Raw genomic sequence first — 60,803 nt, forward strand, 5'->3', positions numbered from 1 at the left:
TATGCTTCTATATCTGTGTTTAATAACAATAAAACAACTTTGCGAGGCTTACGTAAACGCAGACATGTGTGCGTTTATATTTAAACGTGTTTTATGCATGAAATGCGTTTAAAGTTGTATGAACAAAGAAGTTTGAAAAATTGTAAAAAAATTGTAAAAAAATTTAACCGAGATATTCGCAGGAGTGGTAAATTTCAGTTTGGCAAAAATGGTACTTTACGAATTAGGCAAAAACACTAATCTGAAAAAATCATATTTTGAGAACTCAAGTTTGAGCTCAGCGACTAATTTGATTATGGTGTGAGAGAAATAAAGTAAAAAACTAAGTTTAAAAATTGGTAGAATATAAAATATTTTTAAACTCACCTAATTTGATCTGGATCTGCAAAGAATAAAACCTTTACCACCACAACCACTCATACAAACCTTTACCACCACAACACAATACATATTATTAATTTATAACCCCTGTGGTTATTTGAACTAATTGTGAATAAAAGAAAAAAGTTGTTGGTATTTGAACTAATTGTGAAAATATAAAAGCAGCGGGTGTTTGAATTAATTGCTAGCAATTTAAAAAAAAACTATAATTTAATTAAAATGAAAATATTTTATAATTTATCAAACCGTTTTGTGTACCGAACGAAGTGATAGAGAAAATACTTATTTTATTACTATAATATGCTGCCGAAAATATTTTAATATAATATAAGAATGTTATATATTGCAATTTTTTTTCTTACACTTAGAAAACCAAACGTTTGTTTTATAATCTGACGCAAATATGGGCAGTTTTAGTGCAATATTACATTTTTCAACACATTAAACTTTCTAAGAAAGTTTTTTAGAAACTTAAGTTCTTTAACTGATAAATTAAATACTTTTTAAAGAATTTGTAAAAAATATAGCTCAATTTTTACATTTTAGCAATCGTAATTTTGGCACTTCTCAACTATTCGTTATTTTTTTTTTATATTTTATTATTTTATATCTATCAGTCTTCTTCAAGCTTTAGCACTTAAATCTTGATATATGTATTTTTTCCGATTTTGTTGGCTGCCGTGATTAAAGCATGTTTGCAATCGTAACAAAGTTTATTCAAGTAAAATTTTTAAAATTTTTTATTTGTTACCAGTTAACATTATTTTGTCATATTATAAAATAAAAACTCTATCACAAATAATCACTTGGTTATTATGATCTTTAATAATAGGGTGTGTCACATTATTTTTTTCCGGATTGAAAACCCTGTATTCTAAAAAATTGTATATTTATTTAAAAACACTAAAAAAAGCTTAGATTAAAAAATCTGAAATGATTAAGCTACCAGGAATTCAGGTTTCATTTAAAAATTCACAAAAAATTTCTTAAAAGAACAGCAACTTTTTGCTTGTAGTTGTATATTTTTACGGCTTAAACTTTTTTTTTAATCTTTCTTTTTATCTATTAAAACTTTTAAAATAGCTTCTATTTTTAACCAAAAAATCCAAAAAAAGCCAAATTCGAAAAATGAATTTTGTTTAATGGGCCTACAGGAAGGCATCAAAATGGTCCACGAAAATTTATTTTGTAAATTTGACACTTTAAGACTTGAAGGTGTTGGTGTAATTGCAAACATACTTTTATCTTGGCAGTCAACAAAATCAGAAAAAATTTTTTTTTTTTTAAATTTCGCTTACATTAAAATGTTACAGTACAATTATATATGTCATATATATCGCACACTAGTCCGAAATGGCTCAAAACTTGAACTTGAGTTTCCGAAGAAACCCTTTGGAGGGATTAAAGTACACATGCTTCCATTTCAAAATTGAAAAAATTGAAATCAAACTTATTCGTCCGAGAAAGAAAATTGGTTTTGAATTTTTAACATTCTATGAAGAAATGCCGGTTGACATAATAATTGAAAAAAATGATTTTGACTCATTCTAAACTGGAAATACCATCCAAATGTTTCTAAATGTAGCATATTTGAATGTTTGGAAATTAATTTTTATGTTATTGTGTTTAAAAGTTTATAAAAATCTTTCTTTTTATTAAGATTTTCACTTATTACTAAGAAATATAGTATAAGAATGCTTTTTTTTTTTTTTTTTTTATACTGTTATTTAGGTGCCCGAAGAAGACCTAACGGTCTTGTCACAGAGCACCGCGGATGTGCATTTAACCAGAAAGTTCATGCCTCCTTCCTTACAGTGACGCGAAAATATGTCCAAAGCTCGTTTCGAACCTGGATCTCTTGCTTATAAAGCAAGCGCTCTAACCACTGCGCCACGGCCGCACTAATGTTAATATTCAAAAATCCTAAATTTTCAATTTTTTATTATAAACACCGCATTTGTAAGTTCAAAGTATAAGTAATTATAACAGGACAGAAATAATGCTTTTTGAATTAAGCTAAAAATATTAAATTTATAGTTTGCACAATGTCATAACAAGGGTCGCAATCTGGCAAAATGCTTTTTCTCTTTTTTCAGGAAAAGGTATTGACCCTTAGTTGCTTTGGCATATGAATTGTGTCAAATCAAGTTATTTCATTAAAAATGCCTAACTCAGCTAAATTCCCATGATGATTGCAAAAAAACTGTTGAATTTTCTTTTTATGAGAAAGTCTGAAAGAGTTTTAACCTCCTTCTTGATTGAGCGAGTCAAAGAAATATCTTATTATGAAATTGATTTTGCCGATCAAAGGGTTCCCTTGGGAGTTTGTGATCGCTGCAGAGTTAACCTTCAAATAAGGCACAATGGCGAAAATGTGATCATCATCATCATCATCATCATCATCATCATCATCATCATCATCATCATCATCATCATCATCATCATCATCATCATCATCATCATCATCATCATCATCATTGTCATCATCATCATCATCATCATTATCATCATCATCAAAATCTGAGAAAAGATGTTCAGGCTGCTTAACAATCATTAGAAGAGGTTTTCCACACACTTGCAGTAAATCTACCACCACGGAGAATATGAAGCTGCTTGCATCTAAAGATTTGAAGGATGGAGAGCAGATCGCATCATTTGAAATTATTTCAAAAGATGCATCTCCCCATGGAACCATCAAAATAGGAAGATCTGGGGGTGGGAGACCATTGCCTATAACATAAGGTATTGTTTCGGAAGATTTATTTTACTTTTCATAATACAGATATATTTGTAATTTCAGCAATGAATTTAAACAAAAAACTAATATTATGATTTTTTATCAAGCAGCTTTTTGATCACTTCACCCAAACAACAATTGATGTTTCTCATGATCAGAATAAAATCCATCATCAAACAGTGGTCCACTGCAAAGAACTCTCTGCTTTTACAGATGAAATTTTAAAGAGAAGAAAAGTTTTTATCATATAGTAAAACTTGCCCGACTAACCGACTATATTCCTCAAAAAACCGACTAAAACTTTAATTATGTTTAACTGAGGAGCCAGTTTGTTATGTACATCATTCTGTATTTACATCATTATGCTAAGTTTTACATTATTTGTAAGAACTAAAAGGAATTTGTTTTGCACAAAACAACTCAATTTACTTATGCCAACAAAATATAAATTTCTTTCCAGATTTTAAATTCTTTCTAGATAAATTTTTGATACTGTTTCCATATTTGTAATTAATTTTCTATATTCTTTACATATTTTGAGATAAAAAGCCCTAAAATTTCGATAACATTAGAATTATTTCCTTTTATAAATTTGCACCCTTTAACTATTTAAGTAATATATATTTTTGCATCTGTCAACAATTTAAGTCACTAATCACACACATGATTTATCCATCGCGAGTCACATCAAATTTACTGCAAATATAAACCTCAGTGTTATTAATTTTAAAGCGCTCAAAGAAACATTAACATCCTGAACTATTAATAAGACACAAAAATGGTTAAAAAAACGTGGCTTATTATTAAGGAGGTAATCGGAAATAAAAGTTTGTACAGAAATTTACTTCCTGAAAATCTTAAAATTAATTACAATCTTATTATAAATAAATCCTTAGTAGCCGAAACAATCAATCAGTTTTTTTGAAAATATAAGTCCTACTTTATCATCAAATATAGAAACTTGTCAAGTACACTTTAATTTGTACTTAACGTAGGTTAAGTGACCAGCAACGTTTTTGATTATTGGAAAACCAAATTTTAATTAAAGTTTTAGATCACTGGAAATATAATAACGTTTTCCGTTAAACTTCCATTGAAGTTGTAAAATTTGCGGAAAACTCATTGAAGTCGATAAATTTACAGTGAAGTTTCACTGGAAATTTATCGACTTCGCAGGGTTTTTTTGTAAGGGCCAAACCAACAATAGCGTTATGTCTAATTATAAACTTACTAAAAAAGAACTACTAGATGCTGTCTCTTTGTTAAAGACTAATAAAAGTTTAGTCTTTGATAAAATATAAGTAGTATTGTCATTGTCAAATCAATAAAACAAATTAAAATTCTATTATTATAGATTTTTAATTTATCTTTAAAACGAGGTGTTTTTTCAGAAAAGCTAGAAATTGCGAAAGTTGTAAAAATTTTAAAATTAGGAGCTCCTTTGGATGTTTCTATTTATAGACCAATCTTAATTCTTTATTTTTCTAAAGTATTAAAGCGAGTTATGTATAATAGACTTAATTCTTTTTTAAATGTTAACAATATTCTTTCCCATAAACAGTTTGGATTTAAATCTGGGCATTTCACCAATCATGCAATCACTCACCTTGTTCATGATATATTTAAAGCGTTTAATGAAGGCAAGTACACCTTAGTGTATTCATTGATTTAAGTAAAGCTTTTGTATATATGATTTTATTTTACTAATTCTTAAATATAACTCCTTGTATTATTAAATAATTTGAAAGTTGTGTACCATAATTTTTGTATATTATTACATCATTGTATGTCTAAGGATACATTTTTTGGGACTTGGTAATAAGACTAAGTTTGTCTTCTTCTAGCGCCTGTCAAGTAAATACTTATTTTTATAAATTACAATTGTAAATTTTTTTCATACTGACAAATAAATACAAAAACAATAATAAATGAAAAAAAAAAAAAAAAAAAAGATTTGGAAGTCTTCGCAGTAACACAAAGAAAAATCAATATCGAATATATAGCAGATTTTAAATTTTTTTTATTTAAAAAGTTTTTCTTCTTTGAGTTATTACTAAAAAAATTTTGTTTATTCTTTTACTTAGATTTAGTTTTTTAACATCAAGTGAATACTTCAAATCAATCACATCTTGATGTTTGTTAATACCATTTCCATTTCATCTTTAACACAATATAATGTGTTAGTAATGTTGTAACTGGGAATATAGAAGCTAGCATGATTATTCGACTCTATATAAGTTTCTGTATACTCTTTGATGTAAATGTAACACAATCTATTGTGTACAGCATGTACAAACAATATTCAAAACATGTTTTATCCAATATACATTTAAATATCGACTTGCTAATTTTTGAAAGATCGTAATGTGATTTAATGACACAACATATAGACTGCATAAAGAGCAATAAATAAATACAAAGGTGTCAACCGATTCTTGCACTTTTACCACACATAAATGATTTATGATTAAATCTAAAATAAGATTTATTATTAACTAATCGTTATCAAAATCATTGAACTATAAAAAAAAAACAGATTTGAAACCAGCACAAAAAACTGTATTTGGGTTAAATAAATTCATTTTTTTTCATTCATACAAAACTTTTTAACATCAAAAAATTTCAACATTAAAAACATTCTTAAATACAATTAAAAAAAAAAGTAAAATAAAAAAAATGTTACAGATTTAAAAAATTTCAACTTCAATAAACAAATTATTTGCGTAATTTTAAAAAACTATAATGGAAATGAAGTATTTGTGGCTTTCTCACTGTATTCCCAGAGTTTTTTTGATAGTTTTGCATCAGAGATAGAAGTGTTGCGTGACTTGGTAATTTGACATTCAGCAAAATAACTCCCAGAAAAGGTCTCCAAACCTTCTTGAGTAGCACAATATAATATTGTTTGAGCACCTTGTTTTGGAGTTTTAAAAAAACATCTTGGAATAAAGTGACTTGTAAAGAAATCATGACGAAGTATATTGGTCAATACTAAACCAGGATGGACAGCATATACTGTAATATTAGAATGAGAGAGCTTTTTATTCAATTCTATTGTAAATAATATATTTGCTAGCTTACTTTGAGAATATGCCTTGTATATCGAATAATTATTTTCAAAATTAATATCATTGAAATTAATTTTTCCAAATTCATGCAACTTTGATGTGACATTTATAATGCGGCAAGGTTCATTAGTTGCATTCATATGTTTTAATAATAAATTTGTTAATAAGAAATGTCCAAGGTGGTTCACACCTAGATGCATTTCAAATCCATCTTTAGTTTTCTGTTGTGGGCAAAATACACCAGCATTATTTATTAGAACGTGAAGAGAGCTAAACTCCTTCATGAAAGAAGATGCGAACAAACGAATGGAATGCAATGATGACAAATCAAGCTCTTTTAAAAAAACGTTTTCGTTTTTAGTTTGATTTTTTATATCCACAACAGCAGTATTACCCTTTTTTAAATCACGACATGCCAATACTATAGTTGCTCCTCTCTTGGCTAGTTCAAGAGCAGTTTCTTTCCCAATTCCAGTATTTGCACCTGTTATTATTACAGTTTTCCTATCCATTTTTGTGGTTGTGGTACATATAGCATGTTTACCAACTTTTGATACAAAAATATAAACACCAAAAATTAAAAGTAAACCTAATGCAGTTTCAACCAACATTTTTTAAAGAATTTGTAAATAAATGTACAGATGACGTCATCTATACATTTATTAACAAATTCCTTAAAAAATTATCCGTGTAACGCGATAAGTTTTCAAAAATGGCGCTGTTTTTCAACTTAATTTATTTGAAGTCGGAAAGTCAATCCACCGTTCCTAGCTGACGTCACGAAATAATTAAGAGTTGTTTTGATTTCAATTCTGCCATTATGGAGGACAACTGAGTTTAGCGGAACTAATATACTAATTACTATATTCATAGTTTTTTCAAAAAATATATTATATTATAAAGTTTAATGTTTTTATTAACAAAATTAGAAATCCTAATCTGGTTTATTTATTATTATTGTTTTATTTTAAATTTAAGTTAAATATGCAAACATTATTATAGAAAAAAAATATATAATATGGTCAACTTTTGTGCTGTATTTGGGTGTTCAAATCGTTCAAATCGTAAAAAGGGTAAATCCTTCTTTCGTTTACCAAAAGTAGTTTGCAATCAAGGCAAGGAACATAGAGAAAAATAGATAAATGTCTTAAACAGAGTTGGTAACTATCATGATGTCCTCCACACTCGAATTTGCACTGACCATTTTATTACAGGTAATAACTGCCTGTCTACCTTTGAAACATTTCTATAACTTTGAAAGTTTAATATCATTAACTGTTTAATATTTTCATATTTTTGTTTAGGAAAACCTGCTTCACTTTTCTCACAGAATGATCCTGATTGGGTTCCATCCTTAAATCTGGGGCACAAAGTGTTTAAATTTGAGGCTGAAAAATCTAGAGAACGTTATTTACGACACAAAAATCGTTCATTGTTAACAAGTGGAAATAATTATATGTCTTGTAGAAACAGCATCACTGATTTAAACTCTTCTGAAGAATCAATTGTAGACTTTCAAATAGATAATTTTAAAAGTAGTGAATCGAATGTCTCAGAAAGTGTTATAATCGATTATGAAAACTTAGTAGATGCAATTGTTCAAACAGATATGACTGTCACAAATATCAATCAAATAGAAAGTGAGTGTATATATAAAAAAACTTAATTATGATTTGCGTGCAAATTTAGTTAAACTCCATGTGGGAACTATCGAATGGTTTGATGCAGATTCAAAAGTAACATTTTATACTGGACTGTCAAATTTAAAAATTTTATGTTGTTTGTTTAACTTTTTAAAGCCTATTATAACTGAAAATGGGAACTCAGTTTTATTGTACTCTGAAGAATTTTCTTTGACACTTATGAGATTGCGTTTAAATCTATCTATTAGAGACCTTGCTTATAGATTTGAAATTTCAAAATCGACCTCATCAAAAGTATTTTTTAGATGGATTGTTATTATGTACTTCAGAATGAAACATTTGATTAAATGGCCTGCACGTAATGAGCTTATGGAAACCATGCTTTATGCTTCAGAAAATATTTTAAAACAAGTGGCTGTGATAATTGATTGCTTTGAAATATTCATTAATAAACAATCTAACCTATGTGCAAGAGCAACAACTTGGTCACAGTACAAACATCACAATACCGTTAAATTCTTAATAGGTGTAAGCCTACAAGGTGTGGTAACATTTGTTTCTAAAGCTTGGGGAGGACGCGTTAGTGATAAATACCTAATAGAGCATTGTTCAATTTTTGGCTTTTATTGTGGGGAGCTAAAGATTCCAGGATTTATGAAAGGAAAGTTACAACTAACTTGTTTAGATGTAAAAACAATACGGAAAATTGCCTCTGTTAGAGTACACGTTGAGAGGGTTATTGGATTGTTATGCAACAAATATAAAGTTTTACAAAGTATTATGCCATTAGATTACTTATATACTAAAGATTCTGGATTATGCTCAATAGACAAAATTGTTATTGTTTGTTCTTCTTTGATAAATATATGTGATTCAATTATTCCTGTGGAATAGTTTTTTAAAAATTTAACAGGATTGGATAATTAGTGAAACTAGGATTTGAAACAAAAATAAACAGTATAAAATATTTTTATTAAAAGGCTACGTTTTTATTTCAATTATATACAATAATCGTGATCAATAAAAACTTTCTTTTCTTTTTTAAAGTAGTTGTGTTCTTTTAGTATTAATTTATTTTTATCCGATATTTCTTTCAAAAAAAGATTTTTATCGCTGTAAAATTTGTCAATTAGTTCAGGTAAAATACATTCTTCAAAAAATTCAAAAATTTTATTATATTCCTGTCCATAAATTCCAAATCTGGAAAAATTATTTCGCAATACCAATATTTTGATGTCCAAATAAAAAAATCACAGTAGTTACTTGATGAAGCATATAACTGACACTGAACCTGATAGTAATATTTATGTGATTTTTTGAGAGCTATATAAACTCCATTATTTTCCAGACAAGAATTTTTAGAATTTAATAATTCACTAATGTATTTATCTCTCGCACTATATGGACACTTTATCTCCAGACAACCATTTCCATAACAATCACAATTAATAACTGCATCTGGCGATGCACCAAGGAAGGGTTGATGAACTGAAATAAAAAACCCACAATTTTTTGTTAAAAATTTAGTGTTTCTTTTCCATAGTAGTGGAATACAAAATCAATTCTTTTTTTTCATGGTCATTTCCCCATTTTGTTGCTGCTGTGCAAAAACGTGCTTGAATGGGGTAACATATTTGCATAATCAAACTGATTGGTGGTTGGGTGATGCTTGTGCAGCATACACTCCTAAATTTTGAAGCCTTTATACGACCTGCCCTAAAGTAAAACCAGTTCTTACTTTTTGCTTGAAGTCGCGTTGTACTTTCAAAATTTTTACTTTGCTCAATTGTTATTGAGCAAAGTAAAAATGTTGAAGACCCATCGCTCGCTGGTTTGGCAGTACCTCCTGAAGTAATACAGGGGCGATAAGGTCTATGGTGTGTGCAATATCTGCTAGAAGGACCTAAAAATAAATTCTGGATCAACATCGGCTCTGAGTGGTCACCTGCGATCCAACCATAGTGGTGCCTGCATGACTCGCTTCAAGTTACATCTCCTTTATAGGAAACTGAAGATGGCCATAATGAGCATGTTTTACACGGAGCTTCCTCATTGCAACCGAGTTGCAATCAGTACTGACATCTGGACCTTACGCAAAATCAATCCATTCATGGCAGTGACTCTTCATTACATCACCAAGGAGTTTGTTCTACGAAAAGCAGCTGTTGGAGTTGTTCTATTACCAGGAAGGCACACTGGTCAGAACATTGCTTCTCAGTTGGACAACTTGGTTAAAAGTTTTGAGTCACTCAAAATGGTCAAGAAGCGGGTTGTTGTGTATGATCAAGCTTCAAATATAAAAGCTGCACTGAGGAAGTCAGAGACTATTACTGATCTTGAAAGTGGTTCAATAACGTGCATTGACCACAAGCTTAACGTAGCCCTAGAAAGGATTGTTAACAAACAGCCTGATATCAAGGCTGCTATTGATGCATGCAGGACAATCTCCGCCCAGGTCCATCACTCTCCTCTTGCTAAGGGGGTGTTAAAAAAGAAGTGCCTTGAGATGAATGGTAATATTTTTAACTTTTGAAGTAGATCCGAATGCAAAGTTTTGTCAAACTTAATGTCAAATTTTTACAAGTATATTTTAGTTTTAAACAAAGTTTTCTAAGAGTTTACGATTTCATGCAAATTTTTTTGCGAATTTTTATTTTAGTTTTTGTTTTAGTACCCAACAGAAAGATCACTGCTCATTGTGCTACCAGATGGAACTCTGTCTAGATGATGCTCCTAGACATCAACCATCTCCGAAGTGTGCTGTGTGCTCTCCGGCTGGAAAAAAAGGAATGGACCACACCCATTCCTACGGATGAATAATTTGAGCTGGTTGCAACCATTCTGCCGCTCCTGACTACATGCCGAATCATCTCTGAGTCAATGTCGAGTGAGAAGAAAATTACAATCGATAGAGCACTGACAGCCATTGTTCATCTTGTGGATAGGTGTGCTTCTCTGAGGGTCAAAGAAATTAGGAAGAACAGTGTCACTGGAGTAGGTTCTTTCATGGTTGAGCTCATTGTAGAACTCAAGAAACGATTACCAAGAGGAAGATGTGACATCATGCCTTATGCTGTAGGTTGCCTGCTACACCCCTTCTTGATAGGCCAACAACTACACACTTATGGTGTAAGGGAATTGAGATTTTTGACGAGTTCAAAGCCAGTCATCCTACAACAACAGACTGGATGTCAAACCAACAAGGTACAATCAATGTCTCAGATGAAATCACCCATGAGCTTCTTGAAGATGATGGTGAGACTGAATTCTGGAAGGCAGCAACAAAAGTAATAACAATTAAGTATAATAGAAAATCAATTTCTTTAAAACTAGTTAAATATACTTCTACTAACCCTAATGCAATCTAAAAAACAAAGTCATAAAAAATTTAATTTGAAGATACGATGTCATACGGGGAGAGGGAGGGCGGTTCAAAGTTACACGAACTTTTTAAAAATTATTTGAATTTAAACAATTTTAGATTAAAGTAAGCGAAGTTATAATATTTAACTTCCTTCCTTTCAAACTGTGTCCAGTCAATTCAGGCAGACAAATGCTACAGCTGAGAGCCCTCTGATTTCATGTTGAGTGGGCAAAATTCAGAAAAACAACTGTGATAGATTTGAAGGTTGATGTCCTTGACTGGTGGAGAGTACATTGCAGAGAGATGCCTATCTTGGCAGGACTAGCACGGGAATATTATTGCCTCCCAGCCTCAAGTGCCTCAAGTGAGCGGGCCTTTAGTGAAGCTGGACAGGTAGTCCACGAAAAGAGACACAGATTGTCTCCAAAAATCATTGAGAAGTTGGTCTTCATCAACGAGAACTTCGATCTGTAAAACTCCTTTGTATCAGTTTGGGAATACCGCTCCATGGAAGAGCAAATGACAGCTAGACCTGCTCCAGACATAGATCAAAATGATGATGATGATGACTCAGACTAGGATGATGATGATACCGCCACATAAAAAATGTAATCTCCAGTATTGTTGAACTGAAAAGGCGAGACAGACATCATTTAGGGTCCTAAGGCCAGGAACTAGCACAAAAAATGAGAACGAATGACTGGAAGCGGACAACTAAATATTCTTTACTAGGGTAACATGCTAGGATTATTTTAGATTAGATAACCGATAATATGCAAATAATTTTTCACATGTTTAAGGAAATGGATTTTTGAAATCTAGAATGATTATAAAGTAAATGCAGGGGTTTTAGCATATCTTTTGTATATTTGTATTTCTGTAATGTTACTGTAGTGTATATATCAAATTTTTATTATTAAGAAATTAGAACTTAGAAGGGCAGAGATTGCTAGCATATACAAACCAGCTATCACTTCACTTTATATCGGTGTCTTTGAACCTGAACATGGATAGCTTCTCATCGATTGTGATTTTGTCAAAATCGAAGAATTAGAGTAGGAGTCTAGGAGAATAGAAGGGAAGAGCATAATAGTACTAGTACAGCCACATACAAGTTTGAAAGCCTTTAGAAATTTTAAACAGTTTTAAAACACGCCCTTTTCGAATTTACACAACTTCTTACGACTTTGAAAACCGCGAAAATATACTTTATTTGAGCTAATACGATTTTGAAAACCATCAAATTAAATTTGATACAACTTTTTACGATTTTGAAAACCGCGAAAATATATTTTATTCGAATAAATACGATTTTGAAAACCGTTTAACTAAATTTTATACAACTTTTAACGATTTCAAAACACGTTCACATTCGACTTTTAGCGACGTCGAAGCGTCGACTTCGACACTCGTCGACCTTGATTGTTTTATCTCTGGTTTAGAGGTGTTAAGGTATTTTCTCTATTTAGTTTCTAAAATTTAATTTTTATTTAATGTATTTATGTTTTTATAATAGGTATATAAAGAATAATTAAACTAAGGAAATACTTTTATTCCAAAAGCTATCAAAACCTAAGGTTTGTACCATGAAAACTTTAATAAAGAACATTTTTTTGTTAGCTTATTTTTGCATTTATACATTATGTATATATATATATATATATATATATATATATATATATATATATATATATATATATATATATATATATATATATATATATATATATATATATATATATATATATATATATATATATATATATATATATATATTAGTGATATGTCTCCCGCAAATGCCGATTGTGGCTAATGATAGGTATAATGTATTTATTTAACGATATTATATTAATATTAAGGATTTAAATTATATATTTAACATGTACCTATTCCTTGGAAGTGATTCGACCTACTAGCCTATGCTATTGGTAGCCAGCAACCAATTAATCGGCTTAATGCATACCTAATATTAAGATATTACCTTTATATACATACATTAAACCTTATAATTAGCCTTAATCAGTCTCTGCCAATGGCACATCACAAATATATATATAATATATAGATATACATATAATATATAATTTATATATATATATATATATATATATATATATATATATATATGTGCATAATTTATATATATATGTATATATATATATATACATATATATATATATATATATATATATATAAATATATATATATATATATATATATATATATATATATATATATATATATATATATATATATATCTACTATAGCATATTTATGTGAACATTTGCTCACTTTTTTTTCTAAAAAAGCCGCACCTAAATCCATAAGGCATTTTTAGAAAAAGAAGAAAAGTTCAAAGAATAATGAGTGAAATGATTGCTTTCCCATCCCAAACCCTCAGTTGATGTAGCAGCACTCCACTGCTAGTCAGGCTAATTGTCAGTCGATGTATGTACTGAAGCCCCCGGCAGCAGGTTATTTCAGTATGACGTGACACTGCTCACCTAAATCAGCAGTATAAAAAAAATATATATATATATATATATTTATTTATATATGGTTATTTCAGTATGACGTGACACTGCTCACCTAAATCAGCAGTTCCTTTTCTTGAGAGGAAGTTTATGTAAAGTATTAATATTGCTGCCTTAGGTTAGCCCTTCATTTCTGGATTCTTTCCTTTTCTAAATAGGCAGTTATGTAACTTTGAAAAATAGTTTTTATTCAGCTTCTAAAATTTAATTTTTAGATGTTGTATTTTCTTTGTTATGATGCTATGTGAGTCAAGAAAGTACAAGCTAAACTGCACTTAAAGAAATGATTTCAAAAGTTTAACATCTGTCGGATGTTTATCTTTTAAATCATAAACTAAGTGATGCAGTGATGAATAAAGATTTTATGAATCAAGCAACAAAATGTAAAGGTATTATTTTATTATTACTTAGCATTGCATTTTGTTACATACACCATTGAAATGCTTTTAAATAAATTTGTGGCTATGAAAAGAGCCATTTTTGAGTTTTTTTGTTTTCAAGAACTACTATACAAAACTTGCCAATAGAATGTTGTTAACCCAGTAAATTATCCATACGTCATATTAACATAGCTATAAGTCCATTCGAAGATTCGTTTTGTTTAGATAACTCAGACTATAAGTCGGGCAGGATTGAAAAGTCGTGTTTTTCAAAAGGAATGATTTTTGGAAACTCAATTAGAAATTAAAAAAAAAATAAAAACGTTAAGAAGTGGGCAAAAAAAAAATACCAAGCAAACTACCAATAAATATCTATTTAATTTTGAGAAACAACATTGTTAATAGAATTCTAAATTTTTAGTTATAGGCATTAAAAACTTGTGTCACGTAAGGAACAATAGGTTCCTTCCGTGATACAAGTTTTAATGGCTATAACAAAAAAGTTATTATTCCACATGCAATATCTTTACCTGAAGCTAAATAGGTCTTTATATGTCAACTTGTTTCTCCGCGCAGCGGCCTTGTTTTTCAAGGTTCGTGTTTTGGAGTTATAGAGTTGAGAGAGGGTTATAACCACAATTAGGTAGCCTTCTCATCTGTAGTGGCCTTCTCGGAGGTGAATAACAAAAAAAAAAAAAAAATGTTAAGTATTAGTGCCCCCTTCTAAACGTTTTTAGTTTTTTTTGAATTTCCAATTTAGTTTATAAAGGTCATTCCATTTGAAAAAAAATATTCAGTCTTACTAAAATATTACCTCAGGATATGACAAACCCAGTCCTGGTTTGTCATATCCTGAGGTAAAAGATCTTTACAGTTAGAATTATGCGTTAGTGATATACACTTGTGATTTTGTAGAAGAACATCATCGGGAAACACTTGCGTACATAATGGGCACCTAATAGGCTTTACCATATCAAGGATTAATCCAAATATTTCTTTTTTTAAAACATATTCCATTAAAGGAAAACCGTCAATTCAATTTTGACAGAGCTCATCAGAATTGAGAGTACGAGAACAGGAACATTGCATACTATTACTTTGAACTGGCTTTTAAGATACCTAATGAGAGTGGTATGTAGAAATAAACGGAAAATGGTAAGGAATATAAAAATTTCGTACGTTAGTTTGCATTAACTGGAACCATTTACATTTATTATCATGCGAATCAGATCTATTACTTTCAAATCGTAACTGCATTTTGATTTCAGAGTGCTTTAACTCTTTACCTTGCATTGAGATCATTCCGTAACCAACGCCAAAATTTTTTATAAAATTCTGCAACAAAAAATGGAATAGCGTAACCTACTGTCCAAACGGTAACGTTGCAGTTTTGTAGAAAAAATAAAGAAAAACAAATCAAAATATTGTTGACACACTGTAAAAACATCAACAGGATAACTGGTACTCTTTACATCAACTGTCTTTATTATCCCACCTATATCTCGCAACGTTTCTAAAAGTTTTGAGAGTGCTAAATGTCTTACTTTTAATGGAACAGTTTCATTTTCCATAGCTAAAATATATATACAATTCGATTGCTGTACCGTTCAAGTGATATAGCCTGAACACCAATTAAACGAGTTTTTATCTTTTTGAACCGACTGTTTACTACACTATAATGTTCTTCTATGCCTTTAGCAATAAATTTAAAGCCACACCCAACTTCTCCGCCCTTGTTGTTAACTGTATTTTTTAAAACAGAAATAAATTCTTAAAAACTTATAAAAACTTATTCCGACGCACTGCTTCTTTGTATAAAAGATCTAGATTTTAAACTTTAAATTTTCCGAGGCGATATAAAATATGACTAAAAATAACTTAAAACATAGTCACAAGAAAAATATAGTCTGGAAGCAAACAATAGCGCTTTGTTTATGTTTTTGTTCAAGAAACTACTCGTTTTCAATTTTCCGAAGGTGCATTGTAAATCAAAAAACAAAAATATTTTTTCTGGTTACTTTTATATTAAATTAAACTACTCGAATACAATTTGTATTAATTATATATAAAAAAAGAAAAGTTTCTTATATATATATATATATACATATATATATATATATATATATATATATATATATATATATATATATATATATATATATATATATATATATATATATATATATATATATATATATATATATATATATATATATATATATATATATATATATATATATATATATATATATATATATATATATATATATATATATATATATATATATATATATATATATATATATATATATATATATATATATATATATATATATATATATACATCATTGGCCAAAAATTAGAGCTCACTATTTTTTTTTTAAATCCTGTTTGATTGAAATTATTTTAAAAACTATTATACTTTTTCAATATTTTATTAGTATTAAATAATAAGTATCATGTTTACTGTTTAATTGACATGTGGTTTCCTTAAAATTTATTTTGCATTCCTGATTATAAATAATTTGATAACAACTTTTTTTTTTTTATGTTGGTCAAAAGTTAAGGCTCACTGCTTTATTTTTAAAATTTAACGGGTGATGCGGAAGTTATCGGACAAATCCTAATTTCATTATTTGAGCATAATAATTAGTTTTTGTGGTTTTATGCGTAGGCATAAACGTTCTATAAAATATAAACTTTATTATTTGAAACACAATTATTTAAAATGAGGTTAAATACAGCTGAACAAGAATCTTTTCGAAAGCGACTAAAAATGTTTTTTGTAAATAAACCTAATATAAAAAAAAAAATCGTAAATTATTTTGAAAAGGAAGGATTTGCTCGAAGTACAATATATGATAACCTAAAAAGACTTGAAACTGTTCAATCGTTTTCTGATAGAAAGCACCCTGGCCGTCCGACATCCTGGACTAGAGAAAAGAAACCGAAATAACGAGACTTGTCAACAATTGAAAAGGGGTCAGTCAGAGAAAAATAGGTATTAAATTCGGTGTAAATCAATCGACAATTGGTCGTCAGTTAAAAAAAATGAATATTAAATATAGAAAACGTGAAAAGACTCCAAAATACACTATAGAACAACAAATAAAGGCAAAGAAAAGAAGCAGGAAACTAGTTAACCAACTCTATAACACAAAATCGCTTCTAGTTATCGATGACGAAAAATAATTTTGTTTTGCAGGGGACAACATGCCTGGAAATTCTGGATACTACACAAACAACAAAAAGACATGCCCAGAAAGTGTTTGTTTTATAGGAAAAGAGAAATTTCCAAAAAAATTATTAATGTGGATAGCCATATCTGACCGTGGTATGTCCGAGCCATTGTTTTGCACTTCCAAGGCTGTAGCGATCAATTCATCAATCTATATTAATGAATGTTTAGAAAAACGACTTCTTCCATTTATTCACAAGTATCATGGAGACTTTAACTATTTATTTTGGCCAGATTTAGCAAGTTCTCATTATTCTACAGATTCTCTTAATTGGATGGACCAATGTGTCTATTACGTTGATAAAGAATCCAATCCCCCAAATGTGCCTCAAGCACGACCAATTGAAAATTTTTGGGGACATTTGGCACAGAAGGTTTACGAGGGAGATTGGCAAGCTTCAACAGAGCAAGTTTTGATTGATCGCATTAAACTAAAACTACAAGAAATTGATTTAAACTTTTTACAGTCGCGTATGAAAGGCGTCAGAGCAAAATTGAGATCAGTTGCAGATGGTGGTGTTTTTTCATATAAAAATTTATATATTTTTATTAAAAGATAAATGCTTTATTTAAAAAAAATATAATATTAGTTTGTTTTTTTATTTATAAATAAGTTATTGACGTTTTTATTTTGTCCGATAACTTCCGCATCACCCGTTAAGTAATATATTCATGATTTTTTTCAATAATTTTGATTTTATTATCATCTGCATTTATTATTTCTGATATTTTGTATTTTGTTTTTAATAGTACTTATAAAAACACGAATAAATTAAGTAATAAAAAAGTTACAAAATGAGCGAAGAAATACAGCATGAAACTCCAAAATCACGGTCGAGAATCTCTGAAAAAACTCGTTACGAATCAATTTTTCTTCAAAACCAAGGACTATCTCATCGTCAAATAGCAAATAAGTTAAACGTTATTTATTCTGGTCGGCCAGCTGTTAAAACACAAAGCTGTTAAAAACGTTTATTAATTTGTTTATGAAACATGACAGAAAACTATCGTCAAGCGCTCTCTGCCATAAATTAAAAAATAAATCTGCAATAAAAGTGAGTTCAAGAACTGTTAGAAGAATTCTTCATAGAAAAAACTATATGTAACAATTGCATGCAAGAAGCCAAGACTTTCAAAGTAACAGCAAAAAGCAAGGATTGCATGGTGCAATCAACATAAAAATTGGACTGATTGCAAGTGGCAAAATGTTATATTCTCTGACGAAATCAATGTTGAGGTAGAAAATGGTGTGTTATGCTAAGGCAATCACCTAAAGAGAGATTTGATTCAAATTGTACATTAAAACGAACTAAGCAAGGTTGTGGGAGTATAGGCATTTGGGCCTGCATGAATTACGCAGGACTTGGATGTTATCAATTATTTGAAGGTAGACTTAATGCTGATAGATATATTGAAATTTTAGATAATTGCCTTCTTCCCTCAATTGATATATTTAAAGAAGAAAACAGTAATATCATATATCAACAAGATGGTGCGCCATGCCATAAAGCAAAAATATGCAAACAATGGTTTGTCGACAACCAAATATCGATAATGTCTTGGCCTGCTAACAGCCCTGGCTTAAATTGTATAGAGAATTTATGGTGATGGTTAGACCATAATCTTGGAAAAATTGAAATTTTAAATGTTGAACGATTAAAAATTGAAATAAGGAAACTTGCTTGACAATGTGCCAAAAGAAATAACTCAAAATCTTGTAAATTCGATGCCGAAGAGAGTAAACCAATGCTTACATGAGAAAGGAGGTTCTACAAAATAATAAAATGCTTTTTTTTATGGTTTTCCCATTTGTAAAATGTTGTTCTTATTTATTATTTGAAATAAACCTTAACTTTTGTCCAATCTTCTTTTCAAAATAATATAAAAAGTTTCATTATTTTTCATTTATTGGTATCAAGACCATTATGTTTAAATTTATTTTTTTGATTTCCATAATGTATATAGATTTCACTTATAATATTAAAAAATAAAATATAAAAAATAAGTTGTGTTTTCAATTCATTTTATTTTGAGTTAATGTTTTATAAAAAAGAAAAAGTGAGCTCTAATTTATGGCCAATGATGTATATACATATACATATATACATATATATATATAAATATATATATATATATATATATATATATATATATATATATATATACATATATATATATATACATATATATATATATATACATATATATATATACATATATATATATATACATATATATATACATATATATATACATACATATATATATATATATATATATATATATATATATATATATATATATATATATATATATATATATATATATATGTTAAATATATTTTAATATATTATTATAAAATTCTTTATAACTGCTTCAGCTATGTAAAATAAATTTTTAAATTTAATCTTTTCTAACAGATTTTTAAAGTAATCTTTTCTAACAGATAAGAAAAATTACTCATATTAAATTTTTTTTAAAACTATTCACATTAAATCTCAAAACCAATCTTCAGTTCAAACTCTTAAGGAGAGTAATGTTAAATAAAGTTTTGTTTACCTTTTTGTGCACCTTTTGCGGGTCATTGTTACGAGTTTCAACATAAAACGGTATAACAATAGAAATCGTCTTTTTTTTCAGACTATTTATTCTTATGACTATGCTAAAAATTAAAATTAAAATATTGCCTAGCAAATGTTGCCAACTGTTGATTTCTAAATGTAGAGGATTCTGGCTGAAATTGATCAGCAAACTTACCAATCACAGGATCGCCTAGCTGCCTTATTCCATTGCTAGCCATAAATTCTAATATCAGTTTGTGCAGCAACTTTTCTTTTGAAATAGAAAAAATGTTTTTTTTTATATGCTTTAACTTTTTTATTTCAATTTTCCATGATTTTTTAGTGGGCATTGTATATGTTGTATCACTACCACAATTAATAGTTGCACCACGTTTATTAAGTTGATTTTTATGCACATTTGCAAATGATGATGGGTAAGTTGCACTGATGATAAACAATTACTAGCAAATACTACCCATGCAGTATCAGCTGGTGCTATAAATTCAAATGTTGATTTTTCATTGTTGATATTATATGTGGTTTCTTCAATAAGCAACATTTCATCAGTGTGTTGTCTCCGAAGCAACTTGCATACGTCATCTTTTTCCCCAGCTGTTACTGCATGCAGAAGATAGTGAAATTGGCGGCTTCAAATTCTTTCACCAAAGTTTAAAAATGACAGTGTTCCAATAGACAATTTTTCTTTTGATTCAGGAGCTCCATCATCAGAAAATTCAACAATATAGTGATTTCTATTGTCATTAAACCATCTCAGCTTAGATTTTAATGAATCAACTTTGGAATGTAGATCTGAAATCATTGTAGCTAAACCTGTTACAGTTCGAGAGGTGCCACAACATCCGGCAATAACACTTACATCACCAATGTTTAAAGAATTTACAAACTGAGTAACAGCTTTGTTTGATATAACCTTTGTTTTAATATCAATATTGTATTCGCCGTAGTCAGTGTTAAAATCATTTTTAGTAGTATGATTTTGAAAGCTGTGTGCTTGGATACGACACATTAGTGAGTACTTACGGCTAGAAAGATGCGCCGTGTGCTTTGTGGCAACAGCTTCTTTCATTGTATGCTCTGTCTGTGCTCCTTTAGCATTCATTCTGCAAAAAAGTTTTTGAAGAAACTGACCACAATTTGTAGAATAAAATAAATTCTTCCATATCTTATGAGGAGGCAGAAGTAACTAATAAATCCCAACATTCAGAGATCAGGCCTCGGTGGCCACCATGGAGGTATTTCATAACATTATAAGAATCATGGCGTCATCTGTATTTTACAGATCTCGTATTACTGTATATCATCAAGGCATCAGTTAGCACATTTTCTTTTCTTGTTTGTCCATAACCTTTCTTCGCGAATAGAATAGAAACTTACTTATAACTTGTAAGTAGTTCATCATATTTTTGACTCTGTACAAAAGTGTTTTTGCAAAATTTTTGTAGTTCTACTTTTTTCTGTTTAACTTTGTCTACCAACATCAAGTATTCTGACTCTATAAATAAATAATCAGTATAAGGAAAACATTAACTTACACTAAGCAAGTAGAACACACGCTAAGCAAGTGGAGATCAAGTTTACTTTTGAAAATTCTCTTGATTTTGTAAATTGCTAAATTAAGTTAAAAAATAAATAAATTTCCATAAAATTACTCACTAAATTTTTTTTCACTTTTATCTATCAATAAATAATGAGGGATAGTAAAAGCATAGGTTAGATTGATATGATTGATATTAGAAAAAAAAATGATATTAGAAAAAAAATTAAAATTGACCGGAAAAGTTGTTTGGAAGAAATGAAATAATATTTTGATACATAGTGTTATTTAACCCATTAAAACTATAGGACACTGGTGTCCCACATTTTCAATATGGTGTATTTACAAAGATCATCCAGGTCATATTTTAAAAATGTGCTTAGTTTAATATGAGTTTCAAAGGGTTAAAAGAAACAATAACTTTTAAAATATAATACAAATTGCTGCTTATTTCATTCAAAGTAGCAATTTGTATACAAGAAATTATTAACTAGGAACTATTTAAAACTTTCAAAATTAAAACTCACCCATTTTATTTAATAACAGTTTCAATTTCTCATAAGCATTATGTAACTCATTGTTTTTTTGACTCAGTAGAATTGATTTTTTGCAACTGCTTTGATAATCTATTTCTTTTTGTTGAACTTTTTTTTAACAATATCAAATGCTCTGTCTCTAAAAAAAAACATTTCCCTCTTTTATTATTACTCATATAATAATACATATTTATACAAACATAATAATAAATATGTATAATAATTATTATTATACATATTTATACAAACATAATAATAACTTTTACTATTGCTGTAACTTTTTTTTATTTTATAAAAACTACTCATTAGGGGAAAGGCGCCTATGATGGCATACTTAACTTTGAAGCTTCATTATTCAGTATCCTGAAGACCAATAATAAAAGTTTTGATATGGAAACATTCCTTGTTACATCTAGAACAATAATTACCTTGGGAGTTTTGATCAGTTTTATTTTTTTTATAAGTTATTCTTATTGTAAAAAAAAGTACAAGTATGCCATCATAGGCAACCACTGCTCCTATGATGGCATAGGGGAGGATGGGGCTAGTTAGGATCGAGGGTAACTTAATGATTTCATTTAACCTTAGATTCTTCCCTCAGAAAAGACAGAAATTACTCGAAACCATCCTAATTTACCATTTTATGCTACACACCAGCATTGTAAAATTTTGCGCATGCGCATAGGATATATTGCGTTTTACGTATTTTTTTGACCAAAAAAAAATGTTGTAGCATCGCTTTCTTTTAACTTTACTTAAAAATAAGTTTTTCTTATAAAAAAAAAATGTTTTCCCAACTCGTCAATATTTCAACACCCCCAACTCGTCAGTATGCCATCATGGGTAAAAGTCATCATTTTCATTAAAACAAGCTGTGTCTGCTTTGTTCAAAAGATAAAATTAAAGTAACTATTCCACTAAATGCACAAAACTTGAATACAAAATGCATAAAAATTTCATTTCTGCACAGTTAATAGTAAAATCACAATCTTAAATATATGAAGGAAATAAAACTACAACAGCACATCCCAAAATCGATTTTTGTTGATTATAAAAACAATATTTGTGCACAAGGGACATTTTTTCACTAAAACTAATGTAAAGTCAGTATAGTCATGTAGGTCTAATCATTTTTTTACCAAAACCAATTTTAATGGAAATATGACCGGTATGCCATCATAGGCGCTATGCCATCATAGGCGCCTTTCCCCTACTATTTATTACTACTACTAGTACTGTAGTTACAACTTTAAATTATTATTATTTAATACTATTTTGTTGATAGTTTATTATTCTTTTTATTCTTTTTAATTCTACTACTATTGTCATGAATTTTTTTTCATTCTAATACTTTTTTTTTTCTTATATTGATCATATCAAGCTAACAAGCTATGCTTCTACTAATCCTCGTTATTTGTAGGATAATATTTAGTTAGAGATTTTAAAAACGATTAATTTTTTTAGGTTTTTAGGCTTTTTGAAAGTTGACAATTTCAATTTTAGCAAGAAAAAATCAAATATCTCAAGAAATACAAATTAACTTTTCAAATCTCTCGCTAAAAAGAAAGATCGTAATCAAGTATCCTTTTTAGATATTTAACAATGTGTATGGAAGAGGTAACATAACGGTTTATCGAGCACCTTTTTTCAGGCATATTTGTAAAGCCTCAAATAATACGATTAATGCGTAAATAAAAATATGTTCTTCCACAAACAAAGAATGTAATTTATTTTTAACATATTGACACATTAAAATATTCACTTCTTCAACAACAAATTCATAAATCTTAGTTATTTAATTAACTATAGACTGGATTAAATGTAGAAAAATTCCCGTCTAAATGATACTTAAAACTAAACGAATTTTAAAACGGTCGTGCAAACATTTATAAGTTCGCGTTGAAAGATTTTTTTGCTAAAGTTAACGCCGTGCTTATTGAAAAGAAACAGCGGCAACCATCTCGTTAATTTTACTTGATATTAATAAATAAGTGTTTTTTCAATGCTTTTTTTCTCCCCAACAAATTTACAGTTAAATTTGGAAGAGGTCCGTCAAAGTGGAAACGGTCCATGACTTCTAAAAGGTTAAAAACCATTACTCTACGGGTTAGAGGGTTCTTCCCGGAAATTCCCGAATTTTTTATACTTCATATTTCCCGTTACCAGGAAAAATTAGCATAATTTCCCGGGAAAAAATTAAAATCAAAGAATTACTTGTTTATATATAATTTATTATATTAGGATAATTTTTTTTTCAAGATAAAAATAAATTAATGTACACAAAGCTATTTAATATGTATAATCTGACTTTAGAAGTCACCTATAATATAGAAAAATGTAAAAATCAAATCATAATTTTTTTAATTAAACGTGATTTAAAGCAAACATAAAAGTCATTTTTTCTGAATATTTTTTAAAAGAAAAAGCAGGGGAACAAGCCAAAAGTGGATTAATAAGACATTTGCAACATGTTCATAACATTAATATCAAGAAATGAAACTTAAACGACGATCAAATTGCTGGTTTAAGTAACTATGAGACAATCCCTGCAAAAGCGAGTAAGTCTCTCGCATCATTTTTATCTAAGAAATAGTCCTTAGCAGAGATAGCGGCCAGACTTGTAGCCGTAACCTGTAGACTTGATAGATTTTCAATTTATAGAATATGCAAAAGTGAGTTTATTCGTCAAGCATTAAGTGAAAAACAATATTATCTTCCAAAAGGTAAAAACAATGTAATGAAACAAATTTATAAACATTTTGCTAAGGCAAAAAATGAATTTATTGTTAAAATAAAATCAAATAAAGAAAAAGGTTGAAAATTTAGACTAACGTTTGATGAATGAACAAGTCTACGCAATCGAAGATATTTGAATATCGATATTCATTTCAAAAGTTATTTATTAATCTAGGATTGGTTAAATTACATGGAAGCTGTACAGCTGAAGTAACAAAAATACAAAAGTAACAATCAGAGTTTGCAATTATCTCTTCAGATATTGTTGCATCAACCACTGATGCTGCTGCAGTAATGATCAAATTTGGTAGATTATCTATTTTATACACCAGTTATGTTATAACCACGGCATACACGTGACTGTAATGGACGTTATTTATAAAATAATAAAAATTCTAATGTTCGTCACATTTTTTTTTTTTGGTAGTTATTTTAAGTGCTCCCAGAAGTCCTTACGGTCTTTTCATAGAGCACCGCGGGAGAACATTTAACAGAAAGTTCACGCCTCCTTCCGCACCAGTGTCGCTTGTTAAGGTAGAGCTGGCGTCGAACCTAGGACCTCTGGGTTCTGAGCCAGAACTCTAACCACTGCGCCACGGCTGCTCTTGATTCTTTGAAAAACGAAAAATCAAAATATTGATTCTTTAGAAAACGAATCTAGATTTTCCAGTGATAACTCTAGCGAATCTGGAAATGATAATCTAAACAATTTCGAACCGCAAATATGTGAAAGAGATGATATAAATGTGACTTTACAAATGATTTGAAATAGTTAAGTTCTTTAAAAATTCAACTTGAGGAAATTCCATTTTAAAAGACTGTAAAAGTAGAGCACGGAATTGAACTCAATTTACAACTAGATTGCCGGACCAGATGGAATAATATGTTGAATTTGTCTCCGTTTTAAAAAAATGTTTTCAACACTCTTCAACTAATCAAAATAGCTGCAGAAGCATTAGGTAAACACGTGATGCAAATTTGTTAACAGCTGTTGCAATTCTGAAATTTTTTGTTTGATTTCCTGCGTAACAACAATGATGCAACATCAGAGGAGATGTTGCTAGTTCTGTCTCTTTGCGTTAAAGAGCGAAAAAATTATGATCTTGCGAATTTAATTAAATACCTCCAAACGCGCGATTTACATTCAACTACTACTCCTAAACTAACTTTATCTTCAAATGCGTTATTCAAATGATTTATTATAATGAGTTATGTAAATGACTTATTTATTAGATTATTCAGTGAAGATTTCGATATTGGAATTGAAAGTAAATCCTTTGAAAAAATGATTGCTTAACAGCTACAAATATTAAAGACAGATTGGCGATGGCTATAAATGCAGCATATAAACCTAAATATTCTTGACAGGCCTAAAACTTTTGAATTTATTTTTTTCTAAACCATATCAACCTTGGATTCAAAAAAAGTAGAAAAAATGCATGTTTTATAAATAACAATTTTATTAAATAAAAAATTTATGTAAAAAAATACCTAAACATACCTCGTTTTGTTAGAAACGGGAGTTTCTAACAAAACAAGGTAACACATCGCTCAATAAGTCCGTAGGATAGCTAATAAAACAACAACATTTTGACATAATTTGATTTTATTCATCAACATAGTCTCCTTTTAAGGCGATACAGTCATTCCAGCGCTTCTCTAACTTTTCGATACCATGTTTGTAGAACGATTTATCTTTTCCTTCAAAATATGCTTCAGTTTCGGCGATGACCTCCTCATTCGATCCAAATCTCTTTCCCTGGAGCATCCTTTTGAGATCTGAGAACAGCCCATAATCGCTGGGGGCCAAATCAGGCGAGTATGGTTGATGGGGCAACAATTCGAAGTGTAATTCATTCATTTTTACCATTGTTTTCATTGACTTGTGACACGGTGCATTGTCTTGATGAAAGAGAATTTCTTTCTTCTTCATGTGCGGTCGCTTTTCGTCAATTACAGCCTTCAATCGTTCCAATAATGCCATTTAATATTCGCTGTTGATCGTTTTACCTTTCTCAAGATAATCAATAAACAATATACCATGGCTATCCCAAAATATGGAGGCCATAACCTTGCCAGCAGAAGTTTGAGCCTTTGGGCGCTTTGGGCGGCTTTCACCCGCTGGTGTCCACTCAGCCGACTGTCGATTTGACTCAGGAGTGAAATTGTGGATCCATGTTTCATCCATTGTGACGTAGCGACGCAAAAAATCCTTTTTATCTCGGTGAAATAGTGCCAGACATGCTTCAGAATCATCGATTCGTTGTTGTTTTTGGTCCGGTGTTAGCAAACGCGGCACCCATTTCGAACAAAGCTTTCTCATACCCAAATGTTCGTGTAATATTGTAAACACACTGCCTTCTGATATCTTTATGGCCTCAGCAATCTCCTTCAATTTCAATTTGCGGTCGGATAAGACGATTTTATGGATTTTTTTGATGTTTTCTTCAGTAACTGCCGAATTTGGGCGACCGGAGCGTTCAGCATCATCGGTGTTTGTACGACCACGTTTAAAGTCAGCAAACCACTTTTCAACCATTTGCCTCGATGGAGAGGAGTCCGAATAACACTTATCAAGCCATTGTTTGGTCTGCACCGTGTTTTTTCCCATCAAAAAGCAATGCTTAATGAGCACACGAAATTCTGATTTTTCCATTTTTTTCAATTCACAAAAGTTGATTCAATCGTTCACACACTAACTTGGTAAATAATGGTCCGATTGTCATGAAACTTTGACTGATATTGTTTGAAGGTTGGTACTTTCTAAAAACAATACGGATTCAGTATTTGTGTTGCCATCTATATGTCATCCTACGGACTTATTGAGCGATGTGTTATGTTTAGGTATTTTTTTACAAGTAAAAAAGTAAAAAAGATTCTATTTTTTATTCCTTTATTTTTAAATCAAAACAAATATTTTTTTTAAAATCAGCATACTACTCTGCTTCTTTTGAAAAAATTTCAACAATAGGACCCGTCAAAAATTTAGAACCCAAAGAGGTATCAAAAAATTGGCAAATCACTCCACTCTAATGCATACATATACAAATTTCGTATATACAAATTTAAAACAAAATATAACTTTACAAATGAATGTCGTTTTTTTATTAATGTTAGTCTCATGTTTATACATTGGTTTAGAAAGGATTTATTCTCGGGAAATTCCCGGGAAATTCCCGAGAATCCGGGAAATTATTTGTTAATTTTTCGCTTCCCGGGATCAAAAAAATGTCTGCAACTGATACCAGAGATAAAACAATCGAGGTTGACGTGTTTCGAAGTCGAAGTCGAAATTTCGACGTCGCTAAAAGTCGTATGTGAGCGTGTTTCGAAATCGTTAAAAGTTGTATAAAATTTAGTTAAACGGTTTTCAAAATCGTATTTATTCGATTAAAATATATTTTCGCGGTTTTCAAAATCGTAAAAAATTGTATGAAATTTAATTTGATGGTTTTCAAAATCGTATTAGTTCAAATAAAGTATATTTTCGCGGTTTTCAAAGTCGTAAGAAGTTGTGTAAATTCAAAAAGGGCGTGTTTTAAAACTGTTTAAAATTTCTAAAGGCTTTCAAACTTGTATGTGGCTGTACTAGTACTATTATGCTCTTCCCTTCTATTCTCCTAGACTCCTACTCTATCCCTTCGATTTTGAAAAAATCACAATCGATGAGAAGCTATCTATGTTCAGGTTCAAAGACACCGATATAAAGTAAAGTGAAGTGATAGCTGGTTTGGTATATGCTAGCAATCTCTGCCCTTCTAAGTTCTAGTTTCTTAATAACAAAAATTTGATATATACACTACAGTAACATTACAGAAATACAAATATACAAAAGATATGCTAAAACCCTTGCATTTACTTAATAATCATTCTAGATTTCAAAAATCCATTTCCTTAAACATGTGAAAAAATTATTTGCATATTATCGGTTATCTAATCTAAAATAATCCTAGCATGTTACCCTAGTAAAGAATATTTAGTTGTCCGCTTCCAGTCATTTGTTCTCATTTTTTGTGCTAGTTCCTGGCCTTAGGACCCTAAATGATGTCTGTCTCGCCTTTTCAGTTCAACAATACTGGAGATTACATTTTTATGTGGCGGTATCATCATCATCCTAGTCTGAGTCATCATCATCATCATTTTGATCTATGTCTGGAGCAGGTCTAGCTGTCATTTGCTCTTCCATGGAGCGGTATTCCCAAACTGATACAAAGGAGTTTTACAGATCGAAGTTCTCGTTGATGAAGACCAACTTCTCAATGATTTTTGGAGACAATCTGTGTCTCTTTTCGTGGACTACCTGTCCAGCTTCACTAAAGGCCCGCTCACTTGAGGCACTTGAGGCTGGGAGGCAATAATATTCCCGTGCTAGTCCTGCCAAGATAGGCATCTCTCTGCAATGTACTCTCCACCAGTCAAGGACATCAACCTTCAAATCTATCACAGTTGTTTTTCTGAATTTTGCCCACTCAACATGAAATCAGAGGGCTCTCAGCTGTAGCATTTGTCTGCCTGAATTGACTGGACACAGTTTGAAAGGAAGGAAGTTAAATATTATAACTTCGCTTACTTTAATCTAAAATTGTTTAAATTCAAATAATTTTTAAAAAGTTCGTGTAACTTTGAACCGCCCTCCCTCTCCCCGTATGACATCGTATCTTCAAATTAAATTTTTTATGACTTTGTTTTTTAGATTGCATTAGGGTTAGTAGAAGTATATTTAACTAGTTTTAAAGAAATTGATTTTCTATTATACTTAATTGTTATTACTTTTGTTGCTGCCTTCCAGAATTCAGTCTCACCATCATCTTCAAGAAGCTCATGGGTGATTTCATCTGAGACATTGATTGTACCTTGTTGGTTTGACATCCAGTCTGTTGTTGTAGGATGACTGGCTTTGAACTCGTCAAAAATCTCAATTCCCTTACACCATAAGTGTGTAGTTGTTGGCCTATCAAGAAGGGGTGTAGCAGGCAACCTACAGCATAAGGCATGATGTCACATCTTCCTCTTGGTAATCGTTTCTTGAGTTCTACAATGAGCTCAACCATGAAAGAACCTACTCCAGTGACACTGTTCTTCCTAATTTCTTTGACCCTCAGAGAAGCACACCTATCCACAAGATGAACAATGGCTGTCAGTGCTCTATCGATTGTAATTTTCTTCTCACTCGACATTGACTCAGAGATGATTCGGCATGTAGTCAGGAGCGGCAGAATGGTTGCAACCAGCTCAAATTATTCATCCGTAGGAATGGGTGTGGTCCATTCCTTTTTTTCCAGCCGGAGAGCACACAGCACACTTCGGAGATGGTTGATGTCTAGGAGCATCATCTAGACAGAGTTCCATCTGGTAGCACAATGAGCAGTGATCTTTCTGTTGGGTACTAAAACAAAAACTAAAATAAAAATTCGCAAAAAAATTTGCATGAAATCGTAAACTCTTAGAAAACTTTGTTTAAAACTAAAATATACTTGTAAAAATTTGACATTAAGTTTGACAAAACTTTGCATTCGGATCTACTTCAAAAGTTAAAAATATTACCATTCATCTCAAGGCACTTCTTTTTTAACACCCCCTTAGCAAGAGGAGAGTGATGGACCTGGGCGGAGATTGTCCTGCATGCATCAATAGCAGCCTTGATATCAGGCTGTTTGTTAACAATCCTTTCTAGGGCTACGTTAAGCTTGTGGTCAATGCACGTTATTGAACCACTTTCAAGATCAGTAATAGTCTCTGACTTCCTCAGTGCAGCTTTTATATTTGAAGCTTGATCATACACAACAACCCGCTTCTTGACCATTTTGAGTGACTCAAAACTTTTAACCAAGTTGTCCAACTGAGAAGCAATGTTCTGACCAGTGTGCTTTCCTGGTAATGGAACAACTCCAACAGCTGCTTTTCGTAGAACAAACTCCTTGGTGATGTAATGAAGAGTCACTGCCATGAATGGATTGATTTTGCGTAAGGTCCAGATGTCAGTACTGATTGCAACTCGGTTGCAATGAGGAAGCTCCGTGTAAAACATGCTCATTATGGCCATCTTCAGTTTCCTATAAAGGAGATGTAACTTGAAGCGAGTCATGCAGGCACCACTATGGTTGGATCGCAGGTGACCACTCAGAGCCGATGTTGACCCAGAATTTGCTTTTAGGTCCTTCTAGCAGATATTGCACACACCATAGACCTTATCGCCCCTGTATTCCTTCAGGAGGTACTGCCAAACCAGCGAGGGATGGGTCTTTGGCATATTTGTTTGATATTTTGCAATGTTTAAGTCGTGCTAAATAACATACACAAAGTTATAAGGTTTTTAAATTCTTTAAATACAATGTAAACAAATTTATACGATTTTCATAAACGTAAAATTTTGATTTACAACTTTTTGCGGCTTTCAACATCGTTTTAATTAAGTTTTAATAAATTTTAAAGGTTTTCAAAGTCAATTAAAAGTTAAAGTTACAACTTTTTACGGCTTACATAACCGTTTAGTTAACTTTTTTTCAAAGTTTAACGGATTTCAACTTCGTCTAATTTAAGAAACTTCGCTTAACTGACGGCTCTAAAAGTCGAATAAAAATATACGATTTTGAAAACCGTAACTTGATTGTTTTATCTATACTCTAAACCCTGCAGAATTATAAGTAAACGCAATGTTTTGATTGCTACAAACACTGCATCTCTTTGAAAAATCTCCTTTTTTCGTCGCCGATATTATAGAAAAGGTCTATTTTTCACTTATTTATACAAATGTATATACATATACTTTTACAAAAAACATTAAAAATGCTACTTAAGTAATTATAGAGGCATAAAAATGACAAAAAAGTTTTATTTTATGAACTTATGTAAATTTTTATTGATGCAACTATTTAATCTTAATTATTTGGGAGCATATAGAGCCTATATACCAAACTTTATATAACAATATAAAGATAATACCATAAATAAATACCATAATATAAAAAGTAAGCTCGAGAGATATTTGTTTGTAAAAAAAATTAAAGGCTGTCCAACTTTTTTTGTGTTAATTTAATCTAAAAAATTTTTCTCAGATGCTACTACTACTGGTTCATTAAAAATTGGACTGTTTCTTCAATAGCAAAACTATTTGCATCGTACCTTTGAATATAATAAAAAAATTTGGCAACATTTTTATTTAAACAATACTCAAACTTTAAAGGGGTTTTTGATACTATTGGAACAATTGCTTTTCCAGTAAAATTAATGTATTGTTTTGTTACTGACATCCCCTTTTTCTTTTTTTATAAACTGGCTTTAGTAAATAGTTAATCCCTTGCAAACTCCATGGATCAAAAACCTTTTCTATAGTAGCCTTTTGATCAACTATTATAGCCAACTTTTTTATAGAAGCTTTTCTCCTCCATGTCACTATCTCCTTCTTTTCTCGTATGCTGAACACAATGCAGCAATAGATCTATAGATCTGCCATTGAATATACATAGAAACATTTGGCATTAAACCCATGGCTTTCTCTTTTTACAGTCTCCTATGGAGAGCTTTATCTATCTCCTTTAAATAGACATCTATCAATGGACCAGCTAAATATAGCTGATTTCCAATATTTTTTTAGAGTGTTCTTTATAGTCCTTAAAATAAAATATATTTATATTTATATTAAATTAAAATATATTTATATTTGTCTTACACACACACACACACACACACACACACACACACACACACACACACACACACACACACACACACACACACATAGCTATCACAGAAAACATAATTGCTGACATCGTTATGAAATAGGGAGAACATGCAAGTGATATATAAAAGTTGATAGTTTATGGATTTAAATGTGCAAATGTGTTAGTAGACTGCTTATCTAAAAACCAAAGGGAAGTTATATATAAACATTAAATTACTTGTGCGTATTTTAGTGTAAACTTTTCAAATACATTTTGCACACCTAAAGTATAAAATCCAACCAGTTTTTCAGAAAAAAAAAGATTAAAATGAATAGTTAAAAAAAAAGTTAAACCCCCTCGGTGTGTGTGTGTGTGTGTGTGTGTGTGTGTGTTTGTGTGTGTGCATATATCAATATACTTAATAATAAATGAATGAATATATTTAACTAAAATTATATTATTATATATTATCATAATTATTGGTATAGTAATGAGGATTAATTAATTAACAATAGTATTATGAAATAATACTACAATTTAAAGCTATAAATGTTCAATTCAAATATTAAAAGAAAATAAAACTAAATAAAACACCACCTTATTACTTTTATCAATAACATCGGCAAACCAACGTTTTTCACAAGTTGACAGTTCCAGCTCGACTTTATTCCAGAACCCTGTGTTTCTTTCGACAGGCATAGTCTTAAATCTAAATATAGAAGTTTAATGCAAAGCTTATTAAAACTTGTCAGATCATTGGGAAAAGATTTACAATAAACATTAGTTGATTGGTCATAAACATAAGTTGTTAAAACTTTACAGTTGTTTCAATATGGTTTCCGTTGTAATGAAGTTTAATTTAAAACACGCTTATTTTTCTCGTTAATGTTAAAACTGGCAATCGGGAGATTTTTTTGCTAATGTTAAAACTGGCAATCGGGAGATTCTTTTGCTGATGTTAAAACTGGCAATCGGGAGATTTTTTTGCTGATGTTAACGCCGTGAAGCACACTAAGATAAGGAGTTGTCTTAGACAACGCACACTGAAACCTATAAAAAAAACTTCCCCTAAAAAGCCATTACTAGAAAATAAATAATTAAATTATAATGTAACTAAATACCACTAAAAGACAATAAATTTTAAGAATTCACCAGTTTATAAGTCTTTTTCCGAGAATTATTTATTATATAACTATTTATCGGAAAACTTGTTTACAAAATCCTCGCTTTAGTGTCACTCTGATAAGAATGATAAGGGAAAGGAGATATAATAGACTAGTTAGAAGGTGAACAAAGCGAAAAATTGTTTAAAATTGAGGTACAGTCTTAAAAGTTTAATTATACCAGCGGCAAGTCAAAAAGGCGCCTACGTTTCAAAATTTTCCAAAACAGAAAATCTTGAAACGTAGTTTGTTGCTGTAATCAACGTGATTACACTCTTAAAATTTGGTTGGATAAGTTTTTAACAACTGTTTGAACTATCAAGAAGTAATCACAACAAAAATCATTGCAAAAATGATCTACGTAAAATAATCATTTTTTGAAAACCTCGATACTAATTATAAATGCAAAAGTTTTAAAAAATCTCTTATTTGAGTCTTTTGCTTCCCGTTTAGCTATAGGTTTGTACGAGCTATAGATTTCTACGAGCTATAGGTTTGTACGTTCTTAATGAACGTTTTTTCGGCAAGGAATTTATTATCTCTCCAGGATTTTGTTTTGTATTGTAGTATTTTTACTGGATTTAAAAACAAATTGCTCTATTTTAAATATAGAGATGTAAAATACCTTTTGTAATGACAAAAATACTACCAATTTCTATCTAGGCATTAATAATTTAATTCTAATCTAGAATTTATTATTAGTCGTTAAAAAAGCACAACATAACAAAATAACAATTACCTAACTCTTATTATAGTTTACTAATTTTTCTAAACTTCTATCTTTTATTTGCAATGCTTTGACTGCTTATGATGTTTTGAAACAATATCATTAGATAATTTGAACTGTGATCTTTATATTACGATGATTAATTGGTATTTAATTGAAAACTATCCTTAAGGCTGTCCCAAAGAGATTTTAATGAGGGGAGGGGGTGACGTACATGTTTTTTTGCCGACTAAAGCCACAAAAAATTTTTTAACTAACTAATTTATCTATAAAAAAAAAGAGCCTCGTTGGCCAACAATTGCCGGCTTCCAACCATAAATCCAATTTTCCCGACTCCAGTGTCCAATTTGCCAACTAATAAAGTTCGTAGGGGGACTAGACAACCCTACACCCTCCACCTCCTTGGGACGGGCCTGACTTTGTTACTATTGACACCGTTCCTCGAAAAATGACCTTTTTTACTTCTTTTTCACTCTAGCTATAGAACAACTCTTTGGTAAGGGTAAAAATTGTTCAAAATTATATTCAAAAGTAAATTTTGATTTAATTTGAGTTAACTATTGACAACATTTTTTACAATAAATTTTAATTTAAGATTTTCATTACTAAGATCTTAAAAAAGTGTTCTAAATTGATTTTTTTATTTGTTTATTATAAGTTTAGTTCAAACACTAAAAGATTATACTAGTTTCCATGGGTACAAATTAAAACTAGATTCCATTGAATATAATATATACTAATAAATGGTATATATGAAAGCAGAAAAAAAATCATTTGCCTTAACTTGACCCAATTTTATATAAAAGAGAAGAGGGCACATTAGGACGTTTTTTGAAAAAGATACCATAGCTTTTGTACTGTTTGACAAAAAGTTGAAATTTCTGCTGAAAAAGATAATTTAGTTATTAATTCTTCAAAAGAGACTAAAACACAGCTAGTTCAATTAAATTAAAGCTTTTTTTCCTTAAAAACGAAGCTACTCATCATCCAAAACAAACCATTAGAGGGAGTTGTTTCGGACAACATATATATATATATTTTTTAACTGTGATTCACTGCCAACAAAGCAGCAAGCAACCATTATTAAGTTGGGAGTTACTAGAAAAAAGAACAGAGTTATAGAGCAAGGAAACAGTCAACAGAAGACTTAAAAAATTGAAGGTTGTATGAGTCAGGAAAACCACGATGAGGGGAGAGAGTTCTAAAGGATTGGAAGGTGGGCAAAAAAACTAGACGAATAAAAGTCTTTTGGAACATGCAGGGAGAGATACATTAAATAAATTAGAATTGCTGAATGACGAGTCAAGCGAGAATGAGTATTTAACCGCTTGTTAAATACTTATTTCTGACCGCTTTATTAAAGCCATCCTTCTAGGATGACTTAAATAAAGCGGTTAGAAAGAAAAAATTTGATAATCTCAAAAACTCTCCCAAATACACCAAAACAAGCTTATGGAGAAGACCAGTATGCCAAACCTTGTCGAAAGCCTCAGATATGTCAACAGCAATAGCCCTAGTCACAGCAGTAAGCAAGTCAGCCGTAGAGCGAGTGGATCAAAAATCTCAAGAATCAAGATCTTGAAAAGATGGGATGTGAGAAATTTATTTATCAAAGACTCAAAGACCTTGTTAATTACAGAAAGGAAACTGATTGGGCGATAATTGGAGGGTCAGAATGATCCCCGGAGTTTTTGAAAATTGGAACAACAGATGCCATTTTCCAGCAGGCTGGAAAATAAGACTTAGTCAAACACTTATTAAATAATTTTGAGAGAACTGAAGAGAATTCTGGGGAACATTTTCGTAAGACTATGACAGGAACGTTGTCTGGGTCACAAGACATATAAGAGTTTAATCGAGATATGACTTTAGCAACGGAATCTGGAGTAATTTGAATGTCTGACAATCAGCTAACCTGTTTGGAAAATTGGAATGGAAGAAAGAGCATGGCCATAACATTTAAGATTCAAATAAGAAGAACTTATCTTTGGGAGAGGTAATAAAATCAGTCCCATGAATGAGAGATAGAATGTTAGAACTACTTTTTTAACGACGCTGTTGAAGATTTTCTAAAAGTCTCTAGAGCCTAACTTTTGAGATAAGATACAAGATTTTGTGAACTGAGAATAATAGAGCTTAGCATCAGACAGCACCTTTTTACATCAATTTCTTGCAATAATAAATAGCCGTTTGTTCTCAAGAGTGTTGTTCTTTTGAAAAAGATGAAAAAAATGATTACGATTCGATATAGCAGCTGCACAAGAGAGTAAAAATCATGGAGTAGAATGAGGCTTGACTTGGAACCAACGAGAAGGAATAAAAGCGCAATTATCAGCTGAGAGGGAAAAGACATCAGCCCAAGAACTGTCACAAAGAAAATCACGAAAAGAATCTCAGTCAGTTTTAGAGTAGTAAGTAGAGCGATGATAGGGGAGTTTAAAAAGGAAGTACTAGATGAAAGATTTAAAGAGATCATTGCATGGTCAGAACCACCTAGAGGAGAAAAAGGAGAAACTGAACTTAGGCTAGGATCAGAGACCAGAAATAAATCAAGGAGAGAAGGTAAATGATTAGGGTTGTCAGGAAAGCGAGTTACTAATAACAATAATATTGTCAGAGAGGTAAAGAGAGAGGGCATGCTCAATTTGATCTGAAATTACATTTAAAAGAGTGCAGTCTTGGGAAGAAGGAAAACGATAAAGAACAATGAGAAAGGTGATAGAGTGAACAGGTACAAAGCGGAAGCTCACGAAAAAATGGTCAAAGGATTCGAACCTGATTTTACAACAAATAGGTGAGTTGATGCGTATGTATACCCCCAAGCCAAGCATGTGACTAATGGGTTCTTTGCGAATCAAAGGATAGTACCCATTAACACTGAGATCAGATGAACAAATAGCAGAATTTAAATTAGTCTCACTACGAGCAAGCAAGTCTGGGGAATTTAGCAAGAGGTAAGATTCAACTGATGGAAGGTTGCTTTGCAGACCACGAATATTAGTAAAAGATATATTAAAACAGTTAGGTGGTGGGGATGGTTTGTTATGTTTAATATTTTGGGTCAATTTTAGGATGTTTTAAGTTTAAAGAGAACTTGACTCATTCATAGATAGAGCACAGCCTTCTAAGCAATGACCTATGCAATCTTCTCGTCCTGTTAATTAACCTTAAGACATAACGTAGAGCTCCTTATTTGGCATCGACAATGCGCACCAAAAGCATTAACAGGGAAACCATCCATGCACAACATGGCACTGTGGGGTCCCGAACTCTGCGAGGCTGATTCCTTTCAGCCTCGCAGAGTTCGGGAAACCTTACTACTAGCCAACCTCAGAACCATTAAACTGAGTTTTAGAGCTGTAACCTTATTCGGAGATAACAGGAAGAGTTGCATAACCACTATTAAGGAGGCACAAACAAAAACCTATGAGAAGAGTCAAGAAGATCTAGCAAACATCGTTCTATCCTTTACTTAACCAAGAGCCCCAAGGCTGGGGATTTTAAAGTCGGAGTTTGTTTCTCCTAGCTTTTGCCTAAAAAAGCATATTTTACAAGGTAGCAGGGTATGGGGCAGTTCGTACTGGGTTACATAATACCAGTAGAAGGGTGATCGTATTAATCCTAAATTTGACCTGACCTGAATTATTTAAAAGAAGCTATTTCCTGAAAACAGTACCTCAAAACATCAGACATTATATTTTGGAAATGCATTAGGAAAAATTATTATATTACATCTAACAAAACACTAAAGGTGAGGGTGAGTTTTGGTTTTATAGTTGGAGTGTCTAGTTAGTTTATGAGGTCACACTGCATCAAAACAGACTTAAACATTTAAACAGGATATTCAAAAATTTAAACAGAACACATACATACATATAGTATTTTAGGAGTAATTAAACACAATTGGTAAACTTTACTTAATTTATAATATTTAATAAATTAACTTTCTGATAAGATTTTTTAGAGATGCGCAGTACGTCCTAATGTGTCCCATGAAAATTGTCTGATGCTGCATCAACACTGATTTCAAAATATATTCCACAAAATTTTTGTGAAAATTGTCTTGTAATTGAACTTTCAATTTATATCCTAGAACATGTTCTTTCACTAAAAATGTAAAAAATAAATTCCTTGGAGAAGTAAGTTCCTCAGTAAATCCTTAAAAAAATCATAAAGCGTTTGTAGAAAAGCCTACCTGAAAAATTGCCTACTTGAAAAAACTTTGATGGTTACGTGTCAAAGTGTTTCCAATTGACTAATTTTATTAATATTAGTTGATTGGGGCTTTTGCACGTTATATGTATTAGGAATATATATGACTTGGTTGATAAATTTGTAGATTTTTAAATTTTTGCATTGTCTTAAACTATTCCTGTTCTAAACTGCCTCCTTCTCCCCTAAAAACTTTTTACAAATAACTTTTTTTTTTCTTATTTAGTTAATTATTAAAACTTTCATATTAAGTAACGAACAATAGTTCATTGCTTACATTCATCGTGAAAATAACATATTTAGATCCTATTAATAAAAAGCTCATGCTCAAGCAGGTGTTAATTATCAAACCACAAAAACCAAAATATGCAAGATTTGACGGTTTATTCAATATGTCATATTGTACAGAAGAGACGTTTCAGCAGATCCAGGTAAAAGCGCAAGAACTGGGAAAATTTAGGTGATAGAAGCAGAAGACAAAGGTACTAACAAATCAATTAAATTCGAAATAATTCAAAAAATAGTTTACTTGCTTAAATATTAAACATAATTTTGTTTAAGGTTGCTAAATTCACTGAACATCCCGCTGAAGCATTAAAATTAGCTTCAATAAAAAAAGATCCTGCAAAAAAAGACTTTTTGTTCTCATTTTGTTCATGAATTTTGTTTGTGGTTATTAAGGTGCTTCTAGAAGTTCTTTGGGTCTTATCACAAAGCACCTTGGAAGAGCATTCAACTAAGAAGTTTACGCCTCCTTCCATACAAATGTCGCTTGTTAGGCTGGCGTCTGTGATGTCAAAGAGCCGGAACGCCGTTCCGATACTTTCTTTTACTGTATATGCTGTATATGCTGTATATATATATATATATATATATATATATATATATATATATATATATATATATATATATATATATATATATATATATATATATATATATATATATATATATATATATATGTATATATATATATATATATATATAACATCTGATAACTAGAAATCTGGACAAAATAAGAAATGGTAAAACTTTTTAACGTCATCTTTTTTAACAATTTAAAAAGTATAATAACAAAAAACATCTAAGTAATAAAAATAAATAGATTTATTAGTTTTTTCATGCCAAGACAACGAACAGTATCTCCTCTTGTAAATATGGCGTCAGCAAGCCGATGAACACGTTCTATGTCGATTCTTTTAATTGAAAACTCTATCCGCTTTGTAAGTTTGTCTAGGTTTTTAGCTTGCCAGTTTTTGTTGTACACTAATCTCCTTAGTTCCGACCAAAAATCTTCAATTGGACGTAATTCTGGCACATTTGCAGGATTATGCTCTTTTGGTACAAATTCAATATTTTTTGCTTTAAGATAACTTTGTACTTTACGTGAATAATGCGATGAAGCTAGATCAGGTCAAAAAACAGTATTGCCATTTTTATGATGTCTTTCAATGAATTTCTCTAATCTAACAAGACATTTTGAAATATACACATCTTTATTGACTGCTTGGCCTGACTGAGCAAGGTGCTGCTGAGAGATTCCCTTTGTAGAGAATGCAATCCAAATAAGTAATTTTGGCTCAAATTTGTCTTTTCTTTTTAACCTTACATCATTTGATGCTACATTTATGTCAGAAGAGTAAAATCCAGCATTTCCAGATATATTAGTGTTGCTCAAATAAAAATACGGTTCATCGTCAATAACAAATTTTTTTCGAAAAATCGAAACCAACCTGGGGCACTTTGAACGAACAGCTGCTTTTTGAGCCGGTGCTCTTTTTGGTGTTTTAGTTTTTTTACGATAAAAAATGCTAGTTTTTGGTGAATAATTTTGCATATGTACGGTTGTGATACATGAAATCGTTTTGCAAGACCACGCTGTGAAATCGCATCCTTTGGATCAATCGATTTTTTAAGGCGCTTTTTCATTTTTGCAGGCATCTTTATTGCTTTGCGACCACTTCCGACTTTTCTTTCTGATCCTATATTGTTCCCCTTTCTTTTAAGTATATTATAAATAGTAGATTTTGTTATGTTCTCTATTCGAAAATGATTTACAATAAAGTTTTTGCTGTCATCCGGATGCAAACCCAAAAATGCGTACACTCGTTTTCTAAGGCAGTCTTCGTTATAAGCTTTTTTTTCATTTTTAATTACTCCTAAATAAATTATTTTTTAATAATACATTTAAAGAATTAGACTTGCAACAAAATAGAAGTGATTGCAATTATATAAAAATTTTTCTTTGTATTTTTACATTTACACTAACTTTGTCCAGATTTTTAGTTAAACATCGCAAGTTAAAAGCTTGGAGATAAGTTTTCCGATATAAATGAAAACCAAAGATGCTTTGAGCTAATAATTCAGTGTAATCTTTCTGACGAACAGTATCAAATTATTAGAAGTTTATCTATAATACATAATGCTGATATTTATCCTTCACTTCATAAAATTAAAAATGAGAGACAAAAATTTTATCCTGAGGGTTTAATTGTGACAGAAACATCTGCTTCAACTCCTCTACAGGGTATGTTTAATCATACTCTGAAAAGGATACTAACCTTTACTGAATTGCAAGACTCTTTGAGAATATTCGCTGAAATTAATCATTTAAAGATGTACTTCACTTTAAAGGTGGTTTTAATGGTTCCTCCAGTCAAAGCGTGTATAAGCAAAAACATACCTATACAAATATTGGTAAGGCCCAAGTTAACGAACAAAGTCTTTTTCATACAGCGTCGACTTAAGCTAACCATTATGAAAAAAACGTCAAATAAAAAGCCCTAAAAAACATATGGTTAAATAAAAAAACCTCTAGTGCACATTACTGTAAACCCATACATCTCCAATATCAAAAGAAAAAGGATAAAAAATTGATAAAAAAATGAATAAAAATTTTTAAAGCAGAAAAAAAATACTAACTTGTCCTGGTTCGAGAGTTATTTGACTAATAGGAAGCAGTATATAGTTTATGATGAAGGAAAAACTAATTATAAGACAATTACATGTGGTGTTCCTCAAGGATCAATTTTAGGGCCACTTCTATTTCTTGTTTATATAAACGATTTAAATAAATTTTCTAACATTTTAAATACAATTTTATTTGCAGATGATACCAGCTTGTTTTATTCCAATAAAGATATCAATATATTATTCCAAACATTAAACAAAGAACTAGACAAACTAACCCAATGGTTTAAATCAAACAAGTTATCTTTAAATATTACTAAAACAAAATACACTTTATTCCATTGCCTACATAAAAAATCAGATGTTCCCTTAGAACTTCCAGACCTTTTTATTGACAATCAATTAATAAAGAGAGAGCAATCAATAAAGTTTTTAGGCGTGTTTCTAGACGAAAATGTAACCTGGAGGGAACATATAGGTGTAGTTGAAGATAAAATATCAAAAAATTTAGGTATAATGTACAAAGCAAAGCAGTTATTACATCGATCTTGTTTAAAAAACATTTACTTTTCTTTTATTCATTGCTACTTAAGTTATGCGAACATTGCTTGGTGTAGCACTAACGCGACGAAAATAAAAAAATTGCTTAGCAAACAAAAACAGGCTATAAGGATAATTTCAAACGTAGATCGCTTCTCACACACACAAACACTATTTAATGAACTCAATATCCTAAATGCATATAAACTAAACCTCTATCAAGTTCTTATTTTCATGTTCAAACTTGATAAAAATATATTACCAATCTTATTTTATTCAATTTTTGAAAAAATAAATCACATATACCCTACCAGATTTTCAAAATACAACTACATTCAATCCAAAACTTATTATTCCGCTACTAAATTCTCTATTGTAAACAGAGGACCAAAGTTGTGGAACATAATATTAAATAATGAAATGAAAACTAATTATTCTCTAAACCAATTCAAAACAAAACTTAAGCAATTACTTTTGTTAACTGAAAATGAATTAAATTTTTTCTAATAAAACTTCTTTATATTAGAAATCAATAATTAATAGTTAATTAATTAATTACTTTAGATTATTAATACATAATTAATCAATAATTGTACATATATTTTTATCATTTTAAATGATAATCTTCTTTTTGAGAAATTTATTTTTTATTTTGCGTTATTTATTAATCTTTTACTTTTATTTTATACTGTTTATTTGCTTTTACTTAATTGGCAATGAAAAGTATTATAAATATAATTAAATAAGTTAAACTATAAAATACTCTACCAATAAAATGTTTTTATATAAAATCATATCTTCTTATTTTTCAAACCAATTCTTAAATGTTATTTTTGTCATTTAATATTTTAATAAATTTTGTTTCTTTTATTTTACAAGGCAACTGTTATATCTTATTTTTTGAAAAACTATAAATTTTAAACGATATGCGATATATTTAAATTTTCTTTTCTTAATATATATCAGAGATATATACATTGAAACTATATTTTATTGTCAAACTATATTTTGTCTAGTAATGACGCATTTTTTGGGGCTTAATGATAAGACTAAATTTGTCTTCTTCTAGCCCCGGTCATGTAATTATTTTTTTTTATAAGTTACGACTGTAAATTTTTTTTTTATCGGCAAAAGTGTAAATAAAAAAAAAAAAAAAAAAAGGATAGACTAGTCAAGTTTAAGGTAAAGTTAGAAGTATAAGAAGGAAAACTTAATACAACTATCACATTTAATTTCAAACTAGATTTAACCATGTTTAATGGTAAGTGGTTAATAGCCTTACTAACAACTGCTCTCCTGTGTAATGTTTGTGGAGCTAAGCCCAGTAAGCTTAATAACTCAGCATTGATCAGGTCAATGAAAAAGCTCTATATTTGGGCCTTTCTACTCTCCATTGCTAGCTCAGATCTTTTGAATATATTTTGTATTTAGGATATAAGTTAGATATTAAAAAATACTTTGCCAAACCTCCTGCTAAAAAAGTATCAGTAAAAAAACTAAAAACATCTGTTGTTTTTTAAAATTCTCGAAAGTGAGTCGCAAAATACAAACTCTTCTTTCATAATTTGTGTTTTTAGATGTACATAACGTACAAACACCAAAAGCTGGCTACATTATGATACATCTTTGCTCTCATTCTGTTGCATGCTAAATGAAAATGGCAAAGAGTTCAGTTCATTAATGACCTGCAGCAAATCTTTGGAAGTCATTTCAACAATTCAAGAATGGATAATACCATTTAACAAAGACACCGTTTCAACTTTCTTTTTCTGATCGTAACTACACACGAGTTCTACTATGTCTAGCAAACATGACTTTAGAAGAGGATCTAAAATAGCGTGGCACTTTTTTTTGTTGAGAAATGTGATATGCGACTTCGTATGATGCTTATAAACTTGGCTTTTGCGTTGGAGTAAAACCTAGTTTGGGTAAAATGCCACCTTTCACAAGTTGAGCTTTTTGGCACAAAAAACATCAACATAACATTTTTGCCCGTTTTTTTCCTGGTACGTGATATACTGTCTCCTTCCGGTTGGATTGAGGAAGATCAATTTGTACTATAAATTAAATCTTGTTCATTCATTTTAAAAATGCAAATTGCGAATTTGAGGCAATTACAACGGCAATTACATCTTTGAGACATTGAGTTGACAAACTTAATTAGTCTGTCTATAGGGATATTTTTCCATTTTTGGTGTGAAGCTGCAAACAAGTTCTTTTTATTAGTAAAATTTTATTCTTTAACTTGGCGATAAAGCTCCTCCCATAAATTTTCAATGGGATTTAGGTCAGGTCTTTGGCTAGGCTAGTCCATAACACAGACTTTATTTGATATGAACCAATTTTTTGCAACCTTTGTGGTGTGTTCACGGTCATTATCCTGCTGGAAACACCATTGTTGATTCATTTTTGCTTTAACAAGTGGTAAAATATGGTTTTTTTTATCAAATCGGTGTAGTATTTGGCATCCATGATGCCCTCAATTTGAACTAATGGCCCTAAACAATCACGGAAAAACATCTCCAAGGGATGACACTACCACCTCCGAGTTTTACGGTTGGTACAGTGTACCGGGGGTCTTCTCTTTTATTTTTGAATGTCTAACATACTTAATACCATCAGATGAAAATAAATCATATTTACTTTCATCACTTCACAACACTTGACTAAACAAGACTGGGATAAATCCCAATCTTGTTTAGTCCAGTGTAAATGCTCTTTGGCAAATTTTACTCGAGCCATCCGGTTCGTTTTTGAAATCGATGGTTTTCGACTAGGACGTCTTCCCAATAAATTGTTGTCACGTAAACGCCTTATCACAGTTGACTCAGATATTTTTACTTCACAATATTTGTTGTATTCAGAAGTAATCTGTGGTTCAGTAAGACGAGGATCACCTTTAGTCACTTGACAAAGTTGACAATCGTCCCTTTAAGTAGTTTTTCTTGGTCGACCGTATCTGGGTTTATTTCTAAAGTTCCCAGGCGTGCTTCTATCTAGATCCATGCACATAGAAGCTGTTTAGATACTCCATATTAACAAGCAGCTTTCGCTTTGGTTATTCCAAGATAATTAACTGCATTTACAACTGAATTGCAAAGATCTTTACTATACTCCTTGTGTTTTTCCATTTTTGAATCCGGTTTCAATAATATTCAATAATGTTTGCTGAAATAATTTCATATAAATATAAAAATTTATAAAAATAAAAATTCAACAATCAAGAGTAAAAATAATTTTGAACTAAAGTTTTCTAAAAACGTTATAAAGTAAATGCGATTATTTATTAAAACTGTATTTGTATGGGTGTAAATTCCATAAAAAAGATTGGTTTAAATATTTTCTGTGAAGAAGTTATTGCATAAAAAATGATATAAAAACACTTTTGAGCGCTACTGTCTATTAAATAATGCAAGATTCCCGAGCAATACTAGCCTTTTTAGCATTTATTCTTTTACCAGAGAGAAGAGACTCACTCCTCTTTATTTTTTAAATTCGACTCTTACATATGGGTGGACCATTGGTTAAATATCATAGTTTAACATCATTATGGCATTATAAAATAGAGGTGATGAATCACCCTTTTTTATCGCAGAAATAACTCACAGAAATGCTTAAAGTTTAAACTTAGACTTTTAAACAAACCTTAAGAGATTAAATTGTTAAAGCCTAACAAGTTGTATGTTAAACTTTGCGTTCATCACATTCAAATTAGTAAAAACTTTTAATACTTTCATATTAAATTGAAAAAACAAATTTTAAACATGAAATAACTACTTTTTTTTTGCCCTTAGATATGTTTGCAGACACGATTGATTACAATCGTATGAATGAAATTTTACATTTTACAAAACAAGTTTTAAGCTAAATGTGTAACTTAAAACTTAATTATATAAAATGTTAGGAAGACGGGGGCGTACATGTAAGAATGCTTGAGCTCATTTCTTTGCTTTAGGCAATGTTTTGAAATCAAAAACACTAACCAATTTCTTTGGTGCATCTGAATTAGTATTTGTAATAAATTCTTCTGTATGGTTATAAGATGGTTTTATACTACATGGGTCTGAGAATTAGCATGATTGTTTTCAGTTTGATTGCCAACAACATCATGGTCAGTAGTTTTTGCAGCAGCAAAGTCATGTTCACTAAGCACAAGTGGATTATAAGGCTCGATCCCACATTCTTAAAACCCATTAACGACATTTCCAACAGTGGCTGCTTTAAAGTAAGCAGTGCTCTAAAGATCGCCAATATTTTTGTCTGTGATATATTGTCCTGGATGAGTGATCATAAAGTTGTCACATACTTCGCTATAGTAGGTCTTTAATGGGCCAAAAGTAACACATCAGACATGATGATGTGTTTTTTTTTGAAATAGCCTCCAAAGTTATGTGAGTTTTGTGATTGTCAATAATCAATAGAGCAGGAGATTCATGGCTTGGTTTCACGTGAAGATAAAAGTGCTTAAAAAAACAACAAAAAGGTTCCCTTGTTGCTCCACCTGTTATCACCACAGTAGCCTTCAGTTCCGGGTGGGGCTCTTTCTACACGTTCAGGAAACATTTGTTTTCTGGAAAAAATTAGAAAAGGTGGCAAGTAAAAGCCAGTAGCACCTATGAAACAAATTATAGTTACTTTTCTTCCTGTCTCTGCGGAAACAGTTTTAGAAACTCTTTTAGATCCAGTAGGAATGAGAACCAATGGTAGCTTATAAGGCGCAGTAGACAGACCTGACTCATCTGCATTGTAGATTGAAGAAGCAGGAAATTTATATTTTTCTCGTTACACCCTTAAAATGTTGAAAAACTAGTCTACACTTAGTTTATTGAAACCTATTGCTCTGGCAATCGATGTTGCTTCTGGTTTGCGTACACTAAATTTAGTTAATTCCGAAACACGGAGCACGTTGACGAGCTCGCCATCTTGCCTCCAACATCTTGCCCCGGACTGTCTATTTAAAAATATTCGTTTTATTTGTCATGAAGGAAGGTTATTAAATGATCTTTTTTTTCTTAATTGGTAGTACTTAAACTAAGTTACTTGTAAATGTTAAAGAGAAACGAAATAGCTCACCTATATTTGTAGCAGATCTTATTCACACATGCATAAAAGTTATAACGTTGCAGCGGTAAACAATCAAAGTTTCACAACAAATACAAAAATGGCAATTTCAGCGTCTCTATACTATTTTTTAAAGAACAGCCTATAGGAGAGTTAGTAGTGTTCGATTAATGCTGCCACCTAGTGAATAGTTATATTTACTGATAAATGAAACTTAAAAAGTAAAATAAAATTCAATTCGATAAAAATAACTGTTACTATGTATTCTTTGATGTATTAGTGTTTCATATATGATGTCATGGAATCGTAAATGGAATAAGTAAATTTTTTTAATAAAATATCTGACGATTATGAAAAGAGCCAATGAAGTGCTACAATAATTTTTCGAAATTTCTGTTACTACTGCATGTCAGGTAGTAGTCATAAACGAAAATATTTAGTTTTACCTACAACATTATTGCATTCCTATACATTATTGTTGGAAAAACATTTGTAGCTGTTGTGGCCCAGTGTATAGAGTGCTGACTTTGAAATCAAAAAAGGTTAGATACCTGCTCGGATTATAAAAGCGATATCGGTGAAAAAGAGCAGGACACATCTTTATTAATTAACATTAAATAAAGGAGTTTTGTGATATGACTATTATTTGTCATAGAGTACCTTAAGAACTACAAAAACAGTACCACAATTTGTCACTCCTTACCAAACAGAAAGCCTGGACTCATTGTAAAGCTAGTCAAATTTGTTAAATGTTAGTTATAGTGATGTATAGTGCTGAAAAGAATCGAACTTTTTTTTTGTGTTCTTTGAAACGAAAGTTAAATCTTGGGGTTATTTAAATGACCTAGGTTAAATAAATGTGTGTACAGAATATATGGATTTTAAGTGAGCAATCTTTTAGGGGTTTTATTTAAGGAAACTTTTACTGTTCTTAAGACATTTATAATAAATAACTATTTATTCACTATTGGTGGTAATAGTAAAATTATACACATTGAGAATAAAAAAAGTTAAAATTACTACTATGAATAAAATTTGGAAAAAAAAAAAAAGAGAAACAAACTATTATAGAAATTTTATGAACAATTATAACAATTATAAACAATAAATTATTACAAAAATTTTGCATTAAAAATAAAAAAAGTTTTAACTGATGTATTATAAACTAACTTATAAGATAACTTAACAATATTTACTCATTTTTATTTATCATTTATTTACTTATTTTACTTTCTCTTTTTTTAAAATTTATCCAGGTAAATATTAATAAAGAAAGTCTCACTTAACTTCATATATAGGATCCTACCTTTGGTTTCACTGAGCGCCAAAGTGTTGTCATTTTATATCACTCAAATGAAACCTTTTTTTATTCAAAAGTATTTGTCTTGAAGAAATAGAAAATAGCTTTTTTTAAATATGAACAAAGTGCAAAGAATCATAAATAGGGCAAATGTTCAAAGTCTTACCTGATTAAAGGATTTTAGATGCACATTACAAAAAAAAAAAATTCTGTTTAAGAGTATTTCTATAAAAATAGAAAAAAGCTTTTATAAAAAAAAAAAAAGGTTAAAGGTCACAAATGGGAAAAATGATAAAATTGAATGGGCTTAAGCCAAATAAGCATTTTAGTTTCTTGTTAAAAAAAATTTTAAAATAAATTTCAAATAACTTAAAAAATAACAAACAGTAAATATAAAACAGTAATATAATCTTTTGCTGCATGGTTAAATTGGCACTTTCACTGATGATAGACACCGATAACCATTGATATATATATAGATTTTACAACTATTTGGTTAGGGAAAGTAGTATCTTCAAATGAAGTGTACAAGCGTTTATTTAAACATGCTGACCATAACCGGATCTTACTTTTGATCATAATGATAATCGTCAAACTGATAATGATAAATGTCAACTACATGCTAGAAAATAATACACATTGTCTAGAATGATAAAAATCACAGAAATAAATCTTTTATTTTTTTTAATTTTTGCCATAAAATCAATATTAGAACAAAAACTAACAAAAATGCACATTGATAAATTATTTTGAAACATAATGCACATTGACAAATTATTTCGAAAAATAATATAAATATTTATATACAATACACAATAAAATACTAAAGATTAATCATAAAAGCCTCATGATTTCTTTGTCACCTCACACATATTTTTGGCATATTATTCTCAGTCATTTTTAGTAGAACAATAAAAAAAGATTGAGTACCTTGATTCGAACATTTTCAACTTAACTACTATCAACAGCATAGATAAACGGTGTAAGTAAAGCTATGCACTTGTTAATAATATTTTGGTTATCTTTAATTTTTGACAATTGTTAATAAATCAATAGACTAAAATTTAAACAAAATAGTAAAATGTTATAAAATGACAAAAAAATAATTTGTCTCTTAAGATTTAATTTTTTTTTTATAAACAGACTTTTTTTTAATATTTCTTTTTTATATTCTTGCAAAATGAACGTTATAAAATAGAAATTATAATCTTTATTAAAATATATATTCTAAAAATATGTCATAATTTTTCTTCTTTAAATTACAAAACATAATTTGATATAATATCAAATAGTATTTAAAAAAAATTCTTTGTAAAAAAATATATAATAAAATATCCTTATAAGGGATATGTTGTTTCTGTTAATTTTTCACTTAACTCCCACAACTTTTTTGCTTGGCCTTCATCAAAAAAATATTTATTCATAGTCTTTATGAGTTTACATTCTGCAAAATAGTTTCCTGACTCGTTTTCTAATCCTTCTTTTGTAGCACAATAAATAGATGTTTGAGCACCTTGCATTGGGGATTTAAAACATGGAAGCCAAAGTAAGTATTTTAAAAAAGAGTGCCTCCCTAACTCAGTGTTGATAATTCCAGGATGCAGAGAATACACAGAAATTTTTGAACCAACAAGTTTTCGATGAAGCTCACGTGTAAATAAAACATTTGCAAGTTTACTCTGGCAGTAGGCTTTTCTTCTGCAATAATTTTTTTCAAAATTAATATCTTCAAAATTTATTGTTGCATATTTATGAACACATGAACTAACATTTATAATTCTACCATGAACTGAAAAATGTCTCAAAAGCAAGTTTGTTAAAGCAAAATGTCCTAAATGGTTAACACCAAAATGCATTTCAAAGCCATCCTCAGTTTTCCCGTAAGGGCACATCATTATTCCAGCATTATTTATCAAAACATGAAGGCAATTAAATTCTTTAATGAATTCATATGTAAACTTGCGTACAGAACTAAGAGAGGCAAGGTCAAGTCTTTTTAAAAAAATCCTGTGACTGTTACTTAGTCTTTTAATATCTTCTAGAGCAGTTTGTCCTCTTTTTAAATCTCGACATGCCATCACTACAGTTCCCCCTCGTTTAGCTATTTCAATAGCTGTTTCTTTGCCAATTCCTGTATTAGCACCTGTTATGATAACGACTTTTTCATCTAATCTTGTTGTTGTTGTACACATAGCATGATTGTACAGCCACTTTAGGAAAAACCTAAATGCCCCACAAACGAATAAAAAAGATAAGTAATACTTGCTATCCATACTCGCTTAGTAATTTAGATAAAAAATATAGGACCATGAATATCACAAGTTAGTGTAATAAAATTTAAAAAAATTACCTCTAAACGTGCAAGCGCGCTATTTGTACTTCAAAAATAACCCGCCAGATTAGGCGTCTCACAAGCGAAAAATGACATTTTGCAAACATTTCTTAAATTTTCCAATTTTAACTTTTTAAGTAATTTTTTACACAATTAAATTACCAGTTCCAAATTAAAAATAAATATATTTAAAAATTTTCAATTTTTATTTTTTTAAGAGGGGGAATTTCAGGGTTATAAAACACATGTTTTGAATCAATTTTCGAATTGTTTATGATAAAAATCAAACTTTTGTATTATACTGTCAACTTTATAATATAAGTTAATTTAACCAAGGAAAGCCAAAAAAAGTCTTTCCTTGTTTAATTCAGTCCGCAAAGATTAATGGATTGAATCACGTTACTACAGAGGTAGCCGGTTTTTTATTTGATACAAATTTTATGCAACAATCGAGTCTTTATAAATAAATAAAATATTCTGGCTACCTCTTTAGTAATATACAGCGATTCATTTTTTTGGGTGTGAACTGTATTGAGAACAGATTTCAGATCAACCTCCTGAAACTTTTAGTACCTGGTTGTTGTAAAAAAAAAAAATAGTATGATAAATAAACTTGATTTTGTTTTCAATACAGACAGAGCCGCCGAGAGCCGCAACGCCACCTGGGACAGCAACCTTAACTGGCGCCCTTATTTATCAAAATTTCCCTATATTATAAATGAAGGACATTTTTTTTTTTCAGTTTTTTGACGCCCTTGGATATCTGCCGCTCGGGACAAACAGTCCATTTCGCCTCCCCTCCCCCCTCCTCTCAGCCGCACTGAATAAAGAAAACTGTCGCTTGTCAACTCTTTATTATCGGTAAACTAAATTAAACTAGGAAAGAAGATAAAACTCCGGTCTTTAAAGTATTTGAATTTTTTTTTAAATAGGCACAAAAATAAATATCTGATGTTCTGGGTAAAATTTATTTCCAACTAACCTTTTTCTTTTTTTGTGCGAGGCTTAGTGCGCCGACTGGTATATATTAAATAACAAAATTAATGAAAACGTACCAAGAGGGATATCAAGCACACTCAAGAAACATGAGAAAAAACTTTGAAAGTTAACAAATGACCAGACCATCCTTATTCTACTCAACTAAAACTATAACTTACATTTTTTCCTGCAAGCCATTAGAAAGCATTAGAATCTTTTAAAAATTAGGTTATGCTATTCCACAAAAAATATATTTAAACATAATATCTACGGTACTTTTGAAATGATTCACCGTTTCTCATATTTATATTTAAAGATATTAAATATTAAGGACAACTCAAAACAGATATCTTTCACTTCGTATAAAATTATTACATACAGACAAATATAAAGATATTTATGCCACAGGTAATTCTAGATTGCTATGTTTTACGATAAACCAAAAATGTAAAAACTAACCGCCAATAATAAATGTTCAATCCTTTAGAAGCATTATGCCATTTTTAGAAACATTCAGCTACAAACTGTCTAAATTTTTAAGATACTGATTCCCTTCATCTCCATGAAGTATTGTACCAAAGACAGTTTTAAGTATGTGATACTCCTCCACTCCCCACCTTCACCACCAAAAGATAGCAACTTTTTGTAAAATAATTAATTTCCTGTCTCATAAATTGATGAACTTTTACAATGGGTTTTATTCTAACTAACTATTTTAATTCTGATTAATTAAATTAATTTTTAATAAAAATCAATTCAAATAAGGTCAACCACAGCAAAAAAATTTTAAATGGTATATAAGTAGTATTTGTAGGTTGTAGCATTATTAAATTCTGAAGTCTAGGATTTTCCTAAACCTGAGGGAACTTTTTAGAACTTTCTGGACTGTTCTAAATGTTTTTAGAAATTTCTGAAACTTTATAAAATTTTCTTGAGTCTTCTAGAAATTTACAAGATTTAGACTTTACAAGCTTCCTCATTAAGCAACGCTAATAATTATATATGAATCTGTATTTGCAAGATGGCAGTCAAACAATATAGAAGTACTCATCTTTATTTATTGTTAATGATTTTCAGAAATAGTTTCAAGTATTATCTTAATCATAATGCCCTATAAAAAAAGTGCATTCACTGAAAGAAAAGTGAATTCACTGAAAGAAAAGTGAATTCACTGAAAGAAAAGTGAGTTCACTGAAAGAAAAGTCAATTCACCGAAAGAAAAGTGAATTCACTGAAAGAAAAGTCAATTCACCGAAAGAAAAGTCAATTCACCGAAAGAAAAGTCAATTCACCAAAAGAAAAGTGAATTCACCGAAAGAAAAGTAACTGAAAGAAACATAAAGTAACTGAAAAGTATTCACTGAAAAAAAAGTGAATTCAGCGAAAGAAAAGTAACTGAAAGAAACATAACAATCTGGATAAAGAATCTCGTATGATTTTTTGAGTCACATAAGAAAAAAAGAAATGTTCTACTAGAAGAACAATCATTAGTAGATAAAAGCAGAGCACCAATTACACTTCAAATTATTGGTCATTATTTGTTCTTGGGAGAATCTATCAAGGGCAAAAAGAACGCATTAAGAAAATTGAAAAAGATGTATCAAGTTTACGGCAAAAAATTTTTTTTTACACATTTATCAATTCAAGTTGTACCCGCAAAACTGGATCAAATGCTGAAGACGTTCGATAAATGTGTAAAACAACAAAAATACGATCTGTTGAATAAAGTTTTTGACATCACAAAAAAGATGGTAAATGGCTCTGCAGTGAGGACAAAATATTATATCATTTTCAGATTAAAAGCAAAGGACAGGTCGGTTGTGCAACTGCGAAGGCTGCTAGTTCAAAAACCATCCATCCATCTCATAGAAAAATGTCCTTTAAGCCTACTTCAACAACAGTAATGGCAACAGCAACAAAGTTAACTTCCGAAACCTGAGTCGGAGACAGAATATCAAGAGTCTGAAGAACAGTCCATAAGTACCAGCAAGAACTACACCAAAATCAAAACTGCTAACATATTAGAAACATCTTCAAAGTTATCAACCAGCTAAACAGCAACCAATTTTCGACAATTATCTTAAGACGCGATCAATATTTAGACACCTTCACAGTCTGGTATAATCAGATAAACAATTAAAAAAAATTAAATTAAATAAAAGCTGTTAAACTTAAAGAAGAAATGAAGAAAACATTTAGAAAGTCACATCACTTTGATGGCAAATGTTTAAGTCATCAAGGATATCAAGTGTTATTGCTAAAGAATAGCAAAGACATATTAAATCACAAGCACTAGTTTAACCTGACGGAAAAGCAGATAGTTTTGTTAAAGGTATAACAGCTTTTCTTGATAAACACAATTTATAGTAGAGTATAAAGATGATTGTAGCAGACACTACGAATGTAAACACTGGAAAACTGAATAGGATTGTCAGTCAATTACAACAACGTTTTCCTGAAAAGAAACTGTAAAAACCACAATTCATTGGTTGTCAACACCATATTCTTGATTGTGTTCTTCGCGTAATAATTAATGAAGAATTTGGAGGAAACAACACGTTGCCCAATATCAAATATTCGTTTATCCAGGGACTTGTAAAGAATTACAAACAGCTCAGAAAGAATTTTAAGAATGATTAAGGTATGATTACTGAAACGGTAGGATGACGTGATGATATTAAAGTTCTATTCTTAACTCGGGCGTTTCTGAAGAATACGGAGTATTTCCTGTAGTGAAGTTTCCAAATACATCTAAATTTATTTTTCTACTAGAGACTCACTACTCGTCATTTTTTATATTCATTTCATACAGATGGGCAAACCATTGGTTTACTAACCAAATGTACAAAGCAGATGATTATCGGAAGATATGTAGAAGCTAAGACAGGTACAAAAAAGCATTAAACTCAGTGATAAAATTTTGGAATCAAGAACTATCAAGACTGGAAATTCCCGAAACAAATCAGCGTTCAGAACGAGGAAAGAAAAAACACATAAATGTATATATGTACATGTATATATGTATGCATATACATAAATGTATATACATACATACATACATATATATATATATATATATATATATATATATATATATATATATATATATATATATATATATATATATATATATATATATATATATATATATATATATATATATATATATATATATATATATATATATATATAGCAACAACATGGACTTGTACAAAATAAAGGGTGCCTAACAAACCTATTAGAAACTTTCGATATATTACAACTGAAATTGAAGATGGTTATCCAGTTGATATATTGTTCCTAGATTTTGCAAAGGCGTCCCACCATCCACTTATATATATAATTTCTAACTATAGAATAAAAGACAATATTTTAAATTGGATTGGTTCTTTTTTTAAAAACAGAAAACAAAGAGTGGTAATGGGTGAAGCTGTATCAGATTGGTGCGAGGTTTATATTGGTGTGCCATAGGGTTCTGTATTGGGTCCTCTTCTCTTTCTGCTATATATCAATGATCTTCCCCAACGTATCTCTTCAATTACAAAACTATACGCTGGTGATACTAAAATCATATCTGTTATAAAAGAACATAATGATCTGATTAATATGCAAAATGGCATTGCTTTGTTAACTGAATGGTCAAATGTATGGTTAATGGATTTTAACATAAGCAAATGCAGTGTTATGCACATTGGAAAAAAAGTATGAACTATAACTACACTATGAAACACTACAACCAAAGTTTTCTTCTAAAAACGATAACAAAAGAATTAGGCTTAGGTGTAATAGTTTGATCCAATATGAAATGGAATCATCAGGTTCAAGCAGCTACAAGTAAAGCAAAAAGAATCTTATGTTTAATAAGATTCTTTGTGCTTTACTTATTAAGAAAATGCTTTAGTTATAAGAAAAAGCTTTACTTATCTTAATACTGAAATGGTAAGGCAATTATACACATTGCTGGTTAGACCACACCTGGAAATTCGCAGTTCCAGTGTGGAGTCCAGGTAATAAAAACGATATCAATGACCTAGAAAAAATGCAAAGACGAGCAACAAATCTAACACCTGAACTAAAACATCTAAGTTATACTGAAAGATTGGCAAAGTTGGTCTCACAACTCAGGAAACAAGACGTACAAGAGGTGATCTTATTGAGTTTTTCAAAATAACAACTGGGATTGATAAGATATTGTGGTATATGTGGTATATGTGCAGCTTCATAAAGCTTCTTCCCAGAGTCTAAGAGGTCATTCAATGAAATTTGAATAAGAATTTGCAAAAACAACCCTGCGACACAATTTTTTTACGAACAGAATGATACCTCATTGGAATGCTTTACCTGAAAAAGTAGTTTCTGCAATGACAGTAAATTCTTTTAAAGCCAGACTAAATAAACATTTGTTAACGGCTGTTAACAAATAAATATGTTAAAGTATAAATTTTAAACTTTATGCTCCGCGACAATAGTTGCGACAATAGCTACATACATTAAACTTCCCGCCTTATTCGAATCGTCCAATCTTTTTATTTTTAAGTTGGTAGGAATGTCATTAACATTTGCGCCAAACTACATGTCAAACTCATAATTATTTTTTTTTGTTTACGCTTGTTTCTGGAGTACCAAAAATGCATTCGGCGATTTTCACGATGTCTACAACAATTTTGTTGAGCAAAGAAGTGCTATTAAATTTTGTTTGCGGAATGATTTTTCTGCTGCTGAAACGTATCGAATGTTGCAAAAGGCCTTCGGTGAAGAGACTATGTCTCAAAAAAATGTTTACAAGTGGTGCAAATACTTCAAAGAAGGCCGAGAACGTGTTGATGACTTGGAACGCTCCGGACGACCATCGACTTCGATTGATGATCGCCACATCAACAAAATCAAAGAATTGGTGCTTGCAAATCGTCGGTTAACCATTCGAGACCTTGTTGACATGGTTGGAATATCATTTGGGTCGGTGCAAGCGATTTTGAAGGATCATTTGGGCCTCAGAAGACTCAAATCACGTTTGGTGCCGAAATTTCTCAATTTCTTTGAGCAGCGTCGCGTTAAAACGTGTGAAGCAATGCTTTCTGACTATCAAGACGTCTACAAACAAATTATTACTGGCGATGAGACTTGGGTCTACGCATACGACCCTGAAACAACCGACCAATCGAGTGAATACCGTGAAAAAGGCGAGCCGAGACCGAAGCAACCACGTCAAAGTCGCTCAAAAATCAAGGTCATGTTGACTGTTTTCTTTGATTATTGTGGTGTCGTGCACTTCGAATTCCTTCCAACTGGCCAAACTGTCAACAAGGAATATTATTTAAGCGTTATGCGACGTTTGCGTGAAGCTATTCGCAAAAAGAGACCGGAATTATGGGCCAATAACTCTTGGATTTTGCACCACGAAAATGCGCCTTCGCACACAGCACTGGTTCTTCGTGAGTTTTTCGCCAAAAACTCTACCCATGTTGCTCCACAACCACCGTATTAACCCGACTTAGCACCGTGTGACTTCTGGCTGTTCCCAAAGCTCAAGAGACCACTCCGGGGAAATCGTTTTGAGTCCATTGAAGAGATCGGCACGCGCATTGAAGGCTATCCCTACCGAGGACTTTTTGGCATGCTTCGAAGACTGGAAAAAACGTTGGCAAAAGTGCATTGGGTCCGGGGGGGGGGATTATTTTGAGGGGGACGATACAGATTTGGAAGAATAAATAAAGATTTTTCATTTTATAAAAAAATTCACCTTACTTTTTGATCTCAATAGTATATATATATATATATATATATATATATATATATATATATGTATATGTATATATATATATATATATATATATATATATATATATATATATATATATATATATATATATATATATATATATATATATATATATATACTATCGAGGATAGATTGGGGCAATACGGTAATAGATCTTCAAACAGGATCATCAGAAAGTTTCTGTTGAAGAAGAAACTTATGTCAAGTTAGATAAATGCTTTTTTACTAATTTATTGCTCGTCTTTTCTTTAAGCTCATTGACCAATAATTACACTGACATATTTATTTACTCTTTTTATTATTTAAAAAATTATGAGTAAAATTTAAGAGCAAGTTTTTTGCCACATTTTAAACAGCAGCGGTGAGAATCAAATCCAGTCAATGCGAGATTAAACCAGCAGCAGATTTTGCGTTAGCATGACAAGATTTGCAAATATCTGTGGTTTATAGAACAGAAAGCAATACAAAAAAGCAAAAAAAAATGAACTTCATTACATTTTTTTGCTGTTTCGTATTGTCTTAATTTTAGTTCATCTCAAAGTTATTTTTCAAAAAATCATGGATTTATCAAAATAGTATTACTTTTATGCTCGGAATATCTTCGTTACCATGCTATTTTTACTAGACTATTACTAAAGTTTATTAAAAAATAACGATATTTTTAAAACCTATTTTTAATTCCATCTTTTGTTTTGTCGCTGAACGTTACGTCACTAAACTGATAATTATATTAATTATTTTTGTAAAATAATTTAGTATGAAAACTCTGTTGACTGTGGCTTTTTATTATGATTACCTGATTACCTGAAAAGTTCTGTTTTTAAATGCATCACAATTCAGCACGTTTATACTAAAATTGCCTACAAAGTAGGGGTTATTTTCCTCTACAAAGTGCCCTATAAAGTAGATTTACCATAAGTGTCTTTGAAACTATTTCCAAAACCGTTAGATTTTCGTAATTTTTAATCTACTTTAGCTATTTCAAGCTCTGTTTCTAAATAATTTCTCCATACAGGTTGTTGCAATTTTTTTTAACTGATGTTTTTTTTTTTGCTAAACCATTAATTATGTAGTTTATTATTTAATGTTGTTTAGTTGGAAAATTAGTTATTTCTGATTTTTTTTAGCTATTAACTAAATTTTCAACTAAACTTTAATAAATTTAAATAAATATTTTTTATTCAAATAAAACTAGGTTTTCATTATTTCTGTTTTTTTTTTAATTTTAAGTTAGGCCTAGGTCATGATCAGCATAATTACCAAGTTAGTGGTAACACATAAACCAATATACCTGATTTGTAGTAAATACTGTAAATGATGGTGTTCCTGTTAGTTCTTCTAGTGTGCATTGCAGACCACGAAAGGAGCTCTCTGCTATGACTGTTTAATGTGTTTATTGTTTTATGTTTCTATTAATGTTTAATATAGTTTTATATATGACTACAATACCTAATATTATTGAACATAAAAAGCCATCATTACCACCAAAGTATAACAGTTTACAAATATTTGTGGACTTCCAAGTAAGTTTTGATCCGCTAAATATTATTTCTTAATAACTACTTACAGCTGTATATGAGTCTAAATACATGGCTTTTTAGACCATGCTACAGTTTTAATAAAACTTATATTTCGTGCTTCTTTTATATTAGATTAACTTTTAACTTCTAACTTAAGTTTTGTCATTTTCTTTGTGATGGTCTTTGGCCTGATAGTCTTTGAGTTGATGGTCTTTGGGTTGATGGTCTTTGGTTGATGGTCTTTGGGTCGATGGTCTTTGGCCCATTTGTAAATAAAACAAATTAAAAAAAAATTTTCTGATATTTATTAAGAGTTTTTATTTCCAATAAGAGATACTTTGCGTGAGCAAATCTTTTTAAAAATTGATTAGCCAATAAAATGATAACAATTTAAATGTATTGATATTACCCCAATATTTGCATAATTTGTATGGCAACGGATGAAAGAAAACTATAGTTATCTTAACCTTTGTTTATTTAAAGTACTTAAAGCATTATTCTTAACTTTTATCAGCTTCGTTGTACAAATGTTCAATGTGATATATTCAGAAAAGGTTTTTATCCTCATAGACACTCGAAAACTTATTATTTCTTTTTTTTATTAAATTAAATTTTGTCTATAAAAAGTAAGGACCTCTCATGAGGCAGTAATTTCTATTTAGAAGTTGGATGAAAAAGTGTACATTTTGTTTTATCAACATTTAGTGACAACTTATTCATTTTAAATCAGTCCCAAATTTTCGTTAATTCGGTTAAACAGATTTGCACTTATTATAGACACTGTTAAAGATTCTCAAGAAGTATCTGGAGCATAATTTTTGAGATGAAATACGAGATTTTGTGAACTGAGAATATTCGTTAGACAAAAGCGTTCTACAATGGTTTTTATCAAGTGAACAAATGTCTGTTTTCTAGAGAACTGTTTTGGCAATATATATGGTAGTAATGGTTATGATTGGAAATTGCAGCAGCACAATGAGAGGAAAACCATAAGGAAGAGTGAGGCTTGACTTGGTATTATTGAGAGGGAATAAAACGTCCATGCCTGAATCAAAGAAGTTACATAAGAAGAACATTTGTCAGCAGGAAGACAAAAGATTTCTACCTAAAGGCCGTCACGAAGAAAATCATGGAAAGAGTCCCAGTTAGATTGAAGATTGTTGTAAGAGGTACAATGAAATGGGGATTCTTATAATGAAGTAGAATGAGAAAGTTGTTTTGGAGAGATCAAACCGTGACCAGAAGCACCTAAAGGTAAATGTGGAGAAACTGAGCACTGACTAGGATCGAAAACAAGACGTAAGTCAAATAGAAAGGGTAAGTGATTTGTATTGTCTGGAAAGCAAGTTGGAAAGCTGACTAATTGTGTTAGAGATTGAGAAAGGCAAAACTTGTGGCCCTTAACACCTGCAGAGTCACTAACACTAGGACCAAGCCATTCAGTGTGATGAGCATCAAAGTCACCAACAACAACAATATTGTCTGAAGGATAAAGAAAAAGAGCTTGGTCAATTTGATCAGAAATTATATCGAAAAGAGTACAATCTTAAGATGAAGGAGAGCAAAACAAAGAGAAGGAGAGTTATATAGAACAATGAGATAGTGGTATAATGAAGTGGTGCTAAACAAAAGCGTATAAAGGAATAGTCGGTGGATTCAAATCTAGTTTCCCGATGAATGGGTGATATTTTACGAATGTAAATACCCAGGCCAAGCATGTGACTATTATCAAGTACTTCTGATTTGTCCTCAAAGTTTAAAAATTTAACAACAATAGTTCTGTATTTTTTTAATAGTATTATTTTTATCATTTGTTCCAACTCTACGTGCACGTTCTATTATGTATTCAACTTGAATATCAAGTTTTGTAAAAAAAAATCAAGTCGT

General features: G+C 30.4%; 4 protein-coding genes across 5 annotated transcripts; 1 reads left to right on the forward strand and 3 right to left on the reverse strand.

The window, feature by feature from the left end:
* Positions 1-5,680: 5,680 nt before the first annotated feature.
* Positions 5,681-6,881, reverse strand: LOC100213715 (retinol dehydrogenase 11). The gene has a single exon (XM_065814990.1). The coding sequence runs from the start codon at positions 6,795-6,797 to the stop codon at positions 5,856-5,858; it is 942 nt and encodes a 313-aa protein (XP_065671062.1). The 5' UTR covers positions 6,798-6,881; the 3' UTR covers positions 5,681-5,855.
* Positions 6,882-17,320: 10,439 nt separating this feature from the next.
* LOC136089747 (uncharacterized) lies at positions 17,321-17,905 on the forward strand. Its single transcript, XM_065815828.1, has one exon. It carries the CDS (start codon positions 17,321-17,323, stop codon positions 17,903-17,905), a length of 585 nt encoding a protein of 194 aa, XP_065671900.1.
* An 8,812-nt stretch (positions 17,906-26,717) lies between these two features.
* Positions 26,718-27,389, reverse strand: LOC136089748 (histone-lysine N-methyltransferase SETMAR-like). The gene has a single exon (XM_065815829.1). The coding sequence runs from the start codon at positions 27,387-27,389 to the stop codon at positions 26,718-26,720; it is 672 nt and encodes a 223-aa protein (XP_065671901.1).
* Positions 27,390-48,614: 21,225 nt separating this feature from the next.
* LOC100205453 (retinol dehydrogenase 11) lies at positions 48,615-50,734 on the reverse strand. Of its 2 annotated transcripts, none has more exons than XR_010642933.1 (2): positions 50,658-50,729; positions 48,615-48,929 (listed from the first exon to the last, which is right to left on the reverse strand). XR_010642933.1 is itself a non-coding variant. In XM_065815234.1 (2 exons), exon 2 carries the CDS (start codon positions 50,497-50,499, stop codon positions 49,645-49,647), a length of 855 nt encoding a protein of 284 aa, XP_065671306.1. In that variant the 5' UTR covers positions 50,500-50,530; positions 50,658-50,734; the 3' UTR covers positions 49,513-49,644. The 2 variants fall into 2 exon arrangements, 1 of the variants encoding a protein (XP_065671306.1); XM_065815234.1 differs by lacking the exon at positions 48,615-48,929 and adding an exon at positions 49,513-50,530 and having other exon boundaries at positions 50,658-50,734.
* Between the last annotated feature and the right edge of the window lie 10,069 nt (positions 50,735-60,803).

This window comes from Hydra vulgaris, chromosome 13, assembly GCF_038396675.1.
Source record: "Hydra vulgaris chromosome 13, alternate assembly HydraT2T_AEP".
In the NCBI taxonomy this organism is placed as follows: Eukaryota; Metazoa; Cnidaria; class Hydrozoa; order Anthoathecata; family Hydridae; genus Hydra; species Hydra vulgaris.

What these genes read in the sequence shown, in the direction of transcription:
- LOC100213715 (XM_065814990.1), bottom strand. Translation starts at nt 6,797, where the DNA reads ATGTTGGTTGAAACTGCATTAGGTTTACTTTTAATTTTTGGTGTTTAT.
- LOC136089747 (XM_065815828.1), top strand. Translation starts at nt 17,321, where the DNA reads ATGCCTGGAAATTCTGGATACTACACAAACAACAAAAAGACATGCCCA.
- LOC136089748 (XM_065815829.1), bottom strand. Translation starts at nt 27,389, where the DNA reads ATGGAAAAATCAGAATTTCGTGTGCTCATTAAGCATTGCTTTTTGATG.
- LOC100205453 (XM_065815234.1), bottom strand. Translation starts at nt 50,499, where the DNA reads ATGTGTACAACAACAACAAGATTAGATGAAAAAGTCGTTATCATAACA.